The sequence below is a fragment of the Rhinolophus hipposideros genome (assembly GCF_964194185.1).
Source record: "Rhinolophus hipposideros genome assembly, chromosome: 20".
Classification (NCBI taxonomy): Eukaryota; Metazoa; Chordata; class Mammalia; order Chiroptera; family Rhinolophidae; genus Rhinolophus; species Rhinolophus hipposideros.
Genome location: NC_138066.1, coordinates 10,935,906 through 11,004,574, shown reverse-complemented (window position 1 = coordinate 11,004,574; position 68,669 = coordinate 10,935,906). Strand labels below are relative to the sequence as shown.

The 68,669-nt window shown below is 47.9% G+C and overlaps 6 protein-coding genes across 11 annotated transcripts; 5 read left to right on the top strand and 1 right to left on the bottom strand.

The window, feature by feature from the left end:
- Positions 1–10,698: 10,698 nt before the first annotated feature.
- Positions 10,699–22,859, top strand: ALOX12 (arachidonate 12-lipoxygenase, 12S type; the record flags this gene model as incomplete). The annotated part of the gene is made up of 14 exons (XM_081027619.1): positions 10,699–10,833; positions 11,380–11,581; positions 12,784–12,865; positions 12,973–13,095; positions 13,212–13,315; positions 13,567–13,727; positions 14,786–14,929; positions 15,725–15,934; positions 18,537–18,623; positions 18,850–19,019; positions 19,500–19,621; positions 21,724–21,824; positions 21,935–22,105; positions 22,213–22,859. The coding sequence occupies 14 exons, from the start codon at positions 10,699–10,701 to the stop codon at positions 22,390–22,392; spliced, it is 1,992 nt and encodes a 663-aa protein (XP_080883745.1). The 3' UTR covers positions 22,393–22,859.
- A 1,700-nt stretch (positions 22,860–24,559) lies between these two features.
- On the top strand, positions 24,560–26,327 carry RNASEK (ribonuclease K). Its single transcript, XM_081028534.1, has 3 exons — positions 24,560–24,769; positions 25,451–25,527; positions 25,945–26,327. The coding sequence occupies exons 1-3, from the start codon at positions 24,692–24,694 to the stop codon at positions 26,084–26,086; spliced, it is 297 nt and encodes a 98-aa protein (XP_080884660.1). The 5' UTR covers positions 24,560–24,691; the 3' UTR covers positions 26,087–26,327.
- Positions 26,328–26,521: 194 nt separating this feature from the next.
- BACC1 (BPTF associated chromatin complex component 1) lies at positions 26,522–29,341 on the top strand. Of its 4 annotated transcripts, none has more exons than XM_081028531.1 (6): positions 26,522–26,659; positions 26,851–26,945; positions 27,556–27,657; positions 28,328–28,518; positions 28,735–28,839; positions 29,082–29,341. In XM_081028531.1, the coding sequence occupies exons 1-6, from the start codon at positions 26,639–26,641 to the stop codon at positions 29,084–29,086; spliced, it is 519 nt and encodes a 172-aa protein (XP_080884657.1). In that variant the 5' UTR covers positions 26,522–26,638; the 3' UTR covers positions 29,087–29,341. The 4 variants fall into 4 exon arrangements, with proteins under 4 accessions (XP_080884657.1, XP_080884656.1, XP_080884659.1 ...); XM_081028530.1 differs by having other exon boundaries at positions 29,078–29,341; XM_081028533.1 differs by lacking the exon at positions 27,556–27,657.
- A 5,508-nt stretch (positions 29,342–34,849) lies between these two features.
- BCL6B (BCL6B transcription repressor) lies at positions 34,850–40,832 on the top strand. Its single transcript, XM_081028230.1, has 9 exons — positions 34,850–35,012; positions 35,565–35,755; positions 35,990–36,211; positions 36,321–36,680; positions 36,994–37,115; positions 37,666–37,830; positions 37,923–38,053; positions 38,171–38,308; positions 38,763–40,832. Exons 2-9 carry the CDS (start codon positions 35,577–35,579, stop codon positions 38,877–38,879), a joined length of 1,434 nt encoding a protein of 477 aa, XP_080884356.1. The 5' UTR covers positions 34,850–35,012; positions 35,565–35,576; the 3' UTR covers positions 38,880–40,832.
- Positions 40,833–42,785: 1,953 nt separating this feature from the next.
- On the top strand, positions 42,786–46,779 carry SLC16A13 (solute carrier family 16 member 13). The gene is made up of 4 exons (XM_081029157.1): positions 42,786–43,547; positions 43,691–43,834; positions 44,729–45,466; positions 46,166–46,779. Exons 1-4 carry the CDS (start codon positions 43,349–43,351, stop codon positions 46,357–46,359), a joined length of 1,275 nt encoding a protein of 424 aa, XP_080885283.1. The 5' UTR covers positions 42,786–43,348; the 3' UTR covers positions 46,360–46,779.
- Positions 46,780–47,402: 623 nt separating this feature from the next.
- On the bottom strand, positions 47,403–49,797 carry SLC16A11 (solute carrier family 16 member 11; the record flags this gene model as incomplete). Of its 3 annotated transcripts, XM_081029156.1 has the most annotated exons (6): positions 49,738–49,797; positions 49,565–49,638; positions 49,105–49,315; positions 48,698–48,841; positions 47,773–48,540; positions 47,457–47,686 (listed from the first exon to the last, which is right to left on the bottom strand). In XM_081029156.1, exons 3-6 carry the CDS (start codon positions 49,307–49,309, stop codon positions 47,457–47,459), a joined length of 1,347 nt encoding a protein of 448 aa, XP_080885282.1. In that variant the 5' UTR covers positions 49,310–49,315; positions 49,565–49,638; positions 49,738–49,797. The 3 variants fall into 3 exon arrangements, with proteins under 3 accessions (XP_080885280.1, XP_080885282.1, XP_080885281.1); XM_081029154.1 differs by lacking the exon at positions 49,738–49,797 and having other exon boundaries at positions 47,403–47,686; positions 49,105–49,331; XM_081029155.1 differs by lacking the exons at positions 48,698–48,841; positions 49,738–49,797 and having other exon boundaries at positions 49,105–49,331; positions 49,565–49,697.
- Positions 49,798–68,669: the final 18,872 nt, after the last annotated feature.

Genomic DNA, 68,669 nt, shown 5'->3' with positions numbered 1-68,669 from the left:
ACTAAACAAAATGGAGTCAAGCAATTTACCAGATAAAGAGTTCAAAACAATGGTTATAAGAATTCTCAAGGAACTTAATGAGAACTTCAACCAAGAAATAGGGAGCATAAAAAAGGACATAGAAGCCACAAAAAAGGACCAGTCAGAAGTGAAGAATACAATAACTGAAATGAAGCATGTACTAGAAGAAATCACCAGCGGACTAGATGAAGCAGAGGATTGAATCAATGATTTGGAAGACAAAGTAGCAGAAAACACCCAATCAGAACAGCAAAAAGAAAAAAAAAATCCAAAAAAAAATGAGGATAGTTTAAGAGACCTCTAGGACAACATCAAGTGTAACAACATTCACATCATGGGGATACCAGAAGGAGAAGAGAGAAAGCAAGGGATTGAGAACATAGTTGAAGAAATAATGATAGAAAAACTTTCCTAACCTGGCAAAGGAAATAGACATACAAGCCCAGGAAATGCAGAGAGTCCCAAACAAGATGAACCCAAACAGGCCCACACCAAGACACATTAGAATTAGAATGGCAAAGGTTAAGACAAAGAAAGAATCCTAAAAGCATCAAGAGAAAGGCAACTAGTAACTTATAAGGGAGTTCCCACAAGATTGTCAGCTGATTTCTCAACAGAAACTTTGCAGGCCAGAAGGGATTGGCAGGAAATATTCAAATAGATGAAAAGCAAGGATCTACAACCAAGATTACTCTACCCAGCAAAGTAATCATTTATAATTGAAGGACAGATAAAGAGCGTCCCAGACAAGAAAAAGTTAAAGGAGTTCATCATCACCAAACCAGTATTACAAGAAATGTTACAGGGACTTCTTTAAGATAGAAAAAAAAAATCAAAATTATGAATAATAAAATGGCAATAGCTACATATCTATCAACAATTACTTTCAATGTAAATGGATTAAATGCTCTACTCAAAAGACATAGGAGGCCTGAATGGATAAGAAAAAAAGACCCTTATATATGCTGCCTACGAGAGACTCACTTCAGATTGACAAAAAAAGGGATGGAAAAAGATATTTCATAAAAATCGGGGAGAAAAAAAGCTGGGGTAGTAATACTTATACCAGACAAAATAGACTTTAAAACAAACACTATAACAAGCGACAAAGAAAGACCCAGTAATCCCACTTCTGGATATTTATCTGAAGAAACCAAACACTACTTTGAAGGGACATGGGCATCCATATGTCCACTGCAGCATTGTTTACAATGGCCAAGATGTGCAGGCAGCCTGGGTGTCTGTTAATGGATGAAGGGATAAAAAAGGAGGTGGTATACATATACGAGGTCGGATAATTAAGTTTGCGAACTCATCCTAGAAAAAGTGCTACATACCTCATTGCTGAATATCACTATGGTCACCTTTAAAGTACTCCCCTTGGGAAGCTATGCACTGACGCAAGCGCCTGGTCCACCCTTCAAAGCAGTTTGGAACTCTTTTTCTGGAATGGCCATCAGAGTTGTCGTCATACTACCCTTGATGTCCCGAATGTCATCAAAATGTCTTTCTTTCAATATTTCCTTTATCTTTGGGTAAAGAAAAACGTCATTAGGGGCCAGATCAGGTGAGTGTGGGGGGGTGTTCTAATACAGTTATTTGTTTACTGGCTAAAAACTCCCTCACAGACAGTGCCGTGTGAGCCGGTGCATTGTCCTGATGTGAGAGCCACGAATTGTTGGCGAAAAGTTAAGGTTGTTTTCATCTAACTTTTTCATGCTGCCTTTTCAGCACATCCAAATAGCAAACTTGGTTAACTGTTTGTCTAGTAGGTACAAAGTCATAATGAAAAATCCCTCTGATATCAAAAAATGTTAGCAACATCGTTGCAATGAATTCACAAACTTATTTGTCAGAACTTGTACAATGGAATATTGGTTGGCCAAGGAAGAGAATGGGTTCTTGCCATCTGTGGCGGCATGTTTGAACCTGGAGGGAATTGTGCTGGGTGGAGTGTCAGACAGAGAATGACAGCTGCAATGAGATTTTGTTTATATGTGGAATCTAAAGAACAAAATAAACAAAACAGAAACAAACTCATAGATACAGAGAACATTTTGATGGCTGCTAGATGGGAGTTGGGTTGGGTATAAGTGAAACCCAACTTTCACTTTTTTTGGGTGTGAGTGAAAAAGAGGAAGGGATTGAAAAGTAAAGATTGGTTGTTACACGTAATCATGGGGATGAATATTTCATAAGAAATATAGTCAATAATATTATAATAACTGCATGGTGTCAGACGGGTACTAGATTTGTTGGAATGATAAATGGGACGGGGTTGGGGGTAGGATATAAAAGGTGAAGAGAGCAAGAAGTACAAATTGGGGGCCGGTCCCATGCTCCTAATGCCGAAGGCTGCTGGTTCAATTCCCACATGGGCCAGTGGGCTCTCAACCACAAGGTTGCTGGTTTGATTCTTTGACTCCCGCAAAGGATGGTGGGCTCCACCCCCTGCAACTAAGATTGAACACAGCACCTTGAGCTGAGCTGCTGCGGAGCTCCCAGATGGCTCAGTTGGTTGGAGCGCGTCCTCTCAACCACAAGGTTGCCGGTTGGACTCCCGCAAAGGATGGTGGGCTGCACGCCCTGCAACTAACAACGGCAACTGGACCTGGAGCTGAGCTGCACCTTCCACAGCCAAGATTGAAAGGACAACAACTTGACTTGGAAAAAAGTCCTGGAAGTACACACTGTTCCCCAATAAAGTCCTGTTCCCCTTCCCCAATAAAAAAAAAAAAAATCCTTAAAAAGAAGTACAAATTGATAGTTATAAAATAGTCATGGGGATGTAAAGTAAAGCATAGCAAATATAGTCAATAATATGGTAATAACTATGTATAGTGCCAAGTGGGTCCTAGACTAGTCAGGGGGATCATTTCTTAAATTATACAAATGTCTAACCACTATGCTGTACACCTGAAATTAATATAAAATAATATTGAATGTCAACTGTAATTGAAAAATTAAAAAGGAGGGGAAAGGTGATGGGGAATAAGAGGTTCAAGTCTCCAGGTATAAAACAAATAAGTCATGGGGATGTAATTACAGCATAGGGAAAATAGTCAATAATATTGTGATCGCGTGGTACGGTGTCAGATGGTTGCTGGGCTTATGGTTGTCACTTCTTTAAGTATGTAAATGTTGAACAACTACGGTGTATCCCTGAAACGAATATAATGTTGTATGTTAGCTATATTTAAAAAAAAATCTTTTAAAAAATAAATTGGAAAAAAAATCGAAGTAACTCTTCTATTTCTAAAACCATGGCACAAACTTAGCTCCATGGCAGAAAGCTGCACATTGAGCTCAGGTTGCACAGAGAGCTGACACGTTCTGTTGGATTAACTTGGACTGGACCAGCTGATAAACAAGAGCTATCTCCTGAACTTGTAAAAAAGTGATGAGGATACAACAACTATGTATCGTGCCAGGGGTCTACGCTAATCAAGGGGATCACCACATACATTAGACAAATGTCTAACCGCTATGCTGTACACCTGAAACTAATATAAAATGATATTGAATGTCAACTGCAACTGAAAAAAATAATTTTAAAAATTAAATTTGAAAAAGTGATGACTAAGGAAAAAAAGAAAGAGGAAGTGAGGAGCTCATGTCGTCCTCTGCCGGACAGAGCCTCAGGATCTTTGTTCCACTCCTTAATGTTCTGGAGGAATCCAAACTTTCATTTTTCTTGTGTCAGCAACCACGCCTGCTAGCATCTAGCCACGAGTTTAAGGTCTAGTCACTAGCTTTAGCGCCACCCCCCCACCCATCCCGTCCACCCCCCCATCTAACTGCTGGGGAAGAAACAGCTTTTCTTGAGCTCTCCTAGGTGGGAGATGGGGAGAATTGTGGTGCAGAAGGGACAGCCTTTGTGTGACCTCAAAAGGGTGCTGGTGAGGGGACATTCAAGGTTTAGATAAGAGTCAAAGAAGGTTTTCTCTCAGGGAGCTATGCTGATGGATAAGGAGGAGGGCATAACTTTGCATAAAGGGCCTAAAAGGAAAGAGATTGAGACTTGAATTATTTTTTACTTTGTTGAATATTAATTAAGTCCCCTATAAAAGACTGAAATTCTGATAGAGATCCACCAATAGGAAAGAACACTAAAAGTCCCAAAAGGGAACTCTCTGTGAGGAAAGCAGTCTGGTTAAATGACCAGGCTCAACACCAAGTTCGAAAGGTTTCAGAGGCTGAGGTTTGACATGGTCCTCGCACAGCCCCCTGGCACCACAGTGAAGCTTGGGAACCTTGCCCAAACCTGTGTGAACTAAGAGTTGGGAAGCCTAAATCTGTCATGTGGCCTATGCAGGGATTCATGCAGCACTAGAAAATGACCCATTAGATTGTGCAGGACAATGTTTTCCCAGTTACACCACTGAACAAGGACAGAAGCAAGTGACAACATTCAGAGAGGGAAGTGCTGGACTTTCTGCAAATAGGGATGGGTGGGTACTCAAATTACTAATTGGAAAAACAGATGATACAATTTCTACCCTGAAATCAGATCCTATATTTACATAGTTGAAAGTTACATAGTTTATAATACCGTATTTGTATGTCCAATTTGTCCTTAAGGAATAAATACAAATTAATATAGCCCCATGACAAATATGGGCTCCAAACACTCATGTAGCAGGGACAATGGAGTTATCCTCTACACTGACTGCAGTTGGAGCCACATTGGCATTGGAGTAAAGGAAGAGGATGAAATCATTCTTTATTTTTTAAAAAACACCTCAACAAGCTTATTTCCCTCTGAAATGTAAGGTCCATCCCCCTCCCCTACACCTCCTGGGGAATAATAGCGAGAGAAGCTTTGATCAAGAAGTTAAATTGGGGGCAGCCGGATAGCTCAGTTGGTTAGAGCGAGAGCTCTGAACAACAGGGTTGCTGGTTCAATTCCCACATGGGCCAGTGAGCTGCCCCCACCACCTCGCAACTAAGGACTGAAAATGGCAACTGGACTTGGAGCTGAGGTGCGCCCTCCACAACTATATTGAAGGACAACAACTTGGAGCTGATGAGCCCTGGAGGAACACACTGTTCCCCAATATTCCCCAATAAAATTTAAAAAAATAAGAAGCTAAATTGTTCTGCACAGAGAGGTGTTACTGGTATAGAGACCAGGGCCCTGGGAGTCTGGAAGAAGAGAGATTAGCTTTTGCACGCACATGTGGCAAATGTGGGCTTCCCTACTGTAAAAGGCCCAGGCAAAATCAAGCCTTTGGTCCTTCCTGTGGCATACATAAAATAAAATGGTAACTGTAAGGACAAACAAAACTTTTAAATAAGAGGCTTGATTCTCCCTGAAAATAGATTTCTCCCTGACTCTCCCTTTTTGTGGAGCATTTACTTTAGAAAACTTGTAATTGTAAATTCTATCTTTTTGAAATGTGTGTAGACATTTTTAGAAACTAAATAAACTTTTTGGCATCTTTGTGACCCAGGAATGTTTTTCCCAAGGACTGGCAGCCATTGCTTTGAAATCAAGGGAGACAGCAGCCCTAACTCCTAGTTTCTGTGAGAGGATGGGAGCCTAACTGAGGTGAGCTCCTTGCTCCAAGTTGTGAAATACTTCTTGTCAGAAAGATACAGGAACAATGTTTTCCCTATGGTTAGGCCTATTAATAATACAGATGGTCATCAATTACCAGGTAAAGTTCGGGTGAGCTGTGCATGACATATGGTGCAGTCAAGCCTCTTACATGAGGACTAATTATTGTTTATCTTGAGAACATGTGTGCAATGTGTGTTATCTGCTTGGCTACATAAAAGGGTGAGATTTCTCTGTCTTTACATCTTTACAATCTCTTAGTGGATTGCCTGTGATGATGCACATAACACTCATGTTTAATGCTTATTCAATAATACATTTGTTTTCCTTTTTTTTAAAATTTATTAGTTTCAGGTGTACACGACAAGGTAATACTTAGACGTTCATCATTTATATCCCTCACACTGTGAAACCCCCTCCCCCCATCCACTATCCCTCCGACCTCGCACCGAGCCATCACATTATATATATAAAATTATAGTTGGCATTCATTAATGTTTAGCTTCTGGTGTACAATGCCATGATCAGGTATCCACAGTATCCCTGAAGTGGTCTCCCAAATAGGACGCATGTCCATCGGATACCCAACAAAATCTTTACAGCATTATTGAATACATTCCCCAAATTAATTTTCAAAAAAACCCTGAGGCCATCTTGTGGTTACCAGCTGCTTCCTAATCCCTTCACCTTTCCCCTTATCCCCACCCCCCCATCTAACAACTCTCGGTTTTTTCCTTTTTGTCCCCAAAACCGTTTCTGATTAGTTCATTCACTTATTCTTTTCTTTAGATTCCGCATATAAGTGAGATCATATGGTACTTGTCTTTCTCTTTCTGACTTATTTCACTTAACATAATGTTCTCTAGATCCATCCACGTTGTTGCAAATGATAAGATTTCTTTCTTCTTTATGGCTGTGTAATACTCCATTGTGTAAATGTACCACAGCTTCTTAATCCAGTCATCTACCGATGGGCATTTCGGTTGTTTCCATATCTTGGCTATTGTGTAAAGTGCTGCAATAAATATAGGAGTGCATACAGATTTTTGAATTGGAGTTGTGGCTTTCTCTGGGTAGATGCCTAGGAGTGGAATTACTGGATCATAGGGTAGTTCCATTTTCAGATTCCTGAGATACCTCCATACTGTTTTCCATAGTGGCTGCACTAATCTGCAATCCCACCAACAGTGCTCTAGTGTTCCCTTTTCTCCACATCCGTGCCATCAATAAATTTGTTTTCTTTCTACTACCTTCGTTGAAAGGTTTTTCTGGGTTGAGAAATTTGTTTTTTAATTATCCCCCCAAATAATGCTTGTGCTTAAAAAGGAAAAGAAGGAGGAGAAAGAGAAGGAGGAGGAGGAGGAGGAGGAGGAGGAGGAGGAGGAGGAGGAGGAGGAGGAGAAGGAGAAGGAGAAGGAGAAGGAGAAGGAGAAGGAGAAGGAGAAGGAGAAGGAGAAGGAGAAGGAGAAGGAGAAGGAGAAGGAGAAGGAGAAGGAGAAGGAGAAGGAGAAGAAGCGTCTGGAGGAGTAAGACCCCTAGTGGGAGGCTGGGGCTTGTGAAGGGACATGGAAAAACAGGATATGGAAGGGAAAGGCAGAGGAATTTCTAGGAGGAGTGCTGCTGGCATTCAACTGGAAATTGTTTCCACTCTGTAAATAACAGAATAATAGCAGCTAATACATACAGAAACTATGTGCCAAGTATTGCTCTCAGTGTTTTAAAACATTAACTCATTTAGCACGTGCAGTAACTTGGATAATTGTTCCTAAGTATTTGTCATCCCCACCCCCCACTACCATGTGACCTCACAGTACACTAGAGTGGACAGAAAAGGTGTCACCAGCAGAGAAGCCGTCTAAAGTATGGACAGATTTTGGAAGAAGGTATGAAACAAACTCTTTTTCAGGCAAAAGTGATCCCTGAAGGGTGTGTGTAGAAAGACCAGACTCAACTACTACATAGGATAGGAATGTGAGCCATTCTATTTGGATATTACAGCATACAGTGACCTCCCCCAAACTGAAGGATATTGGGGGCCAGGCACCAGTACTAAACACAGAGGATGTAGGCAGGAGTGGGCCTAGAAGATAAGAAGGGGAAGGGCACCCAGTAAGGATCAGACACTATGAGGTATGATCAAACAACACCGTGAATGTTTAAATAATAATAAAAAATTTATTACAGTAAAGATACATTGCCATTAATCCCCTTCAAAATACTTCCGCTCGCTTCGAACACACTTATCCCATTGTTCTTGCCATTTTCTGAAGCAGTTCTGGAAGTCCTCTTTCACAAGTGTCTTTAGTTGCACTGTTGTGGCTGCCTCGATGTCCTGAATTATTTTGACTTTGAGGAAGAGCCAGAAGTCACACGGTGCCAGATCCAGTGAATGAGGTGGATGAAGACACACTGTAATGTTTTTATTTGACAGAAATTGCAGTATGCCAGAAGCGATGTGTGACATGGAGCATTGTCCTGATGGAGGATGATGTACAGCACACTTTAAAACACACTTTCTCTCAACTGTAGCTCACACCCGACTGACTGCACTGAACAAGTTGAAACTTGTCACACACTGTTACTAAGATTCGACGTGCTGCTTGCTGTATTAAAGATCCCTGCCTTTCCATTGAATGGCACTGGGTAGCAGCATTCACTGTATTTTGTGATCACAACGGAAAGGCTCCTTGTCACAGATCGCTCTGGTACGACAATTTCTGTCAAATAAAAACATTACAATGTGTCCTCATCCACCTTATTCACCAGATCTAGCACCGTGGGACTTCTAGCTTGTTGAAAGTGAACTGGCATCTTAAGATGCTTACCCATAGAGCTGGGAGGACTATGGGTGGAGCTGGGCTCCTTGTTAACCTTCTAGTCTTGAACTCTATGGTAACTTCTGGGGGAGGGATGTGAATAAAGGGGCCAGTCATGTTGGGCTCCTTTTTCTTCCCAAGTGGGTAGCCATTGGGCAAGGCCGGGCCTGCGAGTCATGCACTCCTTGGTTCTGTTTTTCTTTTTTCTTTTTCTGAATAAACCATTTTCTTTTGGTGGATTATCTGGAGAATTCTTTGGCCAGTCGGCAGGCTCTTCCTCAAGGTCAAAATGACCATGAAAGGTAAACATTTTTAATCGATTCACAATATCTAGGCAGCTACAGCAACGCAACTAAAGACACTCACAAAAGAAGACTTCCAGAACTGCTTCAGAAAGTGGCAAGAATGATGGGACAAGTATGTTCGAAGTAAGGGGGAGTATTTTGAGGGGGATTAATGGCAATATGTCTTTTACTGTAATTTTTTTTTTAATTTAAACATTCATCATCCTTTTTGATCACACCTCATTTGTGATGTCTGGAGGCTGGAAGGAGGAAGTAGGATCCCTTTTATCCTTGCCAATAACCAACATCCCAAGTCATTTGTGAGAGTCTGGCTCAAGAAAGCAGATATACCTTGCCCTGGCCTAGTCCAAGCCACCAGACACATTCACGCTGAGCCAAACACTTACCATGACTTGGACCAAGAAGATCTGGATAGGGGCCTGAAAGAGGCTTCATCTGATTCTTGGGGGGGTGAGTCAGAAAAAGAGCAATTTCCTAATCGTCAGGTGCCCAGTCACCTGAATCCAATTTGCAACTCCCCTGTAGTTTTTACTGGTGACGCATAAAGCCCCAGGCTGAGGCTGAGTCCGGAGTCTGGAGATAACATTATCTTCAAACAGACCAGACCCCAGGAAACGATGTCAGGATGTCAGCCCTCAAACCTGCCTGGCCGACACCCCTTTCCTATATAAGAAAAAGCTAACCTGAAGTTAGGTGCAGTAGTCCACTGGAGACTCTGCCTCTTAGCTGCCTCTCTCTGCCAGTGCCTTTCTTCTTAAATAAACTTTCTAACTTCTATTCCTTTGGAGTCTGTGAATACTTTCATCTTCTGTGAAAGACCAGGGGTTAATTTCACGCCAGAACAGGTGACAAAGCCTGAACCTTGAATCATCCTTCTAATGTTTGCAAAGTCCTTAACCAGCACTGGCCCCACTCCTTGGTTTCCTCCCCTGAATATTGTGCAGGAGCAGGAAATAGCTGGGAGTGGGGGTGAGGTGGGGTAAGGACAAGAAGGGAGAAGAAATGGAACTTTATATGTAATAAGAACTGTTTTACATACTCGCATAAGTTCTTAGGAGGAAAACTGAATTCTGGTAGGGAGAGCAGGCACCAGGGTCAGTAAAATCAGGCCAGAATATTTACCCGGACCGTAATGAAGGGGAAGGGGCTGTATTCACTTGGAAAGGGCAAAGTTCATGGATTTTTGCCCTTGTATGCTAGGTCCCTAAGTGACTCCATACTGTACCCTAACACCCAGCTCCCTAACATTTTCTCCACCCATTATGAAGGTTGGACAAAAGGAGGCTTCCACTGGCCTGCCTCAGTTAGGCCTCTCAGAATACCTGGTGTACTTAAAGTCCTAATGCCCGGATGTTTGAAACCAGGTTGAGGGAGAGGCAGGGAACAAGCCTTTGAGCTGTTACTTTTCCAGGTTCTAGGCAGCCTGGGAAACCTCTGGTCATTTATTAAATGAGTGGCATCAAATACTTTAGAAACTGAAGACTTCCCGAGCCATAACGTAGGTACAGCCCAGCAAAGCCTCCCAGGCGGGCCTTCCCCAGATCCAGCACAGAAAAGGGGAGACTTTCCCCACTGTTTGGAAGGCCAGCTCACTCCCTCTTCCTCCCAGCTCTCCCGAAGGCCTGGAGAACTTAGGAAGTGTCCTGATCCTTGCTCCCTCCAACCCCTAGGCTCCTGGCACCAGGCCTTGCCGGAAGGTCGGGAAACCTGAGGGCCTCCATGGTCTTTGCCTCCTCCAGGCCAGGACCCCTTTATCCTCCCGCAGCTACGCTCCCACCGCGAGGCGTGGCCCTGGTCGCACAGCCTGCTCAGTCACTCGCAGGTTCGGGCTAGTCTAGGGCGGAGACTTGGGAGCGCCCGAACTTTGTGAGGAGGGCGGAGACCCAGACCCATGTTTAAAGGTCCGGAACTGGCCCTAAGGTGCCTCGACACACAACACCGGGCCCGACAAGCGCAGGACCCGGCTCCCCGTCGCCTAAGCTGCGGAGAGCCCGCCATGGGTCACTACCGCATCCGCGTGGCCACCGGGGCCTGGCTCTTCTCCGGGTCGCACAACCGCGTGCAGCTGTGGCTGGTCGGGGTGCTCGGGGAGGCTGAGCTGGAGCTGCAGCTGCGGCCCACGCGAGGCCAGGTCCGCAGGGGAAGCGGGAACCCTGATCCTGGCCGGGGCTGGGCTCACGGCGGGAGGGTGGCGCGGCGGCGAGTGACAGCGCCACCGTGCCGGCTGGGACTTCAGGAGTTGGACCGCCTGGGCGGAGAAAGGGTCAAAGCCAGGGCCCGGGGTGGGGGTGGGGGGCTCAGCCCGTTTCTACTTCCCCCGACCGTAGGCCCCGCAGCCTCCACTCCTTCCCCAGTTGACCCCAGGCCACTATTATGGGATCAGTGATCAAAGGGGAAGCTCGTCAGAGCGCGCGGTGAGAGCTCAGTTAGAGCACGGATGTCAGTGATGGTGCTCAGTCCTCAGGTCAGGGCACTGCGGGACACGCCCCGCGTCCCTCGTCCTCCCTGTGCCATGGGGCTTCTGAGACCCACCACGCAGGTGTCTGCAGGAGGGAATGAGGGGATGCTGTCTTTGGAGGCCTGGTCACTGGCCTCCATAAAGGATCCTCGCACCCCCAGTAAAAAGTCCTTTCCGGGGTCCCTACTGCTAAGTCTGGCTGGGTTCTGGTCCCCACAGGAGGAAGAATTTGAGCTCGAGGTTCCCGAGGACTTGGGGCCACTGCAGTTCGTGAAGTTGCGCAAACACCACTCCCTGGTGGACAACGCGTGGTTCTGCGACCGCATCACAGTGCAGGGCCCCGGAGCCTGCCCCGAGGCTGCCTTCCCGTGCTACCGCTGGGTGCAGGGCCAGGGCGTGCTGAGCCTGCCCGAGGGCACCGGTGAGGGGCAGCGTCAGGGACGTGGGAGCAGGGCTTGGGGGCTATGTAGGAGGGGCTTGAAAAAGGTTAAGGGTGGAGAAGGCAGCAAACGGGGGTGGGGGTGGGAGTTATAAAAGCCCAAAGTTATACACAGAATTACAAAGGTTGGAAGTGGGACGAGACAGGGTAATAAGCGATGTGTAGATCCCACCTCCCAAGAAGGTGAGGACAGGAAATGGCAGTTGCAGCAGTGCTGGAAAACTGCAGAGCCAAAGGAGATCTGTATGTGACTGGGAACAAGTTAGGGCAGGGACAGGTACGGGTCCACCATGGAATAGGGATGGTGGGTCATCCCTGAATGGAGACAGTTAAGGAAAACAAATAAATGATATGAGGTGGAGAGATGGTTTGGTTGGAAAAACATGGAAGACAAATGTGAGGGCAGGGGTGGGGATGAATGAGGACGGCAAAGATTGAATTACTGTGGGAAATAAGAAAGATGAATATAAAGACAAATGAGAACAAGAACAGTAAGGATGGCAACATGAAATACATGACTTTGAGCCAGGTGAGTATAAGTACTGTAAGAGCAGAAAGAAGTCAGTAAGTCATTTCGCCAAGTTACTGTGAAGCAGAGGAAGTTCCACTGCAGTCCTGGGTTGCTAACAATATATATCTTCAATAAATGTTGACTTTTCATCAAAAAAAAAAAAAAAGAAAGAAAGAAGTCAGTAAGTATAGGCTATGATGGTAAATCTAAGAAAGATGAAGTCAGGTAATGAAAGCAAACAGAACTTTTGAGGGCAGCTGAAAGTGTGGCAGGTGAGGTTCAAGATATGTGAAATTCACCAAAGCAATATCTAACAGACATAGCTGTGGGCATAGAGGTGATAAAGATTTTATCACCTTAATGCAGGCGATTTATCCAACCGTAGATATTGATGAAACAGGATCAGATAGGGAAAGATGAGTTAAGGGACAAAAAAGCGTGGCAAACGTGATATTTTTGTGTCGAGGCAAGAGATGAAGGCTGAGATAAGTGAAACCAGAAGTGCAAAGTTGGCAAAGATGAGATAAATGTGTCTGGGGAATCAACGAAATGAGGCCCAGCCAGAGATAAAGGCAACAGAGCACCACCTAACTCATGGACTGTGACTATAGAAAGGAGGGGAGGGCAGGCAGGGGAAAGCACAGTGTGGCCAATCGTCTTAATGTCTCCACAGCCCGCCTGGCAGGAGACAATGCCCTGGATATGTTCCAGAAGCATCGAGAGAAGGAACTGAAGGAAAGGCGACAGACATACTGGTGACTACCCACCCATATTAGACCCCCAAGTTGTATTTCCCCTTACCTGAATCTGCCCACATCGCTGAACTGGATCCCCTCCCTGAAGCCTTGTACCGGTCTCCTAGTTGGGCCACCTGGAAGGAAGGGTTACCCCTGAAAATAGCTGCAGACTGTGAGAATGATCTACCTCTAAATGTGAGATTCCACGAGGAGAAGAAGCTGGACTTTGAATGGTCACTGAAGTCAAGGTGAGGAAAAGCCTGGAGCTCAGAGTGGAATAAGGGCCGGGAGATTCAAGAATGGTGATAAATGGTTAGGAGCTGAAAAGTCAGCAAATGGGTTCATACCTCGATACCTGTCCTAGGGCAATGGAGACGGTCCTCAAGCATGTTTACACTCTCCTGAGCTCCTGGAACCACCCCGAGGATTTTCATCAGATCTTCTGGGGTCAGAAGAGTACCCTGGCTGGTCAGTGGTTCCCCTAGGTCTCTATAATCCCTTGATGTCCCCCTTTTGATGGTCTGCCCTTCACACTCCATAGTCCCCCATAACTCCTTGCCAGACGAGATCTGATCGTGCCTGGCCATTTCAGAGAGTCCTAAAAAATAAAAATACAGGGGCTGGATACGGGGTGGTCGTATGCCTGAATCACTGCAGTAGAGGTTGGAGGATCATTGGATTGTGGTGAATATCCTTCTACCCTCCACCCGACCCCACAGAGAAGGTTCACCAGTGCTGGCAGGATGATGAGCTTTTTGGCTACCAGTTCCTGAATGGTGCCAACCCCATGCTGTTGAGACGCTCCACCTCTCTGCCCTGCCGGCTAGTGCTGCCCTTGGGGATGGAGGAGCTTCGGGCCCAGTTGGAGAAAGAACTCCAGGTACCTCCTCTGCCCTCCATTGTTCTCCCCTTGACCCTGTCGGGAGGAGAAGTGGTGAAGGGGAAGGACCAACAATGAATCAGGGAAGGGAGGCTGTGATAAACTACTGTGATAAACCATTGGTGCAGAGTCCTCTGCTTGAAAAACCCAGAGATGATAAAGTATGGAGGGGAAACTATGAGGAGCTCCCAGCATGGATTCCCAGGGTGTAGCTGGGGCCAGAGATGTTATCAGGGACAGGGATATTCCCTGACTGATGATAATGCTCCTGATACCAGTGTTCATGGGCAGGGAGAAAGGGGAAGAATACACTGTCAGGGGAGGAGAATCAGGGAGGTCTCCCGGAGGAGGGCTGGGTTTGGAAAAGATGAGCTGAGCGTGAGGCAGATGAGCAAGGCAGGATGTGAGCATGTCCACGTACATATGTGTCTGGATTCGGTGGCAGTGGGAGTCAGGGGAACTTCTGTGGATTACTTGGCAGAAGAGGTGAGATTTGGACAGGGAGTGGAAGAGTGTTTGCTGAGCTAGTGGTAGCCGAACACAGGGAGACCACTGAGGGATGATGAAGGGGCCTGGCCATCTTGACAAGAGGACAGTTTCCATTGCCTATAATGCAAACTGGACTGAGAAGCCTGGTTCTAAACCCAGATCTACCACCACACATCCTGCACAAGGTATCAACTCGCACTAGACTGTTTCTTCATTACTTTAAAATTAGAGGGATTGGACTAGCCTTCCGGGACTGCATCCTGTCTTCAAGGGAAGTCCTCTACCCTCCATGTCCCATCTCCCTCAAACCCCAGAGAGAGAAAACAGCCAATATTAAATGATACTGCAGCAGCCATACACACACACACACACACATATACCTTTGTGAATATTTAAAAGAAAGAGGAGAGACTAGAAGGAAGACTGTATGCTCTGGTTCTGCCAAGAGGACTCTGGTAGTGATATAAGATGATGGCAAGCTAGACAAATGTCCTCAAATGTCTTACCAGCTTCACCCTGGCCCTCTGGGGGTTGAACTCTAACCATGGATACATTCCTCCCTTCCCCAGAATGGTTCCCTGTTTGAAGCTGACTTTATCCTACTGGATGGAATTCCAGCCAATGTGATCAGAGGAAAGCAGCAATACCTGGCTGCCCCCCTCGTCATGCTGAAGATGGAACCCAGTGGGAAGTTGCTACCCATGGTCATCCAGGTGAGGTGCTCTGGGCACTCCCCCTCCCAGCACTGCTCTCTATTCACCCTAACCTCTGCTTGCAGCAACCCAGCCCCCTGGCTCTTGGCTCCCAAATTCCACCCTCACGCAGTGAGATGTGTCCTCATGCCACTCTTAGCTTGCAGCCTGGTTTGCCCTGACTTACCCAGCTGGAGTACTCTTCAAGAGTCATAATGGCCTTTTGGACTTCTCATCTTGTGCCCAGAACTCCACGAAGGGCTTCTTAAAACACAGGTTGCTGCATCCCACCACTAGATTTCCTGATTTAGTAGATCTGGGATAGGGGCTGAGAATTTGCCTTTCTAACAAATTCCTAAGTGATGCTGATGCTACTAGTTTGGAAACACAATTTGAGAATTACTATTGAATCTCCCAGTAGGCTCTGACTCTAAATACCCACTGTCTCCTGAATATCTTTTCGCCCAAAGCTCTCAATAGTCAGTGAACAAGTACTGTCAATTATCTCACACATCCGGCTTCTCTTTTTCATTCTCCTACCCTAACTCAGATTTCCGTCATATTTCTCCCAAACCACTGTTAGGATCTCCATATTCGACTCCTGCTTTGAACCTGACCTACGGGGGTACTCACATGGCACGACCGCTAGTAAGGGGCAGAACAGAAGGGTCTTCATTCCTCCTACTATTATTGATTATAAATTATAACCTCCTGGAAAATAATGATCTTACTTACTCCTCTTTGTTTCCCCAAGAATGCTGCCCATAATGTGGGATAAAGTGGGAGTTCAATAAATGCTTCATTTCTTCTTCCCAGATCCAGCCTCCCAACCCCAGCTTCCCCACCCCACCACTGTTCCTGCCCTCAGATCCTCCACTTGCCTGGCTCCTGGCAAAGTCTTGGGTCCGAAATTCAGATTTCCAACTGCACCAGCTCCAATACCATCTGCTGAACACTCACCTAGTGGCTGAAGTTGTCGCTGTCGCCACCATGAGGTGCCTTCCGGGACTGCATCCTGTCTTTAAGGTAAATCCTCTACCCTCCATGTCCCATCTCCCTCAAACCCCAGAGAGAGAAAACAGCCAATATTAAATAATACTGCAGCAGCCATATATATATATATGATATATATATATATATATATATATATATATATATATATATATATATATATATATATATCTTTGTGAATAGTTAAAAGAAAGAGAGACTAGAAGGAAGACTGTATCAGTAGTTTAAGCCTTGTATTTTAATTGAGTCAAACCACTTAACATTTCTTCAAGACATAAGGGAACTCTCTGAAATTCCAGAGATCTGACAATCTAGCAATGGGTGTAGAGTATTGTTGGAATATTGTTAGTAAAACAAAAACCTTTCTTCTGCCTTAGAAGATTTACTGTTTAGGCAGGAAGACAAGCGATGCCTATAAGGACCAACCAGAGAACCCTATCTGGAACTAGAATCTGAAATCACACCAAAACAGCCTGTAAACATTATAGTAGTGATGGAGAATGTCCCACCCCAATGAGGAGTCTGCTAAGTAGGAAAAGATCAAAAGGCAGATCAAAACAGATCAAAACCCCAACAGGCTACCTGCTTAGGGGAGAAGAGGAGAAAGACATGCGAAGTGGTGACAGGAATGAAAACATTCAGGCTTGATGAAGGGAGGAAACAGCAGGTGAACGTGCCTGGGAATAAGATGAGAAAGAAAGGTCAGAGGTCTAAGCTTCTGCAATACATAAGAGCCCACAGGGTGGGCGTGTTGTACATTTATAAAAGAGTGAGTTCAGTATCTAGTGCTAGGCAGAAGGCAGAAAAATAAGACTTGTGCTTGTTTAAAAATGTTCTCAAAATCTTGATGACACTTTAGATATAGGGAATGTGGCAGAGAAGGGAAAACACTGATAGTTTATGAAATGAGGCAATTGTCAAAAACGGCAATGTCATGAGAAGAAGCCGTTTTAGAAGCAAACATGAGGTTTTCAGTGTTAGGTTCATGGAGTGTGACTTATTGGTAAGGCATGCAAGTGAGTACCTGGTAAAAACAACTGAACTGTGTTTCGAACTGGGGCCTACACCCCGACCCCCCAAGCCTGGCCAGTCGTAGCTATGGCCTCATTGAGTCTGGGGTGACACAGACAAGATGGAGACCAGTGTGATCATTAGAATCTTGGATGTTACTGATCTCATGGTGCTCCTGCATCACCATCTTCTGCTCATCTTGAATAGGTTAAGCCTCTATGCACACTTAAAATCTCCCTTTACCTATATCCACTCACGCAAACAACTTCAATCCACGGTGAACCCCCGAGTCGTTATCAGGACACACAGGAGAACTACCCTGCAAATGTCAGAAAGGTGATGTGTGCAGGATCTGGATGAAGACTGCTGGGTTGGAATGCTGAATCCTGACCTTAGTACTTACCAGGTGCTTCAATGTCCTCATCTCTAAATGGGGACAACAGGAGCTCCATCGTGGGGTTGTTCAAGGATGAAACAACATAACAAGGTGATATAGGCTGAAAGCTACAAAAGCCATTAGTCCTTGCAATTATTATTACTATTATTAGGAGTTGTTTGTCCTCGGGTATCTTCCTTCCTCATGTGGACTTTAGGCTTTGTGTGACACTCAGCATCTTTCATGAACTTTCTGAAAAGTTTCAGACTAATATGAGCTGCTTTGACATCTTGGCACCAAAGGTCTCTCTTGGGTCGTTCCCAGAGTCCAGCATCAACAACTCAGATAAATATCAACACTGTATGAAACTTGTATATAAACTGGATGAAAATAAATACAAAATACTAGTCTGAGATAAAGGGAAATGGATGTGAGGATCAGGTGGCCTTTTTTAATTCCTAAGGAAAGCTATTTTTTTTAAAAGCTACTAAAAATAGAGGGGGACTAACTGCTTAATTGGGGGTGGGGCAGATTTGATGACAGCCCCTCTGCTGCTGAAGTAGGTAGTTCAGTATGGCTCCTCTGATTCTGACTAAAGGTACCCACCCCCCAAAAACCAACAGTGAAGCAACCAGAGGATGGAGGTGTGGCTTTGATAATGAGTAGAGAGTCAGATATAAGCTATAAGAATAAAAGAAAATCAAAAGGGGCTGATTTTTAAAAGTCACCTACACGCCAGGTAGAAATAATGAAAATAAATGGTAACAGTTGCAACTTGGGGACTTCTGTATATACTACACCCTCTTCGTACATCACACACATAAGCATTACCACTGCCTCCTGAGATGAGGGACCCTATTATCAGCCCCTATTGACAGATGAGGTGCTACATAGGGGATGACACAGATGAGGTGATAGACAGGAGTTGAGACAGAGTAACACTTAGAGGAGAGGATCCATTACCTTGGATGAGGATCAAAGTGAGTGGTGAAGCGTAGACTGAAACCCAGGTCAGTTGAGCTCCAAAGCTGACTCACAGAGGACAAAAGAGCATGAGACTAAGTGATCAGAGAAGCAGAAGGAGACCAGCCTGCAAAGGCACTGGCAAGGAGGAAAGCATCAAGAGGAGAGAAGGCCAACATGCTGGGCACCACTTCCTGCATGTGGTCCTTCCATAAAGGACCCAAACATGTCCTCCATAAACCACCCCCTCCAATCCTCTCCATCCAGCTCCTGATCCCACACACCCGCTACACCATGGAGATCAACACGCGGGCACGGACCCAACTCATCTCAGATGGAGGGATATTTGATAAGGTAAGGAGGTCATGGGGCGTGGGGTAGCCTAATTCTCCAACTCTCTATGACCTCCTGTCACTTTTAAAATCCAAGACCAACCTGTGTGAGTGTCCTGACCCTTAACCTCAGCCTACATTATAACCTGTCCCTTTATACTCAGGTCTTTAAATGTGGAAACCCACATGTGAACTGCTTATATACATGTTGTCTTCCTGCTCAACGCCTCCCATCCCTCTTGTCCCAGGGAGTGAACACAGGTGGAGGGGGCCATGTGCAGTTGCTCCGCCGGGCCATGGCTCACCTGACCTACTGCTCCCTCTGTCCTCCTGACGATTTGGCTGACCGGGGCCTGCTGGGACTCCCAAGTGCCCTCTATGCCCACGATGCTTTGAGGCTCTGGGAGATCATTGCCCGGTGGGTGAGAGTGGGAGCTGAGAAATGGAGGGGCATTGGGGAGAGGGAAGCTTTGGCGTGAGGTCAGCATGTGGCAAAGGAACATGAAACAAGGTCCAGACAGGGAGCAGAAGACTCAATCCTGGGAGAGGTGAGGAAGAGTGAGGATTCCGTGGGTAGGGTCTGATAAGGAAGAGGCTGGGATTGGAATAGAGAGCCTAGGCCGGGAGAGCTATGGATGGGGAGGCTGAGGGATCTGGACGAATCAGGGTTTTTGTCAGGAAGAATGGTTATCAACCATGTATAGAGAATTCGTGGAACAAATGACCCACATTTCATTCTTTTCCTACACTAGTGTGTAGAAAGAGCTGGGCAATGTCCCAGAAGGCATGGCTTAAAGGATCTGAACACAGTGGCAGTCTGCTGGACAGAAAAAGAGTAGAGGTCAGAGGCTAGAGCCTTCTACTCTCAAGGAGCTCAGCTCCCTTCTCCTCTGCGCAGGTATGTGGAGGGGATTATCCAGCTCTTCTACCATGGGGATGACGTCGTGAGAGGAGACCCTGAGCTGCAGGCCTGGTGTCGTGAGATCACTGAGGTGGGGCTGTGCCAGGCCCAGGACCGAGGTGAGATCCCTTCTCAGAGAAAGGAGCTCCTCGGATACTGCTCAGAGCTCCTTCTCAGCCTTGCCCTTCTGAGGCCATGATCCCAACCCCCATCACCTTCTCTCCCTCCACACATGAAACACCTGGAACCCATTTCCACTTCCTAAGACTCAGGACAATTCTATATACCCAAGGATTCTCCTCCCCAGAGACCCTGGCCATCAATCTTTATGTCCATCCCCCATGCCTAGTCACAGTTTCCCCTAACCTGCCAGAGCATGAGGCTCAGTGAATCCCGAACCACAGCCCGTGGGGGATCTGCCCAGGCCCTTCTGGGGCTTGCATTCTCTCTTCGTGCTTGTCTGTTTTCCTACCTGAGGATATGAATGGGAAGATTTTTCCACCAACGCCCACAATGACCACTCTGTTTTTCCTATCTTCTTCTTGCTACTGCCCAGCATACATAGAGGGTCCAGGCATAGTACACACTACCACATTGTGCAAGGTCATTTCTAGGTGCAACCCAATACTGTACATGCTTTGGCTTAAACCCAAATTCAGTGCCCTCTTCCTTGGGGCTCACGATGCTTTGGCCAGTCCGGTCTCCCTCCACCCGATAGCATCTAGCCACTAGTTTAGGATCTGGTCACTAACTTTAGCACCCCCCCACCCCATCCACATTTAACCGCTGGGGAAGAAAGCCTTTCTTGAGCTCTCCTAGGTTTACCCTCCTCTCTCTCTCACACGTGGGCCAGACTGGACTGCTTCAAATCATCCTTCAGTCCCTGCTCCTCATACTTCACACCAGTATCTCTGCCTCTATGGAACAACTACAGACATTTACTGGGGAACCATTATGCCAGGCCCTGGGGATGCAATAAACCAACATCTGCACTTTAGAGGAGCCTCTCCCTGGTGAATCTGAGGTATACCACCCCCACCCTTCCCGGACCAAACTTTCTCTAGGACATCTCAGTACTGTCCCTTAGGCTCCACATGTCCCCAAAAGACTCTTCTTGATCTGCTTGGCCATCTTTTCCCCAACAAGTATTTACTACATTTGGAAAATAAAACATTCACATGTTAACTTTAATTTCCACTGCCTCTCATTCTCTCTCCCTCGGTTCTCATAACTCACCTTTGCCCAATTTCCCCAACAGACTTGTTAGAGGACATGTGCTAAAATTAAAAACAGCCTGAGATTAGCAGTCAGAAACCCAAGTTCAAGGTCAGCCTCTGCCTTTTCCCAATTATGTGTCCTGATAAGCAGTTTAATCTCTCTGGTCTTTGATTTTTTTTTTAAATCTAGAAAACGGGAGTGATTATATTTGTTCCACTTAACTGATAGGATTACTGGGTCTCTGAGTCCCCACCTCCACTGTAAAATGAATAGTCTAAAATAACCTCTGAGGAAAGCCTCTCTTGGCTGTGACACTAGAGATCTATGACTTCTCTTATTCATCACCTCATAACGCAGGCATTTGTAATTCCCTGTGTGAGAATAGAAAGAGGCAGTTCTAAATTCTCAACCACATTTTAAGGCATAAGATACTTAATCACTCCATCTTTCAGCCCCTAACCCTTCCACACCCACAATAATTACCATTTTCTGAGCACTTGTTACATAACAGGTGATTCTGATACATTATCTCATTTATAAGGCATCATTCACATTTTACAGGCAAAGAAATTGAGGTTCAGAGACGGTTAAGTAATTGGTCTAAGGTAAACAAACTATTTCGCTTGAGCCTGAATTGAAACTCATGTCTGATGTAAAATACTGGGGGTGCCATAAAAATGTATACAAATGGACACTTAGTCAATGTTGTTCAAGCAGCAGTTTGCCGTAATCAGAAGTGTCTGGATGCTGATGGTAACCACTTTGAGCACCTCTTGTAATTGCAGAAGGCAAATGTGACTTGTGTTCACCTTTTGTTATTGGTATATATTGAGTATTACAATTTTAACACAGTTTTCCTTTCTTAAAATGTGTATACATTTTTCCCTCTGTATATTTGAATAAATGAACAACCACCCATCAATTCCAAAACATCCCAAGACATCAGCCGCTATTTCTCTTCTCTGATGCTACAGCCTCTAAATCCTATTCCTTTCCTGCCCAGGTTTCCCTGTCTCCTTCCAGTCTCAGAATCAACTCTGCCATTTCCTCACCATGTGTGTCTTCACGTGCACTGCCCAGCATGGGGCCATCAACCAGGGCCAGGTATGGACAGCTGAAAGCCCAGGTCCCTGAAGGTCCCTTGGGATTCCCAAGGGAGAGACGGGTTCAAACCCTAAGTACAAGGATCCTAGGGTTGTACTTTCTTCCCCCAGCTGGACTGGTATGCCTGGGTCCCTAATGCCCCATGCACAATGCGGATGCCCCCACCCACCACCAAGGAAGATGTGACAATGGCCACAGTGATGGGCTCACTACCTGATGTCCAACAGGCCTGTCTTCAAATGACCATCACATGGCATCTGGGTCGACGCCAGCCAGATATGGTAAAAGAGGACTCTGGGGAAAGGGAAATGACAGTTGGAAGGGAAACATCAGAGTGAGAGGTTAGGGTCTTCAGACTAGAAACTGACTATCCTTTGTTTTTTCTTAGGTGCCTCTGGGGCATCACAAAGAAAAGTATTTCTCCGGTTCCAAGGCCAAGGCTGTACTAAACCAATTCCAAACAGATCTGGAAAACTTAGAAAGGGAAATTACAGCTCGGAATGAGCAACGTGACCTACCCTATGAGTACTTGAAGCCAAGCCACATAGAGAACAGCATCACTATCTGAGCTCTATGGTACCCCCACCTGGAAAACTTCAGATCAGCTCTAGGACTGACATTTCCATCTTGAATTTCACGGTTTCCTAAGTCTCTGCTGCTACCGTGTTTCCCCGAAAATAAGACCTAACTGGAAAATAAGCCCTAGCATGATTTTTCAGGATGACATCCCCTGAACATAAGCCCTAATGGGTCTTTCAGAGCAAGAATTAGTATAAGACCCAGTCTTATTTTCAGGGAAACATGGTAGTGCTCTATTTCCTCCCCCAACTAAATCTCCTACATCAGTATCCCACTAGCCCAGGGCGGCAGCAAACCTTTTCTGTAAAAGGCCAGATAATAAAAATTTTAGGCTTTGTAGGCCATACCATCTCTGTCACAACTACTCAACTCCCATTGTAGTGAAAAGCAGCCACAGACAATATGAAAATGAATGAGTATGACTGTGTTCCAATAAAACTTTATTAATGGATAATGAAACTTCATGTGTCACAAAATATTCTTTTGGTTTAATCAACCATTTAAAACTGAAAAACAAAACAAAATAAGCCCCCCCACCCCACCCCCCTTTTGCTAGAGGGATGTGCACAGGCTGCAGGCTGAATCTGGCCCTCAGTGGCAGTACCTCCTTGCCCAAAGTACCCTGCTCTAGCCTGAAGCACTGACCCTACTTGCAAATATCCAGAGAACACTTTCAGGGGTGGGTGGGAAAGATTTCTTAGAGAAATGAACTACCTTAACCTATTCTCCTTTCCCAGGAGCTAGACTTCACACGTTTGGTGACCAACTTAAAAATTCCTGACTCTATTCTCTGGCAACTTTCCCTCCACTCCTATTTCTCCTAATCACAAACGTACCCCCAAACTTCCTGGAATAAGAAAGGTTTCAGGGGTGGCCGTTTTGCTCAGTTGGTTAGAGCGTGGTGCTGGTAGCACCAAGGTTGCCAGTTCTATCCCCGCATGGCCCACTGTGAGCTGCGCCCTCTATTTAAAAAAAAAAAAAAAAAAAAAAGGTTCTTCTACGGAGGAATAAAAATCTTTGCCTCCAAATGACTTCCTTTCCCAAACAGTCTCAAATAAAAGAGATGAAATTCATCTCTCAAGACCACTTTCCCAGCCGCTTTAGCATTCTGGGGTCTCTCTATGTGTTCAGTTTCCAAGTTCTCTTTCACAACCCTTTTAGAACAATATGCAGAAAGTAAATGGAAAAATACCACAAAGTTATGCTAACCAGACAGTGTTTCTTTGTCTAGTTCTGCGGTCTTGGGATCAAAATGACCCCTCTCTATTATGTACAACAAGCTCAGTGCAAAACTGTGTTCTTCAAACACCCCTATTTGCCCAAGTAATTATTACAAATCTGTCTCTCTTTAATGAAGTATAAAATCTTTTTATTTTGGGAGGATGATCTATTCATATTTTTTAAATCTTGTATCCTACCTTATTCAAAGGACCTATAATCCGTTTCTTTAGTTTACAGTAGGGAAGCAGTGACATTTTTGTGTATGAGTCCTTTCTCCAGTACATTTAGCAGGACCACTCACCTTCACAACTCGCTCAGGATCTGTTTTCCCTAGACTTTACATAACGCCTCTATTTTTCCTGGAGTTGGAATCCAAAACTATTCAGTATTCCATGTTTGGTAACAAAAAGTTACTTAAGTATTCCTCATAATATCTATTTTTAAAGGTGAGGATAAGTAGAGAGGAAATGCAGGCGTTCTCTCTCGGTGTAAATCTGTTTCACTTACCATCTTCCCATCACAGGATACCACCTTAAACTACGTACGGTATCTGAGAGAAAAATCAGATAGTTCCAACCCTCTACTCCTAAAAGCCCATAGCCAAGGTTACCAGGAGCTCCGCGAGACCTGCGCTCTTTCCTAACCAGCAGCTACTGCCTTGTTCCTCGTCACGTGACCTGCCAACATTGGTCATGTGATATACCGGCTCTTCCCATTCCAACCTGGAGGGGGGGAACCAAGAAACCGGAGGCCCTTGCTTCTGCAATACTGGTGCCCCAGATACATGGGTCAACAGAAGATTTATGAGAGACTAATCTGGTTTCAGACATCGCCTTTTCCCGCCGAAGTCTCGAGAGGAGCCGGAGTCGCCCAGCGTTCTCCGCCTGCCACCCCACCAGCACGATGGTTGGGTCCGGAGGCCACGCCCCCTCGGTCTCCTTCGGGTCTTTGTGTCCTCCCTCGCGGGAGCCCCCGAATACAGCTCGCTTTTCCCCATACGGCGCATCCCGGGCTTCCTCTCACCGCCTTCCACGCGGCGCATATCTAAACCATTCCAGACTCCCTTCATGGCGTCGCTTCTGTGCTGTGGGCCCAAGCTGGCCGCCTGCGGCATCGTCCTCAGCGCTTGGGGAGTGATCATGTTGGTGAGGGGACTGGCTGGCGAGAACCTGAGAGGGCCTAATGGGCCCCGGGGTTGGAGGGCTGGAAGGCTAGGAGACTTCAGGCCTCAGGAAGCAGCAGGCAGGCTGGAGGGGGTGGTAGATTAGCCGCTGAGAAACGAAACAGGACTGGGATTGAGAAATGGGGAACTGGAGCGGAACGGGTAGTGGGGGAGGAAGCTGGAGCTTGGAATGGGAGCCCGGGCTGGTAAATTTGGAGACTCCTCTTAGTAAAAGGAAGAAGAGCTGGGTTTTTGAGAGACGCTTGAATTAAATAGAGGACCGAAGAGGAAAGGGAGTTTTTGTTCCTGAAATGGGTAGCTGGGGCTTTGTTTCCCCAGGAATCTATCCGCCCCACTGCAGGAAAAACTGAAGGAGTGTCGATTCCTCCTGACCCCTTTGCCCTGTCCCGTGATAATGACGCCTCTGGCGAGGAGGATAATCTAGGTTCCTGGGCTGCTCACTATTCCTGCCCTTGTCCCAACCAGGTTCTCTCTATGTCACCACCTCACGCCCTGTTCCGGATGACAGAGTCTGAATCCAGCAACAGCCATCTCTAATCCCAGCTCATTCTTGAAATTCCCAAACCCAGATGTTGTGGCAATAGTAGAAGTGGAAGGAGGTCAGGTGCCTGAGGTCAAAACCTACCCATTCTCTTTTTTTCAGATAATGCTGGGAATCTTTTTCAACGTCCATTCCGCTGTGCTAATTGAGGACGTTCCCTTCACGGAGAAAGATTTTGAGTAAGTTGTCAGGTGGGGTTGGGGGCAGGTGGGAGGTGGCTAAGCCTGAGGTCAGAATTCTGCGCGGGGAATTGCTGGAAGCTGGATACTTGGGACCCAGAGGCCTGGGCACTGGGTGCGTGCTGAGAACTGCTCTCTTTAGCAGTTGGGATTGGTCGTGGGAGTCTGACCTCAGTGGCCATCCTAAACCCACCACTTCAGGTGTGGCTTCTTTACGTATTTTATTTGACTACTCTGTGTCTCCTTCCACCTCTGCAAAGTGGATGCTCTAATAGAACTCCACAATAACAGAAGCGTGAATAAGGTGATAATAATACACGTAAAAACACTTGGAAGGATACCTGGCACGTAGTACGTGTTGAGTAAATGTTGGCTATTAATGTTTCTGAACACTTCTCCGCCTAATTCTACCCCTAGGAATGGTCCGCAGAACATATACAACCTTTACGAGCAAGTGAGCTACAACTGCTTCATCGCTGCGAGCCTTTACCTCCTCCTTGGAGGCTTCTCTTTCTGCCAAGTTCGGCTCAATAAGCGCAAGGAATATATGGTGCGCTAGAGCACAGTCGTTCTCACCCTCTTCAGCCCCCTCCTCTATTTAAAGACTCTCCCCACTCTCTCATGATCCCCCATTCTGGTGCCCTCTGCGGGACTCGCGTTCCCTGGCGAGAGATTGAATCCCTGTTCTCCAATCTCTGGTGCCAGGCCCCAGTGGAGGGAGGCTGGGACTGGCCGTCACCTGTTCCTCCAGCTCCCTCGCCTTGTCCCGTACCACAATAAAGAGAAACTGCTCGCTTAAACCTTGTGTCTGTGTTTGGCTTGGGGGTCGGGCTCCAAGTAGGCAATTCAGACCCCTCAACCTTGACGGAAGTGGAGTGAAGCCCGGCCGGAAGTGAGGCGGTGTATCCACTCTCCTTCCCTCAGTGCGCCGAGGCGGCCTAAGTAACTACGGCGGTGAGGCGCTGAGCCGCCGAGTTTGAGCCAATCAGCTGCAGGGGGGGCGGGACTTCCTGCGCGGGTTGAAGCGGTTCGACCCGCCGGCTCTCCGGTCCCGGCTCCGTGGTAGCGGCGGCGGTGGTGGCAGCGTCTCCCTGCGGAGGCGCGCGGGGCCATGACGTCGGCGTCCACAAAGGTTCGACCTCCCTCGCGGACAGCGCTCCCTGGCGGCCACGGGAAAGCGGGGCCCCCCCAGTTGGCTCCGGGCTCTTCCGCCCGGGATGCGAAGCGGGGGGCGGGAGGTGAGCCTGGGGTGGGGCTAGGGGCTCCCGGCGGGACGGCGCGGGGGTTGTGCCCCGGTTCCTGGTAATGCTGTCCCGCCCCCAGGTCGGAGAGATCTTCTCCGCGGCGGGTGCTGCCTTCACGAAGCTCGGGGAGCTGACGATGCAGCTGCATCCCGTGGCCGACTCTTCCCCCGCGGGGTACGTGAGCCCGAACCGGGACGTGAACGCTGAGAGCGGACGCTTTGACTCGATCATTGACACGGACTCTCTCTAGCGCAGGAACAGATGTTAGTTTTAGTTTGCCTTTGTGCCTGGCATAGCGCAGCGCAGGTGTTAGTAAATGACTGTTGAATGAATGACAGATAAAACCACAGACTGAGGCTCATAACCTGGACTCATTTTCACAGCTCTGCCCTACTGTGAACCGCAGACCATAAGACCACCACCACTACCCATCCACCCCAAATCTTGTGGAATTCCCTCAGACTGCTGCAGACTATGTTCCGGGTTTCAGTTTGTAGACTCCTACGTGTTGAATTGGCTTCAGTGGGCTACTTACATTACAGCAGCTGTTTCACGTTGATGGGGGAGAGGTTTCCTTACAAGGTGGTGGTGGTTACAATATTATAATGTGGTAAGGGGTCCTTGGGGTTCCCATGGGGTCTTAAGTTGTTTTTTTTTTTTTTAAAGGAGGACCTCTGTGGATCCATGGGAGTGACCCCAGATATTAGGGGGAGGAGGCTGGTTGCTGTGGAATGCACAGCCCTCCTCCTCCCACTTTCGCTATTCCCCTCTCCCCTTCTGACAGTGCCAAGTGGACGGAAACGGAGATAGAGATGCTGAGGGCTGCTGTGAAGCGATTTGGGGACGATCTTAATCACATCAGCTGTGTCATCAAGGAACGGACAGTGTGAGGGAGGGTTGGCTGGTAGAGAAAGGGGGGTGGGAGCTTTCTTCCTCCATAACCATTGTTCCACCTTCCTCAGAACTCCCTTCCAGCTCAACATCTTACCCACTTTGTTGCTAGTTTTGTTACCATCCCCTTGATGGCTGAAAGATAAAAGAATTGTCACAATTGGTCAGAAGTTACTAAAATTCTATGGTAATCAGGATCTTCCAAGAATTTTGATTTTAGGTTGCCTGAGCTACCCGGTAATTGAATTTGGTAATGGGAGTCACCTGGTTATTTATTCAGATCTTTTGAGACTCTACTACTGTAGTGTTTCCAGGGATATTGTGATTCTGAACTAGTTGATCAGAATCTACCTGTACATCACCAAGCCTTATCTGGTAGCCTTCCATATCCATACATCTCTCCCAGAAGAGAATTAGGAAATGGGCCCTTCCCACTACTCAGTTCAGGCAATCCATTCTTCACACTCCATCTGCCCTAAGTGAGTGAAAAGCTTCAGGAATATGAGAACCCTACCAAAGGGTTAGGGCCCTAACTTGGACTCTTATCTAACTTCTGAAGGGGCTCCACAATATTCCTTCAGGGTGGCCCATTACCCGAATCCCTTCTCTCCTTTCTTCCCTAATCCTCTCTGATGACTCCCTAACCTGCTCTCTCTTCTCTTCAGGGCTCAGATAAAGGCCACTGTGAAGCGCAAGGTATATGAAGACTCTGGTATCCCCCTTCCAGCTGAGTCACCCAAGAAAGGCCCCAAGAAGGTGCCATCTGGTGTCTTGTCGCCTCCTCCAGCTGCCCCTCCACCAACCAGCTCCAGTGTCCCAGAGACCGGGGGTCCCCCCACAAAGAAACAAAAGGCTGGTGAGGGCTGTGGAGTTGCTGCTTCAGGGTTAAATGTCCCGTCTGAGGTTCAGTGAGAGAATTGGGCTTGAGTTAAAGAAAGACAAATCTATCTTCCTCTCCTAGTGAAGGTTCGCAGAGAATGGCCGGGGTGGGGGAGGGAGGGAGAGCTTGAAGCCTCGGGAAGCCGGGGTGGCAGTCAGGGGACCTAGAGCCTAGCTTATGCCACCTTCCCAGATGTGACACTCAGTGCTTTGAACGACTCCGACGCCAACAGTGACCTGGTGGATATTGAAGGGCTAGGAGAAACTCCTCCAGCCAAGAAACTCAACTTCGACCAGGGTAGGAGTCCTCCTCCCACACCAGCTGAAGGGGTGGGGGAGGAAGTACTCACTTGGATGGTAGGGGAGGGTCTCAGTAGGAGCCCTCTCCCTTGTACAGGGGCTGTGGAAGAGAGGTTCTCTCATACACAGTGCAGGGGGTTGGGTCAGTAAGGAGCCTGGCTTTGGGGAGGCAGGAATTGTCCTGGAAGCGTACTTGGGGCTTGCTCCATCTCGGCCCATTTTATTTTCTGTTCCAGACAGCCTGACCCTGGATTCTGGCCTTCTCATGACCTCTGCTGATTTTCCTCTGCTCTCTTGCTGAGCCTTCCACCTCTGACCCCTCGCACTGTTCACCCAGAAACTGTGGATCATCTGGGACTCTTAGCAAGGCCTGCATGAGAGAGGGTCGAAAGGCTGTTAGGGCTGCCCACCTTGTTCCAGAATAAGCATCTGCCTCCAACCCCTTTGACCTCCATCTGATGGACATTTTTATACAGAAAACAATAAAGATATCTCTCTCAGCTTGGTGCCTTCATTTAACATTATTGGAGTGCAAGGGGCCATTCCCTCTCTCCTCAGCCCCCCAGGGGCTCAGCCCCTCCTTGGCAGCTCTCACCACTCTGCCTGGAGCAGCTCAGCCAATATTGGCAGACTTTCTTCCCAGTGCCAATATTTCTGTGCTGCTAGAGCCAGGGGAGCTGGGTGTGGGCAACAAAGACTCTTACTTTGCTCTCTGGAGGTAGAACTTACTCCCAGGGTGGGTCTCTGGCAGTCAGTATTCCTGAGACTTCCTGGGGATTCTAAAGGGGCTGTTTCCAGTGCTTTCATACCTCCCTTTTCACCTCCCCCGGCCCCTCACAACCCCCACTTTGCATGAAGGCCCCAGATGTTTTTTGTGTCACTTCTCCAGGGCCAAGCCTCGGCGGTGCCTCCCCCACCCTCGCTCTAACACCACAGTGTGGTTTGGACGTGGCCACAGTGCCGTACAAACCACAGTGTGCTGCTGGGGCGGGAGCAGGACGGGTGGGTGGAGAGGACAGGAGCACAAGACAGTGCTGGGAAGACCCCCACAACCAAGAGTAGTGATATAGAGAAGGCAAAAATGGTCCCAAAATGGTTGGGGAAAACCAGAAATCAGAGCTAGGAGCTGAGCAGGCAACTGGAGGGAGAGGGGCCTAAGGGTTTGCAGTATAAGACTGGAACCATCTTCCCTATCTAGAAACTGTCAGGGGATCTCTAGGGTGGGGTCAAAGGCGGAGGAAATAGGGAATGACTGTGGGGGACCAACAAACTGCTTCCCGACTCAGCAAGGGCAGGGACCCAAGGCTTCCTGTGTCCGTTCCTCTGCTCTCTGGGTCAGAACCCAAGAGAAAGCAAGGAGAGACAGGAGGCCAAGGACAGCAGGGTTGGAAATTGGCGATCCAGAGGTGGTGGGGCTGAAACATGGTTGGGAGAGGGGGGCCGGAAGTCTCCCTGGGCCCTGGGCCTGCCACAAGATGGAGGCCAAAGGCAGGAAATGGAGGCCAGGGGGAAAGGGGAACAGCAGGGCCCAGGAAGAAAGCCATCTGGACCTGGGGGCCAGGTATTCAACCCCCAGAGCTGTTCCCACTCTCCATGACCCCCTAGGACCCAAGTCCTACCCCCTGCAACAACCCCCATCAGCCTATCCATCAGGCCCAGGAAGGCATGCCCACCCCAGAAAGCCACGTTTAAGCTGAGACAAATATGCCTCTCCCCACCCCCATCGTAGGTCTTCCCTCAGCCTTCCTCCTGTCCAGGACTTGATTTTTTAAAATCACCCCTCAGAAAGCAAAATCCAAGGGCCAAAATCCCTTCCGCAGATGAAAATAATATCTTCCAAAAACGAAAAGTTATCCTCCCACCTTCCATCCCACCCTTTACCACTCTCCCTTCCGACACACCCCCCAAAACTCTTAGCAATCAAAAAGATCTAAGATGGTAGGTGTAAGCAGGCTTTTTAGGCCCCAGGGATGCCAGACCCCCTCCTTTGAGACCCCTATTTGTCCTACAACAAATCCTGCCAAGGCCTCTTGCTCCTCACTCCACCCTTCACAGCCCCCAAACTGAACAGCTGCCCCCAGCTCCCATCCTCGGCAGAGCCTTTGTGGGGGTGAAACATATATCAAACACTATACTAACAGCTGTGGATGTTTGGAGGCCTCTGGTCTCAGCCTTTGGTTTCCATCTGGGCAACTGCAGTTTAGGGGCATAAGAGAAAGCCTCTCCAATCGTCCCCCCAGTTCCAAGACTGACAAAGCCCAACCCCACCCCAGCACGCACCTCCAAACCTCCCCCCCAACCGCCACGTCTCTCCTGAAAACAGGGGACACTTTCCTCCCCACTTACCTCAGCTACTCTCCCCTGAGATCCTGGTCCCCTATTTTGAAGGGAGCAAAATTTGGGGTGCATCCCTCACATTTGGGGTGAAGGAGACAGGAGCCGCCCCAGTCGCATCGCTGGCCTCCTTCCTCTCAGCTGGCTCAGGGAGTAGGGAGTGCCCTAGGCAGTGGGGACCCCCACAAGAGAGCTCAGGATGGGGTTCCTCCACTCCCAGTTAGAATTGGGGACACCCCCCCCAAAACCGGTCCCAGCCCATCCGTCTCCAACTCGGCGGGAGAGGCAGCTGCAATGCCCCAGTCAGATTCCCCCAACACTACATTCCTCACCCCATCTACAGGGGTCCCGGGGGCCCAAAAAAATCCCCAAAAAATCTAGGATGTTGGTAGGACAGTCCTGGACTAGCTCCCCAAATTTGGGGTCCTCAGATACTCCCGTTTTTTCAGGAAAATTCTGTCTTTCGCCTGCCTCCCGCCAGCCCTGCTCTGTCCCGATGCCAATTTTGGAAGTCACTCCCTCCTTCCTCCTCCCGGTCTCTCCAGGCACCCCCCCGCCCGGGGGCTAGGGTCCAGGACACCTGGTTTCCAGACGAGGAGGGGCACTCCTCAAAGGGCTAGGGGCCAGGAGGTCAAGCCCATAGCCCCAGTCTTAAGAGAAGCAGGAAAGCCCGATCCTCCCTTCCCCTCCCCCCTGGCTGGTCTCCGTGGTGGTTCAGGAAAGCCTGGAGGATTGGAATCTGCCATTGCTGTTGCACAGGCAGTTTTTTTTTCCTTGGGTTAGGGGGGTGGGCGGTGGGAGGGAGAGAGGGGAGGAGAGCCGAAGAGAGCAGGACCCAGGCGTGCAGAGCTGGCCTGGCTTACCCTCTACCCCCTGCAGCCGTGGGGAACCCCTCCCCCCCAATCTCACCCACACTCCCAGTCCTATGTCTGCTTTCTGTTTGGGGCTCTCATCCTAGAAAACCAGGGTACAAGAATCAACTCCTTGTACCCCCCCACCACCTCTCTTTGCCAGTTTCAACAGCAACTGCCCTAGTCAGGGTGTCCACTTTACCACAAGACACCCCGTATCGCCCACCTTCTCCCAAACTGAGGCATGCTCCCTTAAGAAATTGGGGTTCAGAATCTGAAACCACCTTCTCTTCCTTAGATCTATCCAGGCTACATAGAAATAAGAGGAAATACCCTCTCTTTCCAAATTTCTCCCTGCAAATCCTGGGCATATTTGGGGGTTCACTAAAGAATGAGATTTCTAGAATCTGGAGTGAAAGGGAGCTATAAGCAAAGGACATCCCAAACGAGCATCATACCACAAATTAAGTGATCCCCCAAATCAATCTCACCTTAAGATCCATCCCTCAGTTTCACCAAATGCACCCAAATAGTGACAAAACACCCAAAAATAAGGATACCCCAAAACTTTAGTCTCCTACTCTGGGCCCTCACCTTGTTTCTCCCCCTGGAAAAAGGTTTCCTGGCTATCTATGCATAAACAGGAATACCCGCTCCTCAAAGTAAGTTTCTACAACATTCAAATATAAAGTTTTGCTCCCCCTCATGGATCCCTAATCACAGGCCTTCAAATTTGCTCCCAGGTTCCTATTATGTTCTACCTCAAGCTAATAAAAAACAAAACAAAACAAAAAAAACCCTCCAAATTGAATTTCATGCCCCCTAAATTAATCTGCTCCTTGAAACTTATATGGCACCCCAAAACAGGATGCACTTCCAAAACAGCATGACTACTATACTTGAAATCAGAATGTCCATATATACCAATCACTATGAATCTCTAAAACAAAACCTTCACCCACCTCCTGAATAGTACCTAGCAGGTTCTCCTGATATTCCAAGATGCCAATCTCCAAATTGTGGGTTCAGAATCCCCAGAACTAATGTAGCTTCAAAATTAGCTCCATGCCTAACTTACCATCCACCCTCAAGACTGAATACAGCCCCCAGTGCCCAAAACAATCAAACTAACTCAACACCCCATAATAAATATGCACTCTACAATTGACCAGATAATACAAAATCAACTCCATCCTGATACCACAGGGCGCCCCTAGTCTAACGCCTACCTCCAAACTGGGCAGAGACCAAAGTAACCCTCACATGCAAAAAAGACACCTCACCATCCTGAATCCCTAGTGGTCCCTGATTTTCAGTTTTCTCAGCAATTCTTTGTGTACCCAAATAAAGACACCCTCAAATCTGCACAGCCAGACCTAGATATGCAGCTTCATAGGTAATAGTCATCTCTGGGCAATTGGAGACTCTCAAGCCCAAATCCAAGACTTTCCTGCTTAGGAGCTGGACTCAGCTCTGGCCTCCCTTCTTCAAATGAACCTTGTCTTCCCCACCCAATATCTCCTCAAAAAAGATATGAGGTGTGACCCATGCCTATATCCAAGAGACTTAAAATTAGGGTTAACAGGCCTTATCCTGCCTTCTCACCTTTCTTTTACCCTGAGACCCTCCGGGTTTTCCCTTCTCTTTGTTCACCCCACCCAACTTTCATACTAATGTTCACTAAAAATCCACCTCTAAAGACAGATAATAGTCTAGCTTAATTAGAAAGGAAAACCCTGTACTCCCAGGGCTCGGACCCCATTCCATGTCCCACCCATTGACCATGCTCCCAAAGCCAGAGGATTTCTCACTCCAGGTAGGAACCCCTGCCTCAAAGAAAATTCCCCTCTGTCGCCTAACTCTCCCTCCCTCTGTCCAACCCTAGTCCCCTCCTAGGAGACAGAGGGACAGAATAAACCCGCGCAAAGGGGAGGAGGACGAAGGTTTCAGCCGCCCAGACCGAACGGATCCAGCGCCCGGGTCTGAGTGGACCCCCCAGCCGGGTGGAGACGCCCGGACGAGGCGAAGCTAGTGCTCGTCCGCCCCCTCGTGGAAGGAGCCAAACATTGCCGAGCTTTGACTACTTGCCGCGCTGGACCCCGGCGTCCCGCCAGCTTCCAAGCGTAGCCGACGGGCGGGTGCCCGAGGCCCTGGTGAGATGGGATTGGGGGAGGGCGAGCGGGCTATGGGCGGGAGTCTGTCTCTCTGGATCCCTAAAAGGATTCAGAAGGGAGTCGAGAGCAAGAGTCCGGACGCCTGGGTCTCCTGAGCGTCTCTTGGCCCTCACCCGGGGCTTTCCCCACCTCCTCGAGGGGAAGCAGCTGGCGGGGCCGTCCGGTCGCAGGACAATGGAGGGAAACGAACTAGAAATCATATCCGCCCTTTCCCTACCCCGCCTGGTCAGAGCCGCCCCCCGCCCTTTTTGTAGGCTCCGCAGAGGGACCTGTCATTCACACCATCCCTCCCGCTGTCTGAGACCCCACAGGAGCCCACTATCGCCTGCGCCCCAAACCTGGTGCTTCGTTGGGCTCCCCTTTATGTCCCATTACACCGTACACTGGAAAGGGAGTTTTGCTGTATTCACTCTCCTGTAACAGGCTCTTGGCACACCCTTCCAAAAGCCAATACACCAATTTTCGCTATCCCAGTCCCCCGCCCATCCGACATCCAGTCACCCATATTTCCAACCTCGATATCCCCAACCTCCTCCCCAATCTCAGTGTCCCATACTTGGTTCCACTTTCAGTGACCCAAGACCCCTTAGGTTACGACCACCTAGAGTTTGAGGTCCCGCCCTAGAGCCGGAGACCCCGCCCTGGGATCGCCATCTGGAGAGCGAGGGAGGAAGGAAGGATACAGACCCAGGCGTTCACCCCACCTCCACCCCCGCCCCCGACATCCCGGCGAGATAAAGGAGCCGAGGCCAAGAGGGGAGAGAGACCCCGCCCCCCCCCAGAAGAGAAGCCGCAGCCCCTGCAGGACGGGGGTAAGAACGAGAGACTGAGGGAACCAGACTCCTGGGTCCCCGAAGAGGGTTGGGGTTTGTTAATGATAGGAAGACTGAGGCCCCAAAATTGGGCTCAGCTAGGGATCGGGAACTAGGTAGTAGTAGAATTCGTGGGTTGGGGGAGAGAGCTTCGATTGGGATTTGAAGGTGTGTGGACTTCATGCCATCTGGGGTCTCCAGGCAGGGTCGGACACCTGAGACTCAGGCGCGCAGCGAAGCAGGAGTGGGAGTTGCTGGAAGGGCGCTAGGAGTGGGGGTGCTGGAAGAGCGCTAGGAGTCGAACTAAGGGCTGCGCGCAGGATTCCCCACGCCCGCCATCAACGCCGCGGTGTGGAAACCTTCGAATCTAGAGGCGGAAAGCGAGCGACGGTGTGGTCCAGGGCAGGAAAAACGGGATGAATTAAGTGAGGCTCTGTGAGCCGGGGCCACGGGCTTGGCTCTAGTTGCACCTCAGGAGGAAAAAGCAAACTGTGGAAGGGAAGCCGTCTTAGGACTGCCTGGATCCCTGAGCCCTCTCCTTGGCACCCGCAGGCCTGCGTCGCGATGGGTTCCACCGCTACACCGGAGGGAGAGCTAGGCTATGTCCGCGAGTTCACTCGCCACTCCTCCGACGTGCTCGGCAACCTGAACGAGCTGCGCCTGCGCGGGATCCTCACTGACGTCACGCTGCTGGTTGGCGGGCAACCCCTTCGAGCTCACAAGGCAGTTCTCATAGCCTGCAGGTTCGAGGGGAGCCTCATGGGGTGAAGTGGGACCAAATGGGAAAGGGGCGGAGCCATAAGGTCTTTGGGAGGGAATCCGAAGCCGAGCTTTACAGAGGCAAGAGGCGGAGCGTCCCGGAATTGAGGCGGGGTGACAGTGGGGGAGGAGGCGGAGCTCTCTATGGGGTGTGGCTTTCTATAATGGTGTTTCTTATTTCCCTAGCCCCTAACTTGACCTATCAACCCTTTTTCCAGTGGCTTCTTCTATTCAATTTTCCGAGGCCGTGCAGGAGTGGGGGTGGATGTGCTCTCCCTGCCCGGGGGCCCTGAAGCTGGAGGTTTCGCTCCTCTTCTGGACTTCATGTACACTTCGCGCCTACGCCTCTCTCCCGCCACTGCACCAGCGGTGCTTGCGGCCGCCACCTACTTGCAGATGGAACATGTGGTCCAAGCATGCCACCGCTTCATCCAGGCCAGGTGAAGGAGCCCTAGCTCGGTGTTCTCTGTGGGTGAGGTGGCATCCCAGGTGTCAAGGGCAGAGGCCAAGATTAGGAAATAGCACTAATGTCCATCGCACTTTTCCCAGCTATGAACCTCTGGGCATCTCCCTGCGGCCCCTGGAAGCAGAACCCCCCACGCCCCCAACGGCCCCTCCACCAGGCAGTCCCAGGCGCTCCGAAGGGCACCCAGACCCACCTACTGAGTCTCGCAGCTGCAGTCAAGGCCCCCCTAGTCCAGGCAGCCCAGACCCCAAGGCCTGCAACTGGAAAAAGTACAAGTTCATCGTGCTAAACTCTCAGGCCTCCCAAGCAGGGAGCCTGGAGGGGGAGAGGAGTTCTGGTCAACTTTGCCCCCAAGCTGGGCTCCCCAGTGGAGATGAGGCTTCCAGCAGCAGCAGCAGCAGCAGCAGCAGTGAAGAAGGACACATTCCCGGTCCTCAGAGCAGGTACAGTAACTGGAACCCCAAGAATATGTGGTGGCTAGCCTCAGCTAGAAGGCAGAGCCATTGAGCCTGGGTGGTCAGGATCAGGGAGTAAGGGAATGGGTTCGAGACACTAGCACACCTTAGGAAGTTGGCCAGAGGCCAGGCTTACTCAGTGGGGTGGGTCTTTGGCAGCACAATTGGATATGGCTTATTGGTCAATACTGACACTTCTGGAGGGTAGGCCTTTGGCTCCAAGTTCTCTAACAGTAAAGCAGCCTCCCCTGCCCCCACCCCATTCACATCTCTCCTTCTCCTAACCTTTTACTCTGCCTAGGCTCTCTCCAACTGCTGCCACTGTACAGTTCAAATGTGGGGCTCCAGTCAATACCCTCTATCTCACACCCCGGGCTCAAGAGGCCACTGCATCACCCTCTGGAAGGGCTGGTCCACCACCAGGTAAGAGCCCCTCCTTTAACCTCCTTCTGGGATTTTCTCTTGTGGCTGCTCAAGGTCAGTTTGGGCCCAAAGGCCTCAGGAAAGGCCTATTCCAACTATGTATTGCAAATGAGGATCACCTATGGAGCTTTTCAAAATCCCATTGCCCAGCTCACACCCCATAGATCAGAATGTCTGGAAGTAGGATCCAGGCATCAGTGTTTTTTAAAACTTCCAATGAATAGCAGTGTTTGGGAACTTCTGGCCTATTCCCATCCAAGGCTGATTGGTCAGCCCAGGGCTTGGCAGGGCCTCTCTGGCAAGCTGTCATCCAGAGTGGTGCAAGAGTGGAGAGAGAAACAGAAACTTCCACCCACTAGCAGAGGCCTCCACCTACCAACACCACTATTGAAGAGATTAGCAGAGTACTCTGGAGGCAGACATGGAGCCTTCTTAACTAACCATGTAACCTCCAGTAAGTCAACTGAGCCCTAGAAGCCTTAACAGTAAATTGGGAAAAAGAAAACCTACTACTGTGTGGTTTGAGGATTCCACCCACTCTCCTCCCCAGGAAGTGAATTTTTCAGCTGCCAGAACTGTGAGGCTGTGGCTGGGTGCTCATCAGGGCTAGACCCCTTGGCTCCGGGGGAAGAGGACAAGCCCTACAAGTGTCAGCTCTGCCGGTCTGCTTTCCGCTACAAGGGCAACCTGGCCAGCCACCGCACGGTGCACACAGGTAGGGGAGGAGGAGGGAGGAGAGGGCCCCTGGCCGTCATGCCCACATATATCCTCCGGCTAAGTCCCCGACCTCCCTTCCTCTGCCTCCAGGGGAAAAGCCCTACCACTGCTCCATTTGCGGAGCCCGCTTTAACCGGCCGGCAAACCTGAAAACGCACAGTCGCATCCATTCGGGAGAGAAGCCCTATAAGTGTGAAACGTGTGGCTCGCGCTTCGTACAGGTACAGAGCCAGTCTCAGAGCCGGCTCCAAGGCAAATTTGCAAGAGTGCAGGGCGGGCCGCAGGGGGACGGTTCTATTCCTCCTGGGAGCGCGGTCTGAGGTCTCCTCCGCTCTCAGGTAGCGCATCTGCGCGCGCACGTGCTGATCCACACTGGGGAGAAGCCCTATCCTTGCTCTACCTGCGGAACTCGCTTCCGCCACCTACAGACCCTCAAGAGCCACGTTCGCATCCACACAGGGGAGAAACCTTACCACGTGAGTACCCGACTTGGCCTGGCCCAAAGTCTTAGAATTACCTCCCATTTTCCTAGCGGCGGGGCTCGGAGAGGAGCGTGCCTAGTGGTCACCAGATCTCTTCAAAATGGGCAGTGCCCTGGAAGAGTCCGTGTGCGCAAGTGGCGGGGCCGGGGAGGGGAGGGGGCGGGAGGGGAGGGAAGGACGTGAGTAAAGGGGCGGGGATGGAGGTGGGAATAGGCAGGTATATAATTTAGGGTCCTGAACTGGACACTATACTACTGTAAAGGAGGTAGCTAACAGATGGAAAAACGTTTGCTGAAGAGGGGGGCGCCTATCTTCTTGGCCTCCCCTTGAGGATTTGGGAGGACTAAAATCTTCTATTCGGCGGAGAGCTGGACAGTTCTGCCTTGATCAACACCTAAAAGGTGGTTGTGGATGGAGAGGGACCTGATTTGGCTGTCCCCCCCCACAGTGCGACCCCTGCGGCCTGCATTTCCGGCACAAGAGTCAACTACGACTGCATCTGCGCCAGAAACACGGAGCTGCTACCAACACCAAAGTGCACTACCACATTCTCGGGGGGCCCTAGCTGAGCGATGGCCGACCCCACTCACTTGCTGGAAGCAGGGAAAGCTGCCAGCCCACACCTAGTTTCTCTGGCAGACTTGGGCATGGGGGTGTGTAAGGCCCCTTTAGTATCAGAAACTGCCACCACCTTAATTTCTCACTGGGGAGAGCAGGGGTGGCAGATCCCAGTTTGAGTTGCCTGTTTTGCTGGTCAAAACCTCTTCCCCACAATCAAAATTGTTTCTGAGGAGAAAGCTAGGAGCTGGGGGAGGGAGAGACTGGAGGCCTCTGTTTCCTTAAGGGAACAGTCCTCTACCTGCAACCCTCATCTTTTGATTTATCTGTAAATATAATTTATTGAGGCCTTTGGGTGACACCAGGGCCTTCATTGTATTGCATTTCCCACCTCCCTCTTCCACAAGTGTGATCAAAAGTGACCTGAAACAGAATGTGAGGTCACAGCTCTGCTGGCAGAGATTAGCATTTGGCTGTCTCCTTTGGCTTGAATGTTTTATATTATTATAGCCATAACTTTTATCTTTAGAGTTGTTCTTTCTCCCATTTGTTTGCTTGTTGGTTTGTTTAAAATGGAGAAAGGGGTTCTCTGTGTCCTGTCCTTCTAATTCTAGGTCTGGAACCTTTATTTGTTCTAGGGCAGCTCTGGGAACATGTGGGTTTGTGGAGTTGGGTCAGGAACCCTCTCTGGTATTCTGGATATTATAAGTTATCTAGTAAGCTAGAACAGGGTAGACTTTTCTCTGTTCTTCAATGGTTATGGGAACCTTTACGGTGAGCCTGAAATGGGAGGTAATAAATGCCTCCTGAGGGCTGTGGGTGTGGCACCTTTGTCAGTCTTGGAACTGGGAGGATGACTAGAGAAGCTTTCTCTCATGCTCCTGATTGTCCCATTAGTGTGGTCACTTAGGTTTGACTCTGCTGTGTCTGTCATGATAGAGCCCATAATCCTCCCCCTAGGGCCTGTTCTTAGCACTGAGTTGATCTCTCCATGAAGGAGAGATCTGAAATTCCTTATCAGAGGTGATGCAGCCTTTTCTGATACTGCCCAGTATCTAAGAATGTTATGACCTAGGAGAGAATTTTGAAACTCTTTATCTTGACTAAACAGTAAAGAGTCATGTGACCAGTCCTTTACTGTAGAGGCACCTGGGCTTGAATGTTCCTTAGGGTTCTCTTTACCTGAGACAAACCCCTTCTTCCTTCAGGGGGTTTTTGGATTTCTGGCAAATGCCCAGTTTCTAGAAACTTCTTTGCCTCTAGAAGTCACAAGTGCTTGGTAACTTTCTTACCTTAGAAAAGCTGGGTCTGTGACCTGGTCTGTCCATCACTGCATTCCTGTCTGGAACCAGTGAATGCATTAGAACCTTCCACAGGGAGAGTAAAGGGGTTGAATTCCATTTTGGATTTGCTATAGTTTGGGATTATGATTGGGATTACTGTTAGGATTAGAGATTTAGAAGATTTAAAAGACTGATTGATTGATGGACCTTCTAGTGGACCAAGTACCAGGTAGAATTAAGAGGTTGGTTGAGGGGTGCAGTCTCTGGTTTGGCCAAGTAGGTAGAAAGTTAGGAATGGGGTTGCCTCTTAATTGGATGGAATGTCTGTAATATTAGATGACACCCTGAAGCCTTGATTTACAATCCTGCCCCTTTTGCTCTGGAGCCTATTTGATTATGGGTCATGGGGTAGAGGGTAAGAAGCACTTTGAATCTTGGGGGAGGAGCTTCCTCAAGATAGGTCAGCACTAGTGGGGACTGGTGAGAAAGCTGCTCTTCTCCCTTTTACTCCCCACTGCAGACTTGAAGGAGGGAGGGGAAGCAGAGGAGAGATATGAAAGGGAACCACAATTTTTTTTTTTAGCAGACTGGATGGGCAGGTGGAGAGTGCCTAGGGGTGGAGATATTAGATCTTGCAAGATCAGAATCATGGAATAAAGAAGCCTCTCTGTGCTGCCTGCTGTGTCCTGGGTTCTTGCTTGGGTGATCTGGGGACTGGGTGAAGCGGGGGAAAGAAGGTTCTTCCCTCCTGGAGACCATCTTGGATTCTGCTCATTCCACTGTTCCATACCCCCAGACATTTTAAACGGCCCTTGTTCTCCCCTGCCCTTGCTTTCCGGCTCATTGTGTAGGAACCAATGACTTCATGAAGTTTCTCCGGAGCCACCTGCATCCTGCTGTTCTGAAGTCACTTCCTGCCTGAAGTGTGGAGGCGGCAGGGAGAAACCAGGAAGCCACTAATAATACCAAGAGTCTGAGGATGCATCTGTGCTGGGACACCCCCTACCACCACCGCCACCACCACCGCCACCAAGGAAAATGGATAGGACTTGGGTCCCATGAGAATAATATGGGCTAGAGGTGGCAGTGAGAAGGCTGTGTAGTTCGAGCCAATATGCCAATTCTATTCCTCCCCCAGCACTAGTGTCTTGGAATCTATCCATTGACTAGTACATGTTTCTCTCTCATTCTTTCCCTGTCCTATCTGTGTCCTGTGTGCACAGCTCTGTTCTTCCCTGTGAGCAGAGGGTAGAGGGCCACTGATTCTGGGAAGTTACCTCCCTTTTGGACTTAAATTACTCATCTGTGAAATAAGTCCATCAACACGGTCTCTGCAGTTCCTTCCAATATGTACAGCTTGTGGTTGTGTTTCTCAGTCTTTTAAAACCCGTGACCTGGATTAGATTTTTAAAAAGCAAAAAATGAAACAAAACTAAATTACAACTTTCCTTCTTCTCCCACTACAGCTTATCCCCTGTTAAAAATGAGACCAGCTAATATTACTTGTCTCCTGCCACATGTCAGGCCCTAAACTAAGCATTTTAATGCATAGGTTATCTAATTCAACTTACCTGAAAACCCTAAAAAGTAGGTGCTATTATTATCCCCAATTTACAGATAGGGAAGCCAACTAAGACGTTCAGTATCTCGGCCAAGTCATTAAGTGATGAAGCCAAGATTGGAACTTTGATTCTAAAGACTGTGCTCTTAACCACTATGTTATACCACCACACCAACTCTACATCATTGGCATATTCCCCACCACCCAAAGTTTTGACTTTACTTACCAAAAAAAAAAAAAAAAAGATTTTTGGATATGATTTTTTATTTCCCACATATAAAATTGTAAGTCTCACTATACTTTTCAAAATTACACAGCCTCCCTCCCCCCTCCATTCCCCACATGTCTGGGTATGACCACTTGAGTCTAAGTTTCAAGGTCAGGGTCCTGGGGAGTTTAAATTATAATGAAGAAACAGAAAGCCAGGCCATTAGTGCTATATAAGGTAGAGGCACTGGGTACTAGTTGGGTAGGAGGTATCCACTGCTCCAGTAGTCATGGCTTGTCTCTTTATGTAATCATGAGATCGAAAACTGGTTAGAAAGTGGTTGTTACTAGAAGGACAGAACAGAAAAAAAGGTTCCAGTCCCAATGAAGAAGCGGTAGGTGATGCTGGTAGGACCCACCCTTCCTCTCCCCAGTTATGTTTGGTTTCTGTGACCTGTAGGTTTCCTGTTAGTGGCAACAAGCTGCAGAAATGAACACCAGGAATCCAACGACCCATTCCCCTTGTCTCTTCCCTTGGTCTTTGAACCTCTCAGGGATCCAGGCATCTAGATTCTAGTGGCCTCAGGAGGTTGGCCAGGTATTTTGTTTGAGTCTCATCTCAGTACCTCTGCTCGCCCCCACCTGGACTTGCAACTCCTCGTTAAGTAAGTGAACGTTTTCCTCTCCTAAACCAGTTTATCCACCACCAACCCCCCCGTACTCCTTACATGCGGGTCCTGCTGCTGAAATCTGGACGAATTGGCGTGCTAGGTGGACAGGAAACGGAAGCAGCCTCCTGAGGTCCCCGCGTCCGGCATCTGAATCGGTCTCCTAAAGTTCCCCCTAGACGCATGCTCTCCACTCTAGGCCCGGGTCCAGAACAATGCTCTAAACCCTGCCCTGCCTTTCCGGCTTTGTCCCTGCTCAGGAGACCCTGCTCAGGAATCACGCGTACTCATTAGCGAGCTACGCTAGGCTGATCAGGTGCTGACTCTTGCAATGAAAAAATTGATAATCCACACGGAGACTGGCTCTCCTCACGGGTGGGGCCCAAACCCAGTGCTGCCCCCCGGCTCTTCCAGCGAACGCTGGCCCACGCCCAGATCTGTCCCGCCCAGGCCTCTAATTCTTTACCAGCCGCCAGCAGAGCCACGCCCCCAGGCGCTGGTCTCCCCGGCAAGCACCGGCCTGTTCACACCACGTCGCCCCGGTAGGAGAAAAGCGCAGGCGCCTCACGCAGCCTCTCTGCAGCTTTCAAACCCTCGTCTGTACCTTCCTCGCTACCAGCCTTTCTCTACCCACCCTGCGAGGCCCCAAGCCGTCCGTTCGCCCGGCTGGCTGGCTCGGTGGGTGGAGAGAGGTGGAGCGTCCTGAGCCCTGCTCCCGCGGGGGCTCTTACTCCTGGTGGCAGCTGTTATCTCCCTGATGGCGCGTAGGGCCGAGCCCCCCGACGGGGGCTGGGGCTGGATGGTGGTGCTCTCGGCGTTCTTCCAGTCCGCGTTGGTGTTCGGGGTGCTCCGTTCCTTCGGGGTCTTCTTCGTGGAGTTTGTGGCGGCGTTTGAGGAGCAGGCAGCGCGCGTCTCCTGGATCACCTCCATAGGAATCGCCGTGCAGCAGTTTGGGAGTGAGTGCTGTGCCTGGGTCCGGTGTCCTGGGACCCTCGGAAGGAGGAGGGGATGCGGGGATAGAAAAGGGGAAGGGAGGGGGTGCGGCGTGCTTGAGAAGGACGCCTGAGATCCTCTCACAGAACGCTTTCCTCTTCCCCAGGCCCAGTGGGCAGTGCCCTGAGCACGAAGTTTGGGCCCAGGCCCGTGGTGATGGCTGGGGGCATCTTGGCTGCGCTGGGGATGCTGCTCGCCTCCTTTGCTACCTCCTTGACCCACCTGTACCTGAGTATTGGGCTGCTCTCTGGTGAGACCCTGAGCACAGGCAGAAAAATCAAATGCCTGAGTCTTTCGCTTCTGGACTATCACCTTCTTCCTGCTCTTTCCAAAAGACTTAGGGAGAAGCTGAGAGAAAGTTTTAAATAGCACCTGTGCCCCAAAGGGAATTTTTAAGAGGGATGACTAAATTGATAAACATGGTGGGGCAATTAGGAAATTTAGAGATGACAAGTCAGTCCAGAAAGTGTGTGTGTGTATATATATATATATATATTTAAAAAAAATTTTTTTTTAACTGAGGAACTGTGTTTTTCCAGGACCCATCAGCTCCATGTCAAGTTGTTGTTTTCAGTCTAGTTGTGGAGGGCACAGCTCACTGGCCTATGTGGGAATTCAACCAGCTACCCTGGTGTTATGAGCACTGTGCTCTAACCACTGAGCCAAACCGGCTGCCCCAGTCCAGAATATATTAATACAAGCCCTGAGTTAGTAGGACTAGAGTATTAAAAGGAAAAAAGTACATACTGTAAAGTTGTGTCAGGTACTGTGGATGTGAAATAGATATCATTATCCTATTTACAGATGAAACAAGGCTTTAGAAGCTTATGCAACTTGGGAAATGAAGATCACACAGCCAAAAATGGTAGAAACCAGGTCTGACTCCAAAATTCTGTGCTAGTTACTTTACAAACATTATATCCAAACCTCCACAGTCCCATAAAGTATATTACCCCCATTTTTTGGATGAGGAGATTGAGTCAGGCAATTAAGTAAAATACACAAGGTCATACAGCTAGAAAGTCTCAAAGCGAGGATTGTAACCAGGCCTTGTGCTACATTATGCTATTGGGCAGTGTTGGGGTTACTGGGTACCCAGACCTCCCTAAGAGTCCCCCAACCTCCATTTCTTCCTTTTTAACAGGCTGTGGCTGGGCCTTGACCTTCACTCCGACCCTGGCCTGCCTGTCCCGTTACTTCTCTCGCCGGCGATCCCTGGCCATGGGGCTGGCACTGACAGGCGTGGGTCTGTCTTCCTTTGCCTTTGCCCCACTCTTCCAATGGCTGCTCAGCCACTATGGCTGGCGGGGTGCCTTACTGCTGGTGTCTGCCTTCTCCCTCCACCTGGTGGCCTGTGGTGCTCTCCTCCGCCCACTCTCCCTAACTGAGGACCCTGCCATGGGAGGTCCTGGGGCCCAACTTGCCTTCCTTCTCCATCATGGCCCCTTCCTCCGTTACACTGTTGCCCTCACCTTGATCAACACTGGCTACTTCATTCCCTACGTGCACCTAGTGGCCCATCTCCAAGACCTGGGTTGGGATCCACTGCCTGCTGCCTTTCTACTCTCAGTGACTGCTATTTCTGACCTTATGGGGCGTGTGATTTCTGGGTGGCTAGGGGATGCAGTTCCAGGGCCTGTGGCACGACTTCTGATGCTCTGGACTGCACTGACTGGGGTGTCACTGGTCCTGTTTCCTGTGGCTCAGGCTCCCACAGCCCTGGTGACTCTGGCTGTGGCCTATGGCTTCACATCAGGGGCCCTGACCCCAGTGGCCTTCTCCGTGCTGCCTGAATTGGTGGGAAGTGGAAGGATATACTGTGGCCTTGGAATGGTGCAGATGGTAGAGAGCATCGGGGGGCTGCTGGGAGCTCCTCTGTCAGGTAAGGGGAATGGGGTTTCCAGGTGGGCCAGGACTGTTGTATCATACCATTTGGGGAGGGGACTATTTACATTAGAGTGGATATAAATACTGCTGTCTGATATAGTACACTACACGGCCTGTATAGCCAATCATAGTAGCACTGAAGTAGGTCCATGGGACAAAGAAATTGGGGCTGTGGAAAGACTAAAAGGAGCTACGTGGAACCCTTGGTAGGGTACCTGCAGCTTGGGTTTTCAGAGGATCTGGCTACCTGGCCAGACATAGCATGTCACTGCCCTTTCCCTTGGTCCATTGGGCCCCAGCCCAGATGTCTGAGTCATCTGACCAAAGTTCTCAAGGTACCAGAACCTTCAGACCTGTAACATTTTTCTCTTAACTATTAACTGAAGGTGTAGATGGGAGGGCCATAGTTTCCAGAAAGAAAGGCAGAGGTGTGCCTGATTCGATTTGGATCCTCAAATCTTCACTGGCTGATTTGGAGGTCCTTTATGAAGACGGGAAGATGATTGAAATTACCTTTTGAAGCCCCTTGGGAAACCAGAGTTCTCAAGGTCACTCAGTCCTACCTTGGGAGTTCTAACTCTTCCAAGGTGATGGGTTAAGGATTATTTTCTTGCCTCCACCCAAAAATGTGTCTGAGCCATCAGTCTAAGGAAACAGATCACCCATGTGTATTCTTTTTCTCTCTTGGACATAGGCTATCTCCGGGATGTGACAGGCAACTACACAGCTTCTTTTGTGGTGGCTGGGGCCTTCCTTCTTGCAGGGAGTGGAGTTCTCATCACTCTGCCGCACTTCTGCTCCTCATCTACCTCCAAGTCTCAGGACCTTGTAACAGAGGCACTGGATACCAGAATCCCTTTGCCCAAGGAAGGGCTGGGAGAGGACTGAACTCCAAAAAGGGGCTGTCAGATCCAGAAAGCCAGAGGTTGGCAGCTCCAGGTCTTCTCCTGCCCTATCCTGATGCCCCCAGAACCACAGTGCCTTAAGCGTCTTGATCTATCTTCTGCCACAGCAGGCGCGGGGTTTCTGCAATGTGTGTGCCAACCCTTTGTATTTTGTTGAGGACTCCTATCTCTTCTTTGCACCCAAAACCTTTTCTGCAGGATCCAGGAGTTCAGCCTGCTCCCTTAAGCTGTGAGTCAGCTGTGGAAATCAAAGGCCAAGAGACTTACTATGTTTTACAAGTGATCTCTGGGTTGCCCACTAAGTTTCTTCTCTGAAGACAGATGTTTGGGAAAGAGGGATGCTCCTTTGAGATAAAACTGAAAAAGAAAACTGGGTAATAATCAGAATCCCAGAAAGAGCCCATATGCTTGGGTTGGTGAATGGGGTCACGGCTTGAGGGGTGGAGGGGAGGTGTCCAAGAGCTCTGGTGATCCAGAGATTTTTAACCCTGGACTCTGCTCTGTGGATTATAGTTCCTCCCACTTTCCCACTGACCTCCCTCTTTCCCACTATCTCCTGTGTCTTAGAAAAGAAATTAAGAAAATGGTGGGGACACAGTGTGTGTGTGTGTGTGTGTGTGTGTGTGTGTGTGTGTGTGTGTACATGCGCATGTGCATGTAGGGGGGTAGTTTGGGAGAGGGAGCTAAAGCTGAGAGAGCTGAAGTCTGGGTCTAGGATTCTTGTACTTATCTCAGGCCAGTAGAAGGACATTGAGATTCAGGAAAGAATTTTGAGTAAGCGAAATGAGGATGGAGTAGGTAGCACCCATGAGCCCCCCCTTCCTCCCCAAACAAACTGAAGCTGACAGGCAGACAACTTCTCAAAGATTCCCTGTTATATTGGTAACAACTTGGGTACAGAGAAATGGACTGGCTGAACAGATAGATACCCTTCCCCTCCCCCAGGGCTTAGTGTTTCAATCAGCTTTTTCGAATACCTAAAGTAGAATGTTTTCAGCATCCTAGATTGGTTAACAATTGGAGCTTGCAGGAGAACCAAAAATTCTTTATTGGGGGATGGGCTCAAACCAAAACAAATGGTCAACAAGAGGTATCTAAAATGGAGTGAGGGTTTCCTGGGGAGAGCAGGGCAACTTGAGGAATGGGGAGTAGTTCCCCCCTCTCAGGGGGAGCGGTGGCTGGACTCGAGGCTGGATGGCATGAGGGCATTGCCCCAGGCAGCCCCATGTAGATGAAGCTGCCAGAGAGGACCAATGAGCCACACACGAGGAAGGAGGTGCTGAAGTCTCCTGTCTCATCTCTTAGGAAGCCTGAGAGGAAGGGGAAAGGAATTTAGAGGCTTCAAATCCCAGAGGCAGAGGATGTTGGCGAGGTGAAATGGTGGCTCAGGCCTTACCTGACAGGGGAGGGCCCAGAAGCCCCCCAAGGCTCATCAGCATCATCACCAGCCCCGTGGCCTGTACAACACCTTCGATGCCTACTAGCCCCGGAAGCACTCCGAAAACCAGTGGGGCGTAACCTCCGGCACTCAGCCCGTAGGCCCCAGCTGTGGCCAGCAGAGAGCCCCCCCAGCCCTCCTTGTTTCCCACTACCGGCACCAGCCCCACGGCCAGCAGCCCCAGTCCCGTCAGAGCCCCAAACACCGCCAGCAGCCGAGTGAGGGGTACCCAGCCCTGGTCCGCCAGCCACCCGCAGGCCAGCCGGGCGCCTGCATCCGCCACCGCCGCCACCGCCACCACCAGCGCTGCTCCATACCCCCCCAGGCCCTGGTCTAAAGCGTGAGGGGCCAAGTGCACGTAGGGGACGAAGTACCCACCCCCCACCATGGCTGTGCCCAGAGCAAAAACTAAGAAGGGGCGGCGAGTGAAGAGACCTAGGCCCAGGGCAGCTAGGGGTCCGTGGGGTGGCTCTGGAGGGTCGCCAGGAAGCGCTAGGGGTCGCAGAAGGGCGCCACAGGGAGTGAGATGGAGGGTAATGGCACCAAGGAGGAGCAGGGCCCCCCGCCAGCCGAAAGTATGCAGGAGGAGCTGCAAGGCGGGCGCCAGGAGCAGCGAGGAGGCCCCGCTGCCCGTGAGGGCCAGCCCCACAGCCAAGACTCGACGGCGGGAGAAGTAACGGGAGAGGGTCCCGACGGCAGGGGCAAACACCAGGGCCCAGCCGGAGCCTGTGAATGGGTAAGATGCGGTGAGGACCAGGGATGCCTGCCCTAATTATCCCAGCCCTGCTCCTTGGACGGGCCGCTGGCCGGTTGGCCTCCAGCCCCCAACAAGTTCCTATTTTCACCATTACCCCGTTAAGACCCGGGTATCCTCTCCCCTCACCAGCAAGGACGCCCAGGCCAAGGTAGAGGTGTAGCAGACTGCCGGCAAAAGCCGAGAAGATGAAGCCGAGTGAGGTAAGGATACCCCCAACCATCACCACCGGGCGTGCTCCCCAGCGGGTGCTCAGTGCGCTGCCCACTGGGCCTAGAAGGAGGCAGAGTAAACGGAAGACACGCCCCTGGACCCCAAAACTCGATTCAACACTCCTCATTGGCTGTTTGCCTAGACCTAAAACCCTTCCACCAGCCTAATAGCTCCTCCCCTTAACCTCATGACCCTCTCTTCTAGAACTTCGTTCCACCCGTCGTCCATTCTCAGGTTATCTGGTAATCAGGTGGGTCCCCCACCACTACACTCAACGACTCCTCCACCCCATTCCCGCCTCCCACCTCGGGGCCCTCCCTCACTGGCTGCCTGCTGAACGGCTAGGGCCAGGGCGCTGACCCACGCAGTGTCCTGAGCAGTTCGGTCAAAGTGCTCCGCGAGGTCAGGGAGGGCAAGGCCCAGAGAACGCAACAACCCGTAGGAGAGCCCATTCACCACGAAGGCTGCGGCCGCCACCACCCAGCCCCAGCCCCCGTCTGGAGGTCCGGCCAGCTTGGGGGTCATCATCGCCGTCTGGGGGAGGGAACACCTGTGAATGAAGTCTCCATGTCTGTGCCTCTTCTAGGGACCTGGCATCCCTGACACCCAGCCTCTGGCTGCTGCTTGCCCAGGGAGGGTTCGTCACCCTGAGCACGATAGAGCGGGGGCGGAGGGAGCAGGAGCTGGGCCTGGGGATAGAATTCCTGGGTACAAGTGAGGTAATGCGACTGGGTGACATCCTGGCCTGGGACTCTCCCTCCCCCCACACTCCTTACCCCTTACCCGATCTCTCCAGGCGATGGGATGGCGGGGAGGGAAAGGACGAGGAATGGCTCTGCCTGATTTCTCCCCGTTTCCTGTGCGGGCGGGTCCACAGAGGGGAGTGTGTGCAGAAAGTGAGCCCAACTTGGCCGGGCTCTTTCCGTAAACAGATCACTGTGGGGGGCCTGAGCTACCTGGGACGCGGTGGTACGCAGGGCGGAGGCGAGTTGCAACAGCCAATCCGTGGAGCCCAGGGTGAGGCCAGAAGCTGAGTCCCAGGAGGATTAAATCTCTCCCTCTCTCTCTCTCTCTCTCTCTCTCTCTCTCTCTCTCTCTCTCTCTCTCTCTCTCTCTCTCTCTCTCTCTCTCTCTCAATTACACACACACACACACACAGACAGACAGACACACACACACACACACACACACATACACACACCAGCCCCCGAAAAAGCGAGGAAAGAATGCCACCCCGCCCATGGCCACGCATCTGCCGCCTGCTGCACACGGAGAAGACGCGTGGATTGCAATCCCCAGCAAGCCCAAGGTTGGTAGGCAACGCACTGAAACGGGTGGTCCCCCAAGGCCTGAGGCAATGAGTAGTTTTGTTCTCAGGAAACGTTGCTGGAAGACCAGGTAAATCTTGGCTATCAAATTACCTCCACTGAATGCTTATTGCAAGAATATGCCCTCAAAGATTCAGGGGAAGGAAGAGGACTCCCTTATTATGTATGAGGGGCTGTGACGTGCCAGGCGATTTTTACACACGTCCTCTCTTCATCCTCACAATAACCCTGTGATGATGGTGCCATCCTCATTTTAAGATGAAGTAACTGAAGCTTCCAGAGGTTAGGTGACTTGTCCAAAATCACCCAGCTAAAAAATGGTGAAAATATTTGAATTGGGGTCTGTCCAACTGTGGGACCATACAAGGAGAACAGACCTACGACTGAAACAGAATTTGCCACAGTGGAAGGACATGATGGCCTGGAGACGGTTTGATCCCAAATTGGCCTGTAAATGGCAGAGCCTTTTCAGAGCCAAAGAGTTTATAATTCGAAGATAGGGTTTACTGGGAATAGAAAGGATCCTTGTGATCGGAATCACTAAAGATTTAGCGATTAGAATTTTAAAAACAAAGTAAGAAATTCAAGAATTGAACCCAGGTACTGATTTCTTGAAAAACTTCATAAAAATTATCCTTTTTACATTAGGATTAAGGTTACCGTTGCTTTACTTCAGCTCTTTGAATCAAGAGGTGTGTTCTTTAATTATTAAACAATATCATACAAAATTCAGCTATTTACAGTTTGGAGCATGTATCACCCAAAAGCCACATGATGGCAGTACTTCCCAATTGTTGAGAAGTATCTGCAAGTAAAACAACAGCTTAAGTAGTGAAACTGTAAACCTAACAAACACAGCCTGACCTTGATGACTCTCTACTGACAAAGGGGGGGCGGGGGGAACTCAATTTATGAGGTCTGACAATTAAGTTTGTGAACTTGTTGCAATGATGTTGCTAACCTTTTTTGATATCAGAAGGATTGTTCATTATGAATTTGTACCAATTGGACAAACAGTTAACCAAGTTTACTATTTGGAAGTGCTAAAAAGGCTACGTGACAAAACTTTTGCCAATAATTCACGGCTCTTACATTACGACAATGCACCAGCTCACACAGCACTGTCTGTGGCGGAGTTTTTAACCAGTAAACAAATAACTATTGGAACACCCTCCCTACTCACCTGATCTGACCCCAAATGACTTCTTTCTTTACCTGAAGATAAGGGAAATATTAAAAGAAAAACATTTTGATGACATTCAGGACATCAAGGGTAATGTGACAACAGCTCTGATGGCCATTCCAGAAAGAGTTCCAAAATTGCTTTGAAGGGTGGACTAGGTGCTGGCATCGGTGCATAGCTTCCCAAGGGGAGGACTTCAAAAGTGACTGTAGTGATATTCAGCAATGAGGTATGTAGCAATTTTTCTAGAATAAGTTTGCAAACTTAATTATCTGACTTTGAACTTTGGGTGTAAAGCCTTTCACAACTAAAAGTAGACCCAGGATACATTTCCATTCCATTTCCCTTCTCTCTCATATACCCTCCCACCAGCCATAGTGTCTTACCTGCTCCATGGACATACCTGTCTTTTTCTCACTCCTGAATTCTTGCATATGTCATGCCCTCTGCTTGAAATGTCCTTGGTAGGGCACAGGAGTCCATGAAGGTTTAAGATCCTGCCACGTACATCCTAGGAAAGTGGTCTCACTGGTTTCTCTAGCCTAGGTTGCTGTTGTAAAAGGCACCTGGGAGGTGGAGCTAGCAGATCCTCAACCACCCACGAGGGCAGGGAGCCCACTCCTGAGATGGGTGGCGAGGACTCTGTCCCAAGCTGAATAAAGCCAACTGAAACAAATTACTCCCTCTCTGTGGTGAAGTAGAAATGCAAAGCAAAGAGGAGACTGGGGCCCTCTAGGTTTGGGAGTTGTATAGTTATGCTGAGCACCTTTAAAGGATATTTGCGAACCCAGAGGATGTCCAGGGCCTGGGACTGGGGTGATTGGTTGTGAAAGAGCACATTTCTCTTCTACCTCAAGTTCCCTATATTCTTAGCCAAAAATTGCCATCACTATATGTCTTTTGCTCATAGAGTTAATATAACGTTGAAGTTGGGAGAATGGATTCCCAAGCTAGACTTCCTGGGTTTGAACCTCATCTCTGCCACTTATTAGCTGTATTATTGTGAGCAAATTTTTCAATCCCTTTGTGACTTAGTTTCCTCATCTCTAAAATGGGGATAATAATAGTAGCTACCTGATAGGGTTTTTTATAAGGATTAAATAAGTCGCTGTGTTATACATGTATGAGTAAGGAACATAAAACAGTGCCTGGAACATGATGTGTGTTAGCCCCTATTGCTGCTATTGTTGTGACTTGGAGAAATCTGACTAGACCTTTCAGCACCACTGTGCTTCCACTACTTGCCTACGTCTACTAATGTCTCAAGGTCAAAGATCCACATTGGTCTGCTGAGCTCTCAGTAGAACTACACGGGTTGTAAGATGTGAATAGCCACAAAAAGGTTAAATGGGTTTTTTTTTTTAATGTGGTGAATGGTTTTCTTAGCATTTTCCAATGTTCATAAGAAAATTCTGGTCTCTCTATCTTGACTCTAAAAACAAAAGAGAAGAAAGGAATCAAATTAAGTTTTGTTCATTCACTCATTCACACAAAATATAGACACCTACTATGCCAGATGCTATGCTTAGGGCTAGGGATACAATTATAAATGATACAGTTTCTCCCCTCCAAGCTCCCAAAATCATTATTAGAGAAAAAGTGAAATAAAAAATACTCCACACAAGGAAAGGGACACACACTGTAGAGTAAGTGCATGGGAGGAACTGACTCATTCTGCTAGGGCTTGCTGGGAAGGTTTCACAGAAGAGGAGCCCTTTGAGCTGGGTCTTGAAGGATGAGTAGGAGTTTGCCAGATGGATGTGTGGGCAAGGGCATTCCAGGCAAAGGGAGCAGACTGTGGAAAAATCACAAAGGGATAAACCAACTTGGCACATTGTTTATTGTTTGGAGAGCTGTAAATAGCTGCTGTATGGAGAACAGTGAGGGTAGAGAAGAACAATGTAGGGCAAAGCTGCTGGGGCAGAAGGTCCCATCATGAAAGGTCTTAAAGGTCAGGCTAAGGAATGTAGATGTTTTCCCAAAGACTGATTCACTTAGACATAGTATTCACTAATATTCACTAACATTGGAAGCTGAACACAGAGGAAAGAGGACTTATACTACAGTTAAAAGGTCAGGAGAGTCTGGTGTTATAGACCTTTCATGTGTGAGAAATTTCTCTGAAATATCTTGTTTTACATTGAAAATTCATGTGGAATTTTGCATCCTACTTCATAATCTGGTGCATATTTTCATAGGAAAATAATGTTTTATATGACTAGATACATTATTTATGTTTTTCTCCACAAGTCTTCTCCACTGATGGTGCAGCAGGGTTTCCCTCGGAAGTCCTCTGAACAACTCCTAATCTGCCTAATTAACCCTCATGAGAACACTTCTCAGATTGCGGTGATGTCATTCATTTTTATCTTCTTTTCCCTATATTGCCCTAGAGGTGGAACCTTGCATTATTGGTTTCTGGATCTTTGTCTAAAACTCCAAATGTCAAAGTTTTTGGAGTTTTCTACGTACATCTACGTCAAAGTTCTTAGTTGTAAACCGTGAGGCACTCGCTCCAAGTTATTTAAGGAGAGAAATGATTGATTACAGGATATACTGGGTAGCTCTCAGAATTATCAAGAAGGCTAAAGAACTCAGTTTGGCAGGAACACAGACTGCCATAGGGCTAAATCGGTCGCCAAGGCTGCTGCTGTCACAATTGGACACTAGATGTCGCTGCTGGCTGTCTGCGTCCACAGTGCCTAGACAATTGCTGCACAGAAGTGTTCCCTACTATATTCACCACTAGCTCTAAATCCAAGTCCAGGGTCAATATTCCTGACCACCTGAACCTTCGTCATGTGCTCTCATTCTGGCTGGAAGGGACACCAAGAAAGTAAACACTTGGTCTTTTCAGTGTCTACAGGTAGATGGGTTCTGCCTCCCATCAAAAAAATAAGGTGGGATATGTCAACCATACCTCAATAAAGTGGAATAACAGTAATAATAATGATGATGATAATGATAATAAATTTCTCAAACGGAGGAAGAATTTCAGGTGCAAGACAGTCCAAACATCCACTAAAAACAGGTTGTCAGGATAGGAATGGAATTGGAATCGAGACAGCGTGTGCATGCATCCTGCAAAATAAAACATGGGGAATTGTTAAAAGCAAAGTTCTTGATTCTTAACTCCAATATTTTCTAGTCATCTAGACTGTTGGTGAGACTTCTGCTAAATAAGGCTTGGAAAGGAACAGTTCAACTCTAGGCACATGGTAGGCACTGTACAAATGGAATTTCCTTTCCATTTCACTGCCTCCCATTTTCTAGCCCCAGGTAGTCACCCCTTCATCTCTACTTCAGTCCCATCTTTATTCCAGTTCCCTGTGCTCCTCATGTCTTGATTTGAAAGGGGACAGTCACACCAGAGGGGCAAGAGGTGATGTCTATCATTTCCCCTCTGTAGTATCCTGTTTCCCTGAAAATAAAACCTAGCCAGACAATCAGCTCTAATGCGTCTTTTGGAGCAAAAATTAATATAAGACCCAGTCTTATTTTACTATTAAGAGTGGGTATAATATAATATAATACCAGGTCTTATATTAATTTTTGCTCCAAAAGACGCATTAGAGCTGATTGTCTGGCTAGGTCTTATTTTTGGGGAAACATGGTACTGAAACTTAGCTACCTCTGAATTTTCTGGGTCCACTGTCAGCCTTCCCAATCCCAGCCTGAAACCTCACATCTGATTGAAAGGACTCAGCCTCTTAGGGGACTTGGTTGACAACCCCTAGATCTGCCATAGGGTTGCAGTGGCCCTGGGTGGCCAGAATCTACTTCCCAGCTGAATAATGTCCACCAGGATCAGAAGCCAAGGTGGGAAGAGACAGGCAGTCAGATAGCAGGTGTCCTGAAGCTGTAGAAATGTAAATTGGACATTCTGGAGATCAAATGTGTAAGGCAGAGTTGTCCAGGCCTGTTCTTAAGGTTGCAACAGGGCTGTAGCAGTTTCCGATATGACATTCAAGTATAACAATGTTCAGAAGAAAATGAGTACATCACTTTCAGTGTGTCCCCCATAGCAGTCAGGAAATCTTTGCCTACAGTCCCCAGCAGACAGCTCTTCATCCATGGCCAAATTTACATCCCTTGTCCATGATTAAACCAGCCACTGACAAGGGGAATGGCACCACCATGACTGACTTATTGTCATCAGGTCCTACCTCTGGGGGCCTGTGCTAGAGCCAGACTCACCTAAAGCATATGACTATATGGAGTAGGGTGGGGTCCTAAATACCATTTCGGGTCAGTAAGGAAGGAGAAAAAAAGAATCAGTGTTGCATAGGAAACCAAATGTGTTTGCTAAGCTATCTATGGATTCCCCGTTGGTGCCTGAAGGGACTTGGAGAGGTTGGAAAACCAAAGATTACTCTGGAGGAGTCCATTCCTGAGACTGTGCTGTGGACTTTTTCTTTGTTACTATTAATGAGATTTGTTCCCTCTGATTTTTACCACAAACTTCTCCCTCCTCCACCACACATACACACAAGGAGCAGGAAGAAACACCTATACTCTGTGTAAAAGACCTGACATAATGAATGGCATGAAGTGGGCATCAATATAGCAGCAATAAATAAGTAAATGCATTTCTCTCCTCCCCTAGTCTAGATGACCACACCCACATCCTAACTGGTCTCCTTGCCTCCAGCTGCCCCCAGCAATCCATTCTCTTCACAGCAGCAGAGTGATTTTTTTTTCCTCCAAAATTCAAATCTGATCTATCCACAAAGGCTCCCCACTACCCTCAGAATAAGCTGCTGACTTCTTATCCAGGAGCACAAGGCCCCTTATGTAAATTCATCCTGAAAACCACATCTTCAGAGCTTTCTCTCTCATATCCTCAGCTTCAGCCCACTCAAGTGGTAAACGACTAAAACATGAACAGGCATGGCAGGGCTAAAAACCGGATGTAACATCACACTAGTAAAATCTGAGGAGACATTTGATGCTCTTCAGCAGCCATTTTTCTAAAAAAACAAACAAACCCTAAAACACAATATTTGGAAATATAAGGAAATTTCTAAAATTTAATAAAGGGTGTTTGTCAAAAAAGACAAATATCCTAAAAAGAAAAATCATATCTATTTCATTAAAAAGGAATACCCATTATCACCATTATTACCCAACAATGTCCAGAGGTTCTAGCAAGTACCAAAAAGGAAGTACATATTGATAAGATTGAATACCTAGAAAACACAAGAGGCTCTAGTATAAAAAATTATCAGAATAAGAAAATTTGGCAAGATGGCTGGATACAAGATATATGAATATGAAACAGTAGCTTTAAGTTCTTTTTCTAGCAATAGGAAAGCTAAACTCCTACTACAAAACACCTAAAAGTGCTGGATAAAAAGAAAGCAATGCCTTTTAAATTAGTAGTTTAGCTAGAAAGAAAGATTCTTACAGCTGAAGCATGAATCCAGGGATGTAAGCAAAGGCTAAAGCAGAGAGCCACTTGAAGAGCCGAATACAGTAATATGGCTCCCCACTACCCTCAGAACAAGCATTCAAACGAAATGCCCATGTGGGCGGCAAGCAATGAAGGCTTGGGCCCACGAGGTGAGTCAGACCATAACAGCAGCCTTACAAAGTACCACAAAAGGATGAGAAGGAAACTGGTCTTCCAGAGAAGAAAAGGAGGTTCCCATAAAAATTCATAACCATAAGCCTGCCGTTAGGCAGGATCAGGGCACAAATACACGTCATTTGAAGTCCAAGAAACGTCCAGCTGAGGGATTTATTTAAAGTAGTCTCAGCCTGGAAGGACCTCAGGCACCTAGCAGAAGCAAACACAAATCCTCTCTAGAAGAATATACCGCCAGACCAGACCTGAAAGAATTTGGGGAGACAAAGTTCCAAAAACTAAGACCTTATAGTGTTAAAAAAAATAAATCACAAAACAAAAAGAAAACAGGATCTCAGGAATGGGAATCAGCAGAAATAGCAAACAGCAGAATAGACTTATGTGGAGTTTAGATGTTGGAATTTTTGGGAAAATACAAAATAATTTTATCCAATAAATGGAAGAGTTTGAAAACATGAATAAGAAAAAAAAGAAACTACTGGAAGAACTAGAGAGATTTCCAGTGAGGAATGCCCACAGCAGTTGCCATCGTTTCAGGCACAATAGTGAGCCTGAGACCTGAGTTGGTCCACTGCCCAGTGGGTGCTGGGGCTGGAGAGACTGCCCATGGCAACAGTATCTCAGAACAGCAGTGTGGAAATGGCCAAGGTGGGCACCTTCCCTTCAGAGGAGCGGAGGAGCCGGGTTGAATCCCCTCAGATTCCACACAGAAGATCAAACGTTTGATTAATCGCCTCCTTTATTGGAATTCTACAAAATGCACTATTTGGACATCACAATGTTGATAGAACTAGTTTCCAGGGCCAGGCAGGGAAGTGGGGGTGATTCTCAGGCAGAAAGAGCCAGAGAACATGTGATCCATCCCCTCTTTGACTTTAATTAGTGTGATATAGATCTTGCCTTTAAGAAAGGAGCCACTCTGAGAATTCAGGAAAAGCCTGAAGAGCAGTGGTGGAATGAGGACAGCAAAGGCAAGAGGGGGTTAGTCGTTCCAGTCCCTTATGTTGAGAAGTAAAGAACTATGGCCATCAGATTAGCTTTGATTTGCAGTCAGTGAACTGGTAAAAGTTTTAGGATTAACATGAGTGGTCAGATGACAGGGGACTGTAATGCAAACAAGGTTACTTCCCATTTACTCATGTCCATCTGCTGGATTAACAGAACCTGATGAGGGCTTCAGCAGAGAATAGCTCAACAGTTTTGCTGACAGAAGGGGACAATCTTTTTTAAGGTTTTTTGCAACTGCCATCTATATGATTTCTTACAGATGTTTAAGGCTGTCGAGTTTATATAAGCATTCTGTTCCTTATGATCTTCTAGGACAGCATTACTCCATTCCTAGTTGCAGTTCACCATGGTCAAGACATGACACTGGAGAGTTAATGTGTTAACTTCTGAATTGGCCAATTTTAGGCGCTAGTGGCTATGCGTGTGTATATAGAAGGGGTAGTGTCTTGCCCCTTATTCTCAGGCAGTACAAATCAACTGGTGGAAAACTGATGGTTTCAGGAGGATTGTGTACTGCTTATCTTAATTAATGGTTTTCTTTTCTCATTCTGAAACCATTCTACCAAATGGCAATAGACTGTTCCCATCCACCCCCATGTTAATCATGAACCACATGAGTAACATATAATGGGATTGCTTTTTCACTTATAAAACAGGACCAGCTGTGATTCACTCTGACATTTCAGATCTTAACAATTCTGGAGGGAGGCATGACTAGATGTATTTGTCTTCCTTTCTAGACAGTGATTCATACACTTCAGATTCTGTTCGATTCCTGTCCTTTCCCCCCACACTACAGGTAGGTTAACTCTAAGAGAAGTGTGTATTTTCATTCCAGATGAGGAGCAGGATGTGCACAGCATTAAGCCAGCACTGGGTCCACGAAACACCCACTCTCTGCCTTCCCCCAAGGGGTCATACATAATACATTCACACCGCTACAGCAGTTTAATAGACTCCATACTCTTGGCTTTCCCTTCATAGTCACGAGACAGCTGCCACTACCCCAAACATCATGTCTTCAACAAGGAAACATCCATGGCAGGAATCTCAAGCAGGGTTCCTCTTTGACACGTCTTCCTTTTTTATCAAGAAAGAAAATCTTTCACAGACGCCCCAGCAGGTTTCCAGATCCTCAAGTGTCATTGGCCCAAACTGAGTCACATGTCTACCCCTAAACCAATACTGACAAAAGAGAGTGGACTTTCCCTAATAGGTTTCAATCAATCATAATTCAGCCCTTGGTCTGAATTACGTGAACGGAGGAAGCGGCCACCCTGGACTGGTTGCTGTCCCAGACCTGTATAGAAAAGAGCCACAAATGACCATGGAGAGTGTTGGCCGAAGAGCAGAGAATGATGGTCTGCAGTGAGAAAGAAGAATAAAGCCAATGGTGAAGTGAGGAAAGAGACTCTCTGGGTTCCAGCTCCCTTTCCAGTCTACCTCAGGGCTTCAGCCACTTCCCTGCCTTTGAGTCACCTTTTGGTTCCCTAGCGCTGCCTTAACAAAGTTCCACAAAGACAACAGAAATGTATTACGTCACAATTCTGGAAGCTAGAAATCTGAAGTCAAGAAGTCTGAAATTAAGAGGCTGAAACATGTAGGGGAGAACCCCTCCTTGTATCTTTCTAGTTACTGGAGGTTGGCAAGCCATCCTTGACTCCAGTCTGCCTCCTTGGTCACGTGGCTTTCTCCCCTGTGTGTGTGTATCTCCTCTCTCCTTATGTGGACAGAAGTCAATTGGGAGTAAAGGCCCACTCTACTCTAATATGACCTCAACTAATTACACCCGCAAACTCCCTATTTCCAAAGAAGATCACGGTCACAGATAGTGGGGGTGGGTTAGGACTTCAACATATCTTTTTAGAGAGATACAATTCAACCCATAACAGGTGGTGTGAGACACTTTTGTATAAGTAATGGTCTTTTTCCATTACCGAAATCCAGAGATTTTTCTGTAGTTTATAACCAAAGAGTCCTTCTAACATAGGACTGTAATAGGGGTTCAAACTAGGCCAAACAAACAAGTATCACACCATCCCTTTCTCCATCTCATCCCCTCGTTACCTAAGACTCTTGGTTTCCAGAAGCACCTTTGAACCAAAGTCCTTTTTCAGAAGAGGGTCTGGTATAACTTTGAATACCAGAGGGTTTCTTTGCATAATTAGAGAGCCAGCATGGGAAGTTTCCTAAAATTAAGGAATAGTCTTTTTAAAAAATGTATTCTTGCCAGAGAGAAGAAAATTCAGGGTAGTGGTGGTGGTTTTAATTTGTGAAAATGTAGCTTTTAAATAACACTTTTGGGGGTGGCTGGATGGCTCATTTGGTTAGAGCACAAGCTCTTAACAACAGGGTTGCCGGTTCGATTCCCACGTGGGCCAGTGAGCTGCACCCTCCACAACTAGATTGAGGACAATGAGATGCTGTTGAGCTGCTAGTGGGTGGCCAGATGGCTCAGTTGGTTAGAGCACGAGCTTTTCACAACAAGGTTGCCGGTTCATGCGTGGGATGGTGGGCTGCACCCTGCCCCCTCCAACTAGATTGAAAACCACAACTAGATTGAAGGATGGTGACTTGACTTGGAGCTGATGGGTCCTGGATAAAACACACTGTTACCCAATAAAAATTAAAAAAATAAAAATAATTAAATAACTTTTTGGGGGGTTCAATTTGCAGGCCTCCTGATGTGCCAGATTAGTTGTGCTTCCTCCCAGTCCCTGGCCCTCTTTCCGGATATTGATATTCTTTTTTTTTTTTTTAATTAATTTTATTGGGGTGACAATTGTTAGTAAATTTACATAGCGGATATTGATATTCTTAATATTCAGAACCTGTCACTAATGGCACACCCTCATCTAATCCAACCCACTCCAAGCATTCTGATTTTTCAGAGCTGGGACAGTCTCCCTTTTGTGGTGCCTGTGACACTGCCACACCCAACCAGGCCAGAATTGTTTGATTTTGTCTTTGCAACGGGAGGGACAATTACAGCCTGACCTTGACTCACTTATTCTAAACTGGGAGAGCATGTGCAAGTTGGTAAAAATTTCTAGTTAGATATTTTCAAGGTCATTTATTTGCTTGTGTTTAAAATTAAACATACACTTTATGCAGTTAGAAAATATCAGAGTGCAGGAAGATATTACATGAAAAGCATACAATACTATTTACAGTAGATGAGGTTCCCCGCATCAAACCTTGGTATAACCAATTCCTGCCTACCGCTCATGTGCAGTGACTGCTCTTCACACTGTCTGCCCTTAGTTAGGAGCAGATATGCACATAAACCAAGACAAAAGATTCAGCTGGAGCTCTGAATGGATTTTCAGCACACATGACAGAAGCAACATTCTGAAAGCCAGGTGATTCTAGATTTGCAAGAGCCAGGCTGCAGAGGAGAGAAAAGATTTTTCAAATTCCAAAAGTTTGACTTTCAATATCAACAGCCAAAGTCACAGGAAAGAGCAAAACCAGGACGTCAGAGATGCAGCCCAGGGGAGTGTGTGCACCCTGAGCCCACGCAGGGTAGTCAGATCCAGCAGTCAGGAGGTGCGTGGGGTGTGGACTGTATGCTGTAGGTATCCTCACGTCTGCTCCCAGGCTCCTTGAGGAGGGGGAGCCAAGAGGGGAGTGGGACTGAACTAGTTCAGTCCCCCAAAACTTTTAGGGGTAGGCCTGTCTCTGAGGTATTCTGCTTGTCTTCTTATCTTTCCTAAACCTCTGTTCATTCTCACTCTTCAAGCACTTGGCGTCTTCATACTTCATTGACATCTTGGGCCAAAGTGATCTCTGAGGCTGTTGGAGCTGAGATGGAGGCAGAGAGCGGCTGGCCTGGGCAGGTGTTAGGACCCCTTTGGAAGGAGCCTGGAATGAGTGCTGGAGGTAGGTCTAGAGCTGGTTCTAAGGTAGGAAGTGAGGCCAGATGGAGACTGAGTCTGGTATTGGCACTAGAATGGGGACAGGGCTGGGTTTGCAGGTGAGGTTAAAACAGGGATCAGGCTTGGAATTGGATCCAAGGTTGAGATGGGGTTGGGACTGAAGCTAGAATTAAAATGCGTGTACGATTAGGTATGATGTTTGAAGCTGAAAGTGAGATTGGGTCTCAGGCTAAAATTGTGAAAAGGACTCATGTTGGGTCTGAGACTGAGTTTGGGGCTGAGATTTAGGGTGGGGCCAGGCTGGAGTTGTATTTGGGATTCAACTTGAATTTAGTGATGAATTTAGAGCTAAGGTTGGGACTGCAATTGGGACTGGGGGTTGGATTCAGGCTGAGGCTGAGCTGGAGTTAGAGCCATTGTCATGCAGGGTGCCATGCGGGGTCTCTGGTCCCGCTCCCCACATAAGAACACAGGATATGGTGAGACCAAAAAGGAACACCCATGGAGCCAAAGGTAGGGGAGTCACACCACTATAGTCTCACTGGCTGCTGGGTTGGAGACACAGGAGGCAGGAGCCACACGATCCACAACCCGCCGTCCACTTGTCTCTGCCAACCAACCTCACTTGCTAGCTGCAATCCATGCTTGCTAGTTTAGCCGTGGCAGTTCTATCAGTGGCTAATGGCTAACCGGTAACAGCTGATGGCCAACTACTTACAGCTGATGGCCATCTACTACCCGAGCCAGCACCTTTCCACGTGAGGCCGACAGCCTGGAAACTGCTCTCTGGGACTTTGTCCCCACAATGTGATTCCTGGTTTCTTAGGCAGTGCAAGTATCATGGTCAAAAAATTCTGAATGGAGGGCCATAAGGTTTAGAGATTCCACACAAGTGACTGAATTCTTCCTGTCTCTGTGTGGAGGGGCCCAACATTCTGTACCCGGAGATTTCCTAGCCCCTGGCCATGGACAGTAAGCCAGAAGGCGGTTAGAGCACAGAGGGAGGGTGATGTAGGTGGCAGTGGGGGATGATCTCCACTTGGCATCTCTCCCCCAGGCTGCTATTCTTCCGCTTTTCCCTTCTTTCTGGCTCCCCAACTTCCTTATTTTTACCACTTGAAAGGGGGAGCAGGACCAAAAGGGGCCAAGGGTGAAGTTTGTTGTTTCCCTCTGCCACATCCTTTTTCACTTCTTGCCTCCGAATTCCCCAAAAGTGTTGATGTCTTCAGATATTTTTGACTCAGGTCCAGAGGAATCCATTTTCTTATCTTGCCCAATGCAAACCTGGACTCCTAGAATCTGAACCCCTGATTCAGCATTGTCAGGTGACTTAACCATCAGGCTGGCACAGCTCTGGCCTTTCCTCCACTCAGAAGTAAAAGTCAACCAAGGACTCAAGAACCTGGGGAAGGAGGAGAGAAGGTAACAGAGAAGGGGATTTCCTGGCTGGACCAGGAGGGGAGGAGCCAGGGACAGGAGCAAATTTTTATTGAGCATCAAATCTGTGATGGGGATTGTGCCACAAACTTGCCATACACTAACCATTCAATTCCTACAAGAACTTTGGGAGGCATTTTGGATGATTAACTGACGTTCATTGAGTAATGTACTCAAACTCTCATAAGGAAGAGAGCCATGATTCAAGCCCAGTGCTGCCTGATACCCTTGCATGGGTTCTCTGCACACATACACACTCTCTTCATGAAAGGGATTCCGTCCCCACCGGTGAGCCCTGTAAATCCTGCTAAGAGGGATTCCTTGAGTCCATGCACACATCCCTTTCGACAGGAGGGAACTTGAGTGTTTTGAAAGCTGGAGAAGGAAAGCCAATATATTGTAGCTTATGTATTATATGTAAATAGCATCATCTGCACCTTGCTTTTTAAAAATTAACTATATAGCATAAACTTCCCTCCATATCATAAATAAAGATATATTCCACTCATTTTAGCATCTGCATAGAGTCTTACTTGTTCTTTCTTAGGTAGGGAAATGACTGTTATGTTCAGGGGAAGGCAAGGAGGCTGGGATGGCTGGAGTGGACTGAGCAGTGGGAAAGGAGCAGATGAGTTTGGAGGGTCAAGAGATGTGGCGTAATTGGGCCTTGAAGGCCACTGGAAAGGATTTGCCTTTACTATCAGTCCAACTGATAAGTTTTGATATAGGAATCACGTGATGGGGCTCATGTTGTAATATGATCATTCTGCCTGCTGGGTTGTGACTCATAGAAAGGGCAGCAGGGATGGTGACATGGACCAGGCGGGGTCATTGCACTATTTCAGGTGAAATGCAATGATGGCTTGACCAGAATAATAGAAATGGAATGGAGGAAAAGTGTTCCCCCACATTCTGGATATATGAGTATTTTAAAGGTACAGCGGTCAGGATTTGCTAATGAGTTGGTTGAGGAGTTTGAGGGAATGACAGGGTGAAGCATAATTCCAAGTATGGGGCTTGAGAAACAAGAAGGATGCAATATCAGTTAATTGAGATAGGGAAGATTGTGAGAGAAGCTGGTTCTGTGGGTAGGATGGGGGAAATAAGCTTTGTTTTGGACATGTTGAGTTTGAAAAGTTTGTTGACTTTCTACTGGAGATTTAGTCTTTTTTTTCTCCTGTGTTCTTTGGTAAATATCTATACTTTTTTTTCAAAAAGCTTTTGTCAGTCTCAGCAAAATACAGATGGCAACACAAAAGGATTTAACTGAAAAAAGTTGATGAAGGGACATTTATAGAGTGTAAGCAGAATGAGAACAACAAAGGTGGGTGAAGCCCCTTGTGACTGGTGAGAAGCAATGAGCCCATACGTCGGGGGAAGGCAAAGGAGAAAGGAACGTGACATTGGAGCCCTGAGAGGTTTTGGAGCACAGAAGAGGGCCACCTCGCAGGAGAATTAGAAGGGAGTTCCACCAGAACTATAACAACTAGAGGAGAGCAGGAGAACCAATACACAACAGTTCTCTTTTCCTGACCTTTGGCAGTTTCAGTGCCTCCAACTGGAAGGACCCAAAAGGAGGTCATATGCCAAGGGAGTTGTCATGAAGCAGTTCATAGTGGTCAGCTTCCTGGAGCATAGCAAGTCAGGAAAGAGTGAATAATGTTTCTAGAAAGAGACTCAAAGAATAACCAGCATAGTCCCCTACTTTCACAACCCAGTATTCATTTTTGTTCTTCACTTGGTTGAAGAAATTCACGTCCCCAACAATGGGGGGCCAGGTGGGTAAATGCAAGTGGTTTATGTATCATCAAGTGGGGATGATTATTTAGTCATACTTTCAGCAGGAACCTAAATGCAATATTAGCCTTAACAAGTACATTTTATATAAGTTAGTGGGGGGAGGGAGAATTAATTAACATGAAATACAGTTCTGCTGTTTTTTCCAGTAGCTGATCGTGAGGCATAAAATGGTATACATAGCTTCTTTCTTCCACCCCCTTTTCCATGATCCCTTTATCATGCTAGAACCTCAGTTTATTAGGGTTGTTTTTCACTTGGTAGACTAAACAAACTTTCATTCTCACACAACAAAAGCCCTTTTGTTCCTGTCTTGCCTCAGTTGCCACTATTTGCCACTGAACATTATCCCTGGTTATAGAACTACTGAAGCCAGTTCAGTAACTCCTCTGGGTTTCAGATATAGTCCTCCTTGCCCCCACAATGTAACAGCCTCCCATTTTCCCCTTGGTCTTTGGGATCAAACTTTTCCTCTAGAATAAGAATCCTCTGCTCTGCCTGTTATTGGTTCAGTGGCATAAGGAGACTAAAATGAACAGGAGTTATTCTTAGATGTGAATAATTGAACAAAGACTATTTTCCTCGTGGGAACATTTTTTCCTTGGACACTCAGATCTCCAAACACACTGAGCCCAAGATTGTGAGATAGGAAGCCAAAAATCCATAAATGGAGTATTAGGTATATTATTGAGATGACACATTCCCACCTCCATACCTTGGTTTCCAGACTTATGCATTGTCTCCATGAGGGATATGGAATTATATATTGTATGAGACATATGCCATATCCTGTAGAACAGCACCCCCAATTATATAGGTTATTGTCTCCCTGCTGGTGCTGTAACGGGACTTTTAAAAAACTATCCTACCACTCAATTAGGCTATACGTCTGAGTGCTAGACACATGGCAATACCATAGATATTGGTGCACTGCTTTACTTCCTTCATTATGAATTGAGTTCCTTAGTTGGAGGTGATAGCATGAGCAATAACATGGTACATATATGTCCATGAATGGAGGGGCTAGCAGAAGCATTGTGGGAAAGGAAGTCATATCCATATTCAAAATATATGCTAATTGCTCTGAGTACATATTGCTGCTCCCTTCATGATGCATAAGGTAAATGACACTATATTGGGTCTAAGTATTGGTCTCTGCTTTGGGCAGGTTAGACACTCAGCAGTAGCAATAACCATGTCAACCTCGGAAAGGAAAATCTTCATTTTTATGCTAATGCATAACTTATATCCCTGCTGCCATGGTAATTTGCTACATGAGTCAATTGAGTAAGCAGCAAGTAAAGTTGACTGCCATTCACAAAACAGGTCATGTGATCCACCTGGTTATTGAGAGGTAACTGTCCTTTGGTGGGCATTTACATGGGACAACAATATCTTCCCCATTCTGAGATGTTCAGCTATATATCTCTCCCCTCAAAAACACTTGTTTTGTTTTTTAATTGTGGAGTATTGGGGAACAGTGTGTTTCTCCAGGGCCCTCAACTCCAAGTCATTGTCCTTCAATCTAGTTGTGGAGGGCGCAGCTCAGCTCCAAGTCCAGTCGCCATTTTCAATCTTTAGTTGCAGGGAGCACAACCCACCATTCCATGCAGGAACTGAACTGGCAACCTTGTTGTTGAGAGCTCGGGGCCCTAACCAACTGAGCCATGCGGCCATCCCTCCAGAAGCTCAGCAGCAGCTCATTGTCTTCAATCTATTTGTGGAGGGCACAGCCCATTGGCCCATGTGGGAACTGAACCAGCAACCCTATCGCTCAGAGCTCATGCTCTAACCAACTGAGCCATCCAGCCGCCCCTCAAAAACACTTGTTGAGATTTACGGTCAAGATGGTGGAGTAGGTAAACATTGTGCTTACCTCCTCTCGTGACCACATCAAAATTACAACTAAATGACAGAACAACCATCATTAAGAATCTCCTGAAGTCTAGCTGAACTGAAGCCCCTACAACTAAGGACAAACAGAAGAAGCTACCTTAAGACTGGTTAAGAGGGACAGAGATGGGAAAGGGGTGGTCTCACACCTGCAAATAACCATTAAAAATTGGGAAGGATATCATGGCTCTGGAAGTCTCCTGCAAAGGAGTGAGGGGAACTAGCCCCATACCAGGCTCCCCAGCCCAGGGTTCCAGTTCCAGAAAGAAAAGTCCCCATAACTTCTGGCTGTTAAATTTGTGGCTGAGACTATTGTAGCTGCAGTCCTAGGCGCTCCTCTTAAGAGGCCCATGCATGGACTTACTCACAAACGGACTCACTTTTTCTGAGTTCTAGCTCTTGGGCAGCAGCTTGAAAGGCACCAGGGACAAAGAGAAACTGAGTAGTTTAGCCTCAGGGCAAGGGCTGGAGGGGCATCTTTCTCCTGGACGGAGGAGTTGGTGAAAGCCATTGTGTCTATGTTGAGCTCTCTCCTTTCCTGGGGTACAGACACAGGTTGCTGCCATATCTCCATCAACCTAGCTAACACCATATGTTCACCTGACCCTGATAATTGCCAGAGACCCCACCCCACCCAACTTTCAGGCACAACCAGGCCACTTCCAGTGGCTTTTCTGTACAAACAGCTTGCCTTGTCTCATTCTGTGGACTTTCCTAAACATCTCACAAAAGCCCACAAAACCCAAACAAGCAACATCTGCCCTCAGCATATCCTGTACATCTTACTGAGCATCCCTAAGCCCAGCACTAGTCACAGCTGCTTTCAGTTCATGACTGGGCCTCCTGAGATACCTCCATGCCCAGTGTGGGTGGCAGCCATCTGTGGATTGTTTTGTGGCTCATGCCAGATGACCCTGGGCAGGGTACAGGTTGTGGCTGAACTTGGCCTGAAGCAAGACCCCTCCCAGGAAGCCCTGGGAACCAGCACACCCAGAGGCCAGCTTTGGACTAAGCTGGAGCATCACCAAGCTGCCTCCAAGGAGGACACACCAAAAAGGCAGACTGAGCAAGCACCGGAGCCCTGCTAAAGTGAATCCTGCTCTGTAGGGTTAGCTCTTGTGCAACAGATCCTGCACTGTAATATTGGCCAGTACTCACAATTAATAAGCCCAAGGGTAAATCACTCCCACTGATGTGCAAAAAAGCAACTGAGGTTCAACTACAACAGGAGGGCACAAATAATCGACACAAGTGGCCACACCTAGGGCATCCAGCTCTGGTGATCAGGAAGACTGTACCACTGGGCCTCACAGGATACCTACTACAGAAGGCAACTCTACTAAGACCAGGAGGCATAGCAGCCCTATCTAATAAATAGAAACAAACACAGGAAGGCAGCCAATATGGGGAGACATAGAAACATGCCCTAAAAGAACAGAATAAAGTTCCAGAAAAAGAACTAAACAAAATGGAGAAAAGCAATCTACCAGAGGCAGAGTTCAAAACACTGGTTATAAGGATGCTCAATGATCTCAGGGAGAATGTCAACAAAGAGATAGGAAACATAAAAATGGAGATAGAAAACATGAAAAAAGGAACCAGTCACAAATAAAGAATACAATAACTGAAATGAAGAATACATTAGAGGGAATCAACAGTAGATTAAATGAAACAGAAGACTGAATCAGTGATTTAGAAGATAAGGTAGCAAAATACACCCAATTAGACCAACAAAAAGAAAAAAGGATAAATAAATAAATAAATAAATATATAAATA

What these genes read in the sequence shown, in the direction of transcription:
- BACC1 (XM_081028530.1), top strand. Translation starts at nt 26,639, where the DNA reads ATGACGTCGGCGTCCACAAAG. An exon ending in CACAAAGAAACAAAAGGCTG is followed by an intron (nt 28,519 to 28,734) that starts GTGAGGGCTGTG and finishes CCACCTTCCCAG; the next exon opens with ATGTGACACTCAGTGCTTTG. An exon ending in GAAACTCAACTTCGACCAGG is followed by an intron (nt 28,840 to 29,077) that starts GTAGGAGTCCTC and finishes TTTCTGTTCCAG; the next exon opens with ACAGCCTGACCCTGGATTCT.
- BCL6B (XM_081028230.1), top strand. Translation starts at nt 35,577, where the DNA reads ATGGGTTCCACCGCTACACCGGAGGGAGAGCTAGGCTATGTCCGCGAG. An exon ending in GCAGTTCTCATAGCCTGCAG is followed by an intron (nt 35,756 to 35,989) that starts GTTCGAGGGGAG and finishes CCCTTTTTCCAG; the next exon opens with TGGCTTCTTCTATTCAATTT. An exon ending in GTGGCTCGCGCTTCGTACAG is followed by an intron (nt 38,054 to 38,170) that starts GTACAGAGCCAG and finishes CTCCGCTCTCAG; the next exon opens with GTAGCGCATCTGCGCGCGCA.
- SLC16A13 (XM_081029157.1), top strand. Translation starts at nt 43,349, where the DNA reads ATGGCGCGTAGGGCCGAGCCCCCCGACGGGGGCTGGGGCTGGATGGTG. An exon ending in CGCCGTGCAGCAGTTTGGGA is followed by an intron (nt 43,548 to 43,690) that starts GTGAGTGCTGTG and finishes CCTCTTCCCCAG; the next exon opens with GCCCAGTGGGCAGTGCCCTG. An exon ending in GCTGGGAGCTCCTCTGTCAG is followed by an intron (nt 45,467 to 46,165) that starts GTAAGGGGAATG and finishes TCTTGGACATAG; the next exon opens with GCTATCTCCGGGATGTGACA.
- RNASEK (XM_081028534.1), top strand. Translation starts at nt 24,692, where the DNA reads ATGGCGTCGCTTCTGTGCTGTGGGCCCAAGCTGGCCGCCTGCGGCATC. An exon ending in CTTGGGGAGTGATCATGTTG is followed by an intron (nt 24,770 to 25,450) that starts GTGAGGGGACTG and finishes TCTTTTTTTCAG; the next exon opens with ATAATGCTGGGAATCTTTTT. An exon ending in TTCACGGAGAAAGATTTTGA is followed by an intron (nt 25,528 to 25,944) that starts GTAAGTTGTCAG and finishes TTCTACCCCTAG; the next exon opens with GAATGGTCCGCAGAACATAT.